The sequence below is a fragment of the Arvicanthis niloticus genome, chromosome 20 (assembly GCF_011762505.2).
Source record: "Arvicanthis niloticus isolate mArvNil1 chromosome 20, mArvNil1.pat.X, whole genome shotgun sequence".
In the NCBI taxonomy this organism is placed as follows: Eukaryota; Metazoa; Chordata; class Mammalia; order Rodentia; family Muridae; genus Arvicanthis; species Arvicanthis niloticus.
In genome coordinates, this window is record NC_047677.1 from 36,190,771 (window position 1) to 36,262,630 (window position 71,860).

At 44.3% G+C, this 71,860-nt stretch overlaps 1 protein-coding gene and 2 long non-coding RNA genes across 7 annotated transcripts in view; 2 read left to right on the forward strand and 1 right to left on the reverse strand.

The window, feature by feature from the left end:
- LOC143435284 (uncharacterized) overlaps positions 1-6,751 on the forward strand; it is a 7,301-nt gene extending 550 nt beyond the window's left edge. The window contains exons 2-4 of one of the 3 annotated variants that reach the window (XR_013105430.1): positions 112-177; positions 3,022-3,295; positions 5,484-6,751. This is a non-coding gene — a long non-coding RNA (uncharacterized LOC143435284). Of the gene's footprint in view, positions 1-111; positions 178-3,021 lie in introns of all 3 variants that reach the window. The other 2 variants (XR_013105429.1, XR_013105431.1) reach the window with 2 other exon arrangements.
- Positions 6,752-14,454: 7,703 nt separating this feature from the next.
- On the reverse strand, positions 14,455-46,278 carry Ube2d1 (ubiquitin conjugating enzyme E2 D1). Of its 3 annotated transcripts, none has more exons than XM_034524960.2 (7): positions 46,094-46,278; positions 22,799-22,862; positions 22,678-22,709; positions 20,147-20,224; positions 18,647-18,752; positions 16,066-16,159; positions 14,455-15,347 (listed from the first exon to the last, which is right to left on the reverse strand). In XM_034524960.2, exons 1-7 carry the CDS (start codon positions 46,115-46,117, stop codon positions 15,302-15,304), a joined length of 444 nt encoding a protein of 147 aa, XP_034380851.1. In that variant the 5' UTR covers positions 46,118-46,278; the 3' UTR covers positions 14,455-15,301. The 3 variants fall into 3 exon arrangements, with proteins under 3 accessions (XP_034380851.1, XP_076773241.1, XP_034380852.1); XM_076917126.1 differs by lacking the exon at positions 46,094-46,278 and adding an exon at positions 20,444-20,527; XM_034524961.2 differs by lacking the exon at positions 20,147-20,224 and having other exon boundaries at positions 46,094-46,255.
- Positions 46,279-46,328: 50 nt separating this feature from the next.
- On the forward strand, positions 46,329-51,751 carry LOC143435299 (uncharacterized). The gene is made up of 4 exons (XR_013105464.1): positions 46,329-46,450; positions 49,449-49,599; positions 50,048-50,188; positions 50,536-51,751. It is a non-coding gene; the product is annotated as an uncharacterized LOC143435299 (long non-coding RNA).
- Positions 51,752-71,860: the final 20,109 nt, after the last annotated feature.

The window sequence follows — 71,860 nt, forward strand, 5'->3', positions numbered from 1 at the left end:
AGGCAACAAAGCAAAAAAAAAAAAAAAAAAAAAAAAAAAAAAAAAAAAATTCTTATATTAATATCTGAGCAGGGAATGCCAGAGCCCTGAATACTGTTTCCCACTTTGCAGATCACGTGGATTTGATGAGTTTGACCAGTCACACCACTGAGATTGTGTGACAAGGACGGACTTGAGGTAATGTACAATTTGTGTCCTACAATTACTAGATTTTTGCTTTGTTTTCTTTATGCAATGGCATGGAAAATATTAGGAAGACTTAAAGATGTCCGAGAGCTTCAAGCTGTTAAATATGTTGCTTAAGGGCTGAGGATGTAGCTTAATTGGTCAGATGCTTGGGGGATGCACATAAAGCCCTTGGCTTAGATGCCCCCTCCCCTGCCCCCAGTGTCGCGTAAACCAGGCATAGTGTCTTAAATTCCAGAACTTGGGAAGTTGAGGTAGGAGGATCACAAGTTCAAGGTTATCCTTGCCTACAAAGTAAATTCCAGGTCAGTCGGGCTAGAGACCTTGTTTCCAAAGTACACTAAATTAATAAATAACATTTAAAATAACTATCTCATCCATCGGGCTAGGTGGTGGAGGCTTTTACCTCCAGCACTCTGGAGGGAAGAGACAGGTAGAGCTCTGTGAATTCGAGTTTCTGTCTATATACAAGTTCCAGGCGGGACAGAGTTAACATGATACAATCCTGCCTAACAACAACAGCCTCTTCTGATGCACACCTGTACCTTTTTTTTTTTCCTGAAAAGAAAGCAAAATCTTACTAGTGTAACACTGAGCTTGAGAGTCTACTTCCTTTCTGCAGTTTTGAAACATCATCTCCTTCACGCCCACTCCGCTAAACCCAGTTTAGCACCACTTCCGATTTCATTGTCTCTTGGGGGTAAAGGAGACTTCCTTTCAAACCTCCTGTCATAACAGCAACAAGCTGCTGTTTGGTTTGCCTGTGGAGTGTATCCAAACAGGTGTAAAAAACACATTTTCACATAAGTCTAGGTAGGCACTGAACAATTAAAAAATTATAGCGCCTTGCTAAAATGGAGGTCTGCATAGGACATAATTCCTCCTAATCTCATGTCTAGTGACTTCTAAAATAATTTGCCATTATAAGCCAAGTAGTGATCAAGTAGTGATATCCTTGCAGTGATTTTATTGTACATGCATTACTTATGTCTTTGAACAAAAAGATTTTTGGTTTGCATTTTCATCTACTTAAAAACAAACAAGCTTAGCACAGCCTTTCCCCAGATTCTTCCCTTGATGCCCATAATCCTGTCTGTCGTAGCCTCATGGTTTTTGTATTCTATGTAATCAAGATTTCTCATTTTAGCTCCATGTCCACAGACCCACTGAGTGCCACTGCCAAATGGTCCCGGTACTTTATACTGATCACAAACCTTTTGGAGTCATTGCCTTAGGACAACTCTATCATGATGTCTTACTGAAACCCAAATTTAAAAATTCTGGGAACAAAAGTAATGGTTTTTCCACTCCACTGACGTATCCCACTTCCCTCATCCAAGTCAATAACTTCTTGTATCACTTTAGAATCTCTCCATTGACACTCCACTCTCTGACCCACTGCTGAGGAGGGATGCTGCTGAGGAGAGCTGGATGCTGTTGAGGAGGGATGGATGCTGTTGAGGAGGGATGGATGCTGCTGAGGAGAGATGGATGCTGCTGAGGAGGGATGGATGCTGCTGAGGAGAGATGGATGCTGCTGAGGAGGGATGGATGGATGCTGAGGAGAGATGGATGCTGCTGAGGAGGGATGGATGGATGCTGCTGAGGAGAGATGGATGCTGCTGAGGAGAGATGGATGCTGTTGAAGAGGGATGGATGCTGCTGAGGAGAGATGGATACTGCTGAGGAGGGATGGATGCTATTGAGGAGGGATGGATGGATGCTGCTGAGGAGGAATGGATGCTGCTGCTGAGGAGAGATGGATGCTGCTGAGGAGAGATGGATACTGCTGAGGAGGAATGGATACTGCTGAGGAGGAATGGATGCTGCTGAGGAGAGATGGATGCTGCTGAGGAGGGATGGATGCTGCTGAGGAGAGATGGATGCTGCTGAGGAAAGATAGATGCTGTTGAGGAAAGATGGATGCTGCTGCTGAGGAAAGATGGATGCTGTTGAGGAGGGATGGATGCTGCTGAGGAGGGATGGATGCTGTTGAGGAGGGATGGATGCTGCTGAGGAGGGAGGGATGGATGCTGCTGAGGAGAGATGGATGCTGTTGAGGAGGGATGGATGCTGTTGAGGAGGGATGGATGCTGCTGAGGAGGGATGGATGCTGCTGAGGAGGGATGGATGCTGCTGAGGAGGGATGGATGCTGCTGAGGAGGGATGGATGCTGCTGAGGAGGATGGATCTACCTTCTAGTATACATCCTCATTGACTAGTTATAGCCATAAACATCCTGGAAAATCACTTCTCTCCAAAAGGGAAAAAATGTACTTGAAGTCAAGCAAAGGGTCGTCTTTGTAGAAATAACCCAGAGAGTGAGTCCATGAGGTGATGGAGATGGCTTAGTAAGCACCTGCCTCACAACCGTGAGGACCTGACTTTGGATCCCTAGCAACGCTAAGTGAAAAAGGCAGTCATGGCAATATGCTCAGATAATCCCACAGCTGGGGAGGTAGATGCAGAGATGCCTGTGGCTTGCAGGCCAACCAGTCCAGCCAAAGTAATGAGCTCCAAGCTCAGTGATGGGGGGGTGGAGGGGAGGAGGGAGGGAGGGATGGAAGGAAGGAGGGAGGGAGGGAGGGAGGGAGGGAGGGAGGGAGGGAGGGAGGGAGGGAGAGAGGCTCAAAAAATAAGGCAGACATTGAGGAAGACATCCAACATCATATGTGGCTCCATGCACACACACAGGCACACTTGCGCACACCCCCACATGATGTGGACATACTTCTAGACATGTGTGGGAGTGTGTCTCTAGTAAGGATTAACTGAGGCAGGGAGCCTTAGAGTGGGTGGCACCTTCCAACAAGTAGCCCAGACATCTTCCAACAGAGATCCCAGAGGGGGAAAAAAAAAGTGTTGCTGGCCTTCTTTCATTTCCTGAATGTGGACCATTGTGGCTGTTGCTGCCACCTTCTGACATCCTTCACTGACATCAGAACACAGCTTCTTGGCTTTCAGTGTGGGCTGGTGACTGACAGCTCTCCCGGAGTCAACCAGGCCTGCAGCGCCAGATTGGATCTGCTGAACATCCCAGCCTCGTGGACTGAGAAGCCACCGAAGGCTGTCACACAGAGAGTCATTGGTGAACTACTTATCCCTGTGGGTAAGCCACTTTAACCAATCCCCCTTTTGTAATATGTGTGAGTGTGGTAGATGGACAGACAAATGCGTGGACAGGTGGATGGGTGGATGGCCAGCTGATGATTTAGGTTGATGGAAGATGTGTCCAAAGTCTTTTTTTTTTTTTTTTTTTTTTTTGAGACAGGGTTTCTCTGTGTAGCCCTGGCCATCTTGTAACTTGCTCTGTAGAACAGGCTGGCCTCGAACTCAGAGATCCACCTGCCTCTGCCTCCCAAGTGCTGGGATCAAGGGTGTGTGCCACCACCCAGCATGTTCTAAGCCTTATAATGGGTGGACGACAGGAGTGTGCATTCTCCAAAACACACTGGATAGGAAACCTAAGATTAACAGAATCAGCTGTCTGTACACCATCCAAAAATAGAAATAGCACAAGTAACAGCCTTTTCTATCTTGAAGTCAATTGTCTGTGTCTGCAGGAGATAAAAGAAGCATAAAAGATGAGTACTTATGTAAAATTACAGGACCGGGATTCTCATTACAGGAAATTCCTGGATGCTGACTTAAAAATCGGGAGAAATCCATAATGGTTACATTGATGTAATAACTCTATTAATAAGCTAACAGAGCCTCTGTGTCTGTCTGCCCTTGTGTTCTGGCAAGTGCCTCATGAAAGCCAATGATGAGGGCTTATTGCTCATCCTGTGCCCAAGCACTTTATGTAACACACCACTAAAGGTCTCACGAAGTCTACAAGGTGCCGGGTTTGTTTTGGTTTTTCCTACTGTATTCAGAGAGCCATAAGCATACCTGCCAGGGCTGTCATTCATGTCAGCGTCTGTTAAACCAAAAGTACCAGCTCTGAAAGTATAGTTTGCTGCTGTTAATTTATATTATATGCAATGTATGAGTGATATAAGCAAATCCATGAGGTTGTAGGCTTCGTGTGTGTGTGTGTGTGTGTGTGTGTGTGTGTGTGTGTGTGTGTGTGCAGAGATGAGCGGTTGTCAGAACTTGGAGATCACCACTTTGGCTGGACTGACTGGCCAGCAAGCCCTGGGAATCCTCCTGTCTCCACCTCCTGAGCACTGGGATGATACAAGGCTGCTGGAGATCCAAACTCCGGTCCTCATGCTTGTGAGCCAACTTCACAGCACCACTGCTTCACTTCCGGTCCTTCTTTTGCATTTTCCAGAAAGACTCCGTCTGACTTCGAAGGCGTTTTTATCTAAGCTCTTAATTTTCATTATTTCCTTAATAAGGCTTGGCTTAAGAAAACAGAACACATTCATGGGTGTCCATACAATAAGAAAGAGTGCAGGCAGAAGTAACGTTATACCAACTGAGCAGGTTGTACTTTTGGATTTAAGAATAGGGGTGTGTGTGTGTGTGTATGTGTGTGTGTGTGTGTGTGTGTGTGCATGTGTGTATGTGGATGTATATATATGTGTGTACGTATGTATGTATATGTGTATATGTGTGTATGTATATGTATGTGTGTATATGCATGTGTGTATGTATATGTATGTATTGTGTATGTACATACGTATGTATGTATATATGTGTGTATGTACATATGTGTGTATGTATGTTTGTATATATGTATGTGTATGTATGTGTACGTATGTGTGTATATGTGTGTATGTACATATGTGTGTAATGATGTTTATATATATGTGTGTGTATGTGTGTATGTATGTCTGTATATATATGTATGTGTACATATGTGTATATATGTGTATATGTATGTTTGTATATATATGTGTGTATATATGTGTGTATGTATGTATGTGTGTGTATGTATATGTATGTGTGTATACATACACACACACACACACACACATATATATATATCAATAACTAATGAAAAATAGAGAGCAAGGAGGGGTATATGGGAGTTTGGAGGGAAGAAAAGAAGAGGAAAAAGAGGTAATTATAACCTCAAAAAGTAAAATAAATTTTAAAAATAAAAGTTCAGAATACTAAAAACTTGAGGTACTGGTGATTTTAAGTATTTATGGCAAGAGCAAATGGACAGTCTTGGTTTTTACTACATATATTAGTGAGGTTTTTTTTTTCTAAAATGCAATGTTAACATATTTTTTGTAATAATTAAAAACGCTCTCAGTTTCTAAGACAGGCTGGTCTATGTTGGACACTGCAGTGAGTTCTAAAAATACCAAGATGACTAAGGCCCAGCCCATCTGTTTCAGTTTGCCCGGGAGAGCAGGAGAGGGCTTCCGAAAGCAGGTGAGATCAGAACGACTGTTGTCAAGTGCAGAAAGCAAGCGTGGGGTGTTCCCTAGAAAAGGGAGAGCTGCAAGTCACACTGTGTGTGAGGGCATGGGGTGCCGCAGAGAACAGACAGACGCAAGAAGGACTGACTGACTAAAGATGCAACCACAGAAGGATCGGATGCAGTCAGCTTGGGAAAAACGGAGCATCATGCAGGAGGTCAGCAGAGATGGCGGAGCTATTTAAAGAAGCATTGTGTACCGACAACAGGACAACAGCTCTACTTTCCCCTCTCCATCTCTCACAATGCTCCTGTCAGAGGTTGCCCAAAACCCGGTTTCATTGCACCAGTCATTTGTGGCGCCCTCAGCTTGAAACACTGCAGTAGCATTTCCTAATAAGTAATTTCTGTGGGAAAGAGTACTACTTGTTTTCCAAACTGGTAGCTGTAATCCAAACAAGCTTCTGGATGAACTAGAGAGGCTTGGGTACCCTCTACGCCAGCAGGACCCAATCAAGGATTTTAAAACTGAACTAAGTTTGAAAACAAATTTTACATTAAAAAAACATCCAATACTGATATTTTTTAGATAACTGTTTTTCTGCCACTTAGGTCAAGTCAGCTCAGAATCCAAAGGCATATTCTTATACAAAAGGACCAGGTAACCAAATTTAAACGGAACAAAATATGCATAAGTGATGGAAAAGAGATTAAAATGCTGAGATGTTATTGGATTGGGGCTGGAGAGACAGCTCAGCATAAAAGTGCTTGCTGAGTTTCCGGAGTTCAGGTCCCGGCACCCATGTAGGGGTAGTTCACACTTTTATCTGTAACTCCAGCTCCAGGGGACCTGCATTTGCATAGACACACAGCCACGCATACACACGCAATTAAGGGACAAATAACCAATTTTTGGAAGAAAATAGTATTGCATTAGAGATTCCTTCTACCACCCAAAGCTCAGCTCCATCCAAGTTCTCAGTCACCATTACTACTGAAATTTATTGGGAGAGCGGATCATCAACCAGAGGCTTACAGAGAGCTCAGAGGGATGGTGAGATGGCGGAGTGGGTGGAGGGGCTTCACACATGGCAGAGGAGGGAACTGAGTTCCTCATGCTCCTCTGATCTGTATGCACATTGACATGGATGGACATGTGCACAAGCAAATAAATAAATGTTACTTTAAAGAGACAGACAAGGTCTTAACGTTCCTTCACAAACTGAGTGGCTATCCTGCCGATAGTGTTTTAATAAAATCAGATGCATTTCTACCAGCTGCCTCTTCTGTAAAATTCAGTTGAAGAACCAGAAAAGGAAGATGAAGGAGCAGTGCCGCTCAGCCATAGGTTACCTTGCCAAGTATGCAAGAGGGCCCTAGGCTCAACGCCCGGGGCTGGTCCTAAAAGTGTAACAGTGTAACAGTATAACAGGACTGTGACCTTACTGGAGATCAAATTTTCAAACATCATCAACTGGACTAGAATCTGAGCCCAGTCCAAACGGACGATCAGTAAACAGACACATAAAACACTCCCCAGGCCAAGTCTCTCTTAATCTGGGAAGGAAATCAATCTTCTAATTTTTTCCATTTGAGAAACAAAAACAAACAAACAAAATGAGCAAAGCAGAAATAGGGATAGGAGGATGGCGCCATACCAAAGCACTTGTCTACCGTATTGAAATTCTGTATTTTGGCAAAAGTAAATATAAATGCCAGGAGTGTGACTTAGTCGGTAGGATGCTTACCTGCATCCACAAAGCCATGAGTTCTACTGCACACAGCACATAAACCCATGATCCCGGTCCTTAGAAGGTAGGTAGAAGCAAGAGCATCCAAAGTTCAAGGCCATCCTTGAGCATGAATGAGCTCTCACGTTCTGTGTGCTCAAGTCACTTGAGGTCTTTGGGGGTTGATAAGCAGATGCTTAGGTCCCACCAAGTGGCAGGATTGGATTGCAACGAGGTCATGAAGCAAACCAGCTTACCCAAGCACGTGAGTGAGGCTGGTCTTCCAGGAACCACGGGCTGATGAGACAGTTGGGGATAGAGAGGAGGTGGTACCGCTTCCTGTAGGTGGCATTTACAAATACCTATAGGTTCATGTAACAGACTCTCAACTACCTGGAAGCATCATGACTTCAAATACGGAGACCCTAGCCCCCTAAGACTCTATTGGATTCATAGTATGAAGTCCACATCTAATTAATGAAAAAAAAAAAAAAAAACAAATGGGATAATGCTTTGTAATATTTTTTTGTTTTTTTTTATTTTATTTTTTGATAGACATTTTTTATTAGATATTTTATTTATACTTCAGATGCCATCCCCTTTCCCCATTTTCCCCCCCTTAGAAAACCCCTATCCCATGCCCCCTTTTCCTTTTTGCATTTATACATTTTTTTAAAATAATGTTAATCATAAGCATTATAAGTTTGGAATTGTTCAATCAGAGGTGTAACCCACTGACCAACCTAGATATAACAACTATCTTTGACTGGTGGAGATACATGAGTATCTGCCTCCCTGTCTCCCCCCCTCTTTCTCTCTTTCATCACCTAGCTTCTCCTCTCCTTCTTCTTCTCCTCTTCTTACTCCTTTTCTTCCTCTCAGTACTCCTCCTACCTTAGCTCCTCTTACACATCACCCTTCCTGTTAAAATTAAACTTTTCTCTCAAAATACAATTAGAGCATAATTATGCCAATTTGTATCAGTGAGGTACAAGATAGTCCTAATACCCTGTCCATCCTTTTGTTGACTAACCAGCACCTCTGTCATCTATCCTAACTGAAACATTTAGTTCTGAACCTGGCTTTAGGATGAATGTCAGCTGACGACCATCCACTCAAATCTTTTCTCTTACGGTAAATAGCTATAAGTTTTCAACCCCGTCAGAAATCCAGAATGACTGAGTTAACTATAATTGTGGGAAGCACAAAGCATAGCTTCTAAAACTTAGCCAATTTATAGAGACCTCTGAACACCTGAAAAGCCCCTATACTACTGAACGTTGGAGCATCAAATCTTCAGCCTTCTGGCCCAGAATCATCTGACAGACCTTGGTGATGCAGGATTATTAAGGACTGCTTACTCTGTCTAGGCAGATATAATCAGTCGACTATTCTGCATGTGTGTCCTTTTCTGGACAGTAATTTGTCTGTAGATGGAGAGAGGTAATTCTTGCCTAGTGGCTGTTACCACACAACTGGAGTAACTCCAAGGATGCTCAATTTCTTCTTAGAATCCACGACAGGAAGCTGTCAGGAGCAGACAGGTCTCTAATCAATATGAACATTAATATATAAATATTTGTAGCGTCAGTTCTATGGACTTCTGATGTTTTGAAAACCAACTATCCATGTAAGTTAACCTGGATTGTTGTCTGTTCACTCCTCTCAGCTATTTCTAAATAAAATATGGAAAACACCCTAACAATAAACTCAAAAATATGAATTTGCTATAGTCCCTTAACTCATAGGTTAACCGTCCCAAATCAGTTAAAAAAGTTAAAAAAGGGCTGGGCCTAGGCCTTGTATTCCTAAATGTGTTATACAGGCACAATGCCCATAAGAGTATCAATATTCATCTCATTTTTATATTAATAAGAAGCTCGTACCAATGAAAACCTTAAATTTGAGATCAAAGTAAATTTTGTACCATTTAAGAAATTATAACTTCATCTTGATAATAATTATACAGATTTCTACCAATAGGTTATGGCTATGCAATAAGTCCTAGCTAATCCCCCCTGTTCCAACAAAACCACTACTTGTCCCTAGAAAGACAGACCATTATTAACCACATTAGTCCCCAAGCTCAGGGAATAGGGGCGCTGACTCTTCTTTAACTTCTTCAAGCTGATTAAGGGTGTTGAGATTTTAGAAGAGAGGTGGGGGGAAGAGTAAGTTGATAAGCCTCTGATGCTGTGTCTTCACTGAATCCAGATGGAATTCCAGGACATCAGAGGTTTGGGCAGGTCTGATCAGTATGCTTGATGAGTAGGTACACCAAGGCTGTGTATTCTGCAATATACAATTCTCAGAACAAGTTTTAGTATCAAGAAAAAAAAAAATTTCCCACCCCCAGGGGGCTGACATTTTTTTTAAAGATGTTGGTTCTGAAGACTTTTTTTTTCTGCTTGTTAAAATTGGTTGTAGTATTTACGTTTCAGATTTTATCCCCTTAGCCTATTTCCTCCCACCACCCAGAAACCTATCCCATCCCCCTCCTCATGCTTCTATGAGGCAGTGACCGCACCTACCCCCCTCACTATCCCCTCCCCGCCCTCACATTCCCCCCCCCCACTGTGTGTTCATTCATTCATTTTTCATTCTTTTTTTTTTTTTTTTTTTATGGGACCAAGAAACTCCTCTCCCACCTATGTCCGACAAGGCCATCCTCCCCTACATATACCTCTGGAGTCTTGGGTCCCTCCCTATGTGTTCCCAGGCTGGTGGTTTAGACCCTGGGGGGCTCTGGTTGTTTGGTATTGTTGCTTTCCACCTGGGGTCAATAACCCTTTCTGCTCCTTCAGTCCTCTCACTAAGTTCTCCATTGGGAAACCCCTGATCATATCAGTGCTTAATTGTGAACATTGTCCTCTGAGTGTGTTAGTCTTTGGCTGACCTCTAAGGAGACAGCGATATCATGTTCCTCACATTATGCACTTCCAGCCATCCACAACAGTGTTTAGATTAGGTGGCTGTACATGGGGTGAATACCCAGGTGGAAAGGTCTCCTGATGGCCCCTCCTTCGGTTTCTGTTCCATGTTTTGTTTCCCTATTTGCTCCCTTGAGTATTTTTGTTTCTCATTCTAAGTAGAACTGAGGCATCCCCTCTTGGTCTTCCTTCTTCATGAGATTCATGTGGTCTGTGGGTTGAGTCTTCGCTAATCCAAGCTTTTGGGCTAACATCCGTGGAGATATGTTTGTGTAACTATCTTCTTTTGGGGTTTTTGGAAGATTACTTTCTTGCTTTTTCTAGGTTGTAGTTTCCCTCCTTGTGTTGGAGTTTTCCACCAATTATTCTTTGAAGTGCTGGATTTGTGTTGAGATACTGTGTAAATTTGGATTTGTCATGGAATATTTTGGTTTCTCCATCAATAATGATTGACAGTTTTGCTGGGTAGAGTAGTCTGGGCTGGCATCTGTGTTCTCTTAGGGTCTGTATGATATTGGTCCAGGATCTTCTGGCTTTTATGGTCTCTGGTGAGAAGTCTGGTGTAATTCTTATAGGTCTGCCTTTATATGTTACTTTGCCTTTTTCCCTTACTGCTTTTAGTATTTTTTCTTTGTTTTGTAATTTGATGTTTTGACTATTATATGAAGGGAAGTATTTCTTTTCTGGTCTAAACTATTTGGAGTTCTGTAAGCTTCTTGTATATTTATGGACATCTCTTTCTTTAGGTTAGGGAAGTTTTCCTCTATAATTTTGTTGAGGATATTTACTGGTCCTTTTAGTTGGGAGTCTTCCCCCTCATCTATACCTATTATCCTTAGGTTTGGCCTTCTCATTGTGTCTTGGATTTCTTGTATATTTTGGGTTAGTAGCTTTTTGTATTTTGCATTTTCTTTGACAGTTGTGTCAATGTTTTCCATGGTATCTTCTGCACATGAGATTCTCTCTTCCATCTCTTGTATTCTGTTGGTGATACTTGTGTCTATGACTCCTGATCTTTTTTTTAGGTTTTCTATCTCCAGGGTATTGTCCCTTTGTGATTTCTTTATTGTTTCTACTTCCATTTTTAGATCCTGCATGGTTCTGTTTAATTCCTTTTCCCGTTTGGTTGCATTTTCTTGCAATTCCTTAAGGGATTTTTGTGTTTCCTCTTTAAGGGTTTCTATCTGTCTACCAGTGCTCTCCTTAAGTTCTCTGAGAGTGTTATTTATGTCTTTCTTAAAGCCCTCTATCATCATCATGAGAAGTGATTTTAATTCTGATTCCTGCTTTTCTGGTGTGATGGGGTGTTCAGGGCTTGCTCTGATGGGGGAGCTGGGTTCTGATGATGCCATGTAACTTTGGTTTCTGTTGCTTACTGTTCTTGCTCTTGCCTTTTGCCATCTGGTTAATCTCTAGTGCTGCCTGTACTTGCTGTCTCTGACTGAAGCCTGTCTTTCTAGTTATCTAGCTTGTGTCTGATCTCCTAGGGGTCCAGATGTCTCTGTGATCTTTTCCAGCTGCACTGATTACAGTGGTACCTCTAGGATGCCTCAGGATATGGTGCCTCCAAGGTAGTAGTCCAGCTAGGTGTCTGCTGTTCTGGGTGCAGTGTCTCCTCTAGAATATCTCAGGATATGTTGTCTGAAGCTCTGAGTTCATTTGTTCCTCTGTGGCTCTGGATTGAGTGGACCTTCCAGTATGTCTCAGGTGGAATCTGGGGTCCACACAACAGCAGACCTGGCAGAGGTCTGATCCAGGCCTCAGATCTGAGAACTAGTTTCTAAGACACTGTCCAAGTTAGAGCGCTTGGGATCCCCGCTTCCTCTGGGTTCTTGGAGGTTGGGGACAGAGCTGCCACCCAAGATCTGCTCAGTGCTCTGGCCCAGACCAGAAGGAACCAGTGTTCCGGGCCGGGAGTGACTTCCTGGGTCCTTGTGGTTCCCAGTTACTCCCTGTTTAGGGCAGGCCCTGCTGTCTGCTTACCTAGGATACTGCCTGAGTTCTAGCGCCTGGGATCCCTGCTTCCTCTTGGTTCTTGGATGTTGGGGGCAGAGCTGCCACCCAAGATCTGCTCATTGCTCTGGCCCAGACCGGAAGGAACCAGTGTTCCGCTTTGTATTATTTTATATTTATTTATTTTGAGGGTTGAGGGAATCCAGAGGACAACTTGTGGGAGTTGGCTTTTTCTTTCTACCATGTGGGTTCCAGGGATGTAACTCAAGTCATCCGGCTTCCCGGTGAACATCTTTATTCACCAGGCTATCACTCTGACCCCTGGAAGAGCAGTTGTAAAATTTAACCCCTGTTCTGTGTTAGCATTAAGCAAGAATGACAGACCCATATGGTGAGCTAGTCTATGCTTCCCTGGAAAGTAAGGTTGTTTTAGTTAGTGCTCACCCCTGAGGAGTCTGGATGTAAGCAAAGACAAACAGGAGTTAAAGAAAGCTTCAAGCCTTAATAAGAAAAACCAGAGAAGGGCTGGGGAGACGCTCAGTGACTAAGATGCTGGCTGCTCTGGCAGAGGACTAGAGCCTAGGTCCCAGCACCCACACTGGGCAGCTCACAGCTATCTATAATTCTAGTTCCAGATCTGATGCCCTCTTCTGGCTTCCTTGGGCACCAGCATGTACATGTGTGCATGTGTGTACACACACACACACACACACACTTAAAAAAAAACACAAGGTAGGCTGGAGAGATGGCTCAGCGGTTAAAAGCACTGACTGCTCTTCCAGGGGCCCTGAGTTCAAATCCCAGCAACCACATGGTGGCTCACAGCCATCTGTGGTGGCATCTGATGCCCTCTTCTGGTCTGAGGACAGCTACAGGGTACTTACACATACATACATACATACATACATACATACATACATACATACATCTTTTTAAAAAAAAAAAAAAAGAAAAAACACAAGGACATTTCCAAAAATAAATACCATACAAATGAAAAATATTTTCTGGGGGGAATGGGATCTCTTACATTATAGCCCTGGTTGGTGTGGAATTTAGCAGGTACACTAGGTTGGGCTTGAACTCAAGATCCTCCTGTCTCTGCCTCCTGAATGCTGAGATTAAAGGTATGTGCCACCATACTCAGCTACTCAGCACAAAAGAGAATTTAAAATAAAGGAAAAAAAAATCTCTTCCTTTCAAAATACACTAAATACTACCTAAATATGAGAACACCCAACCTCAGGAAACATGTAGCTTACATTGAATGGCTACTATGTGTGTTTTGTTCATGAGATGGCGACTTCAAGACATTAATAAATATCTCTATTTCTCGAAGCCTGTGTTTCCTTACACATCTATTTCACAATTCATCTAATTATTCTACAATCATTCATGAAGATATGTTTCCTAAGAGGATAGCCTCTGATTAAGTAATAACAAATCTTGATAAAATAACAATGGAGTTAGGCCTTTTGCCACCAGGTAATCCCATCAGATTCTTTTTTTTTTTTTTTAAGATTTATTCATTTATTTTATGTATATGAGTACACCATAGCTGTCTTCAGACGCATCAGAAGAGGGCATCTGATCTCACTATAGAGGGTTGCGAGCTACCATGTGGTTGCTGGGAATTGAACTCAGGACCTCTGGAAGAGCAGTCGGTGCTCTTAACCGCTGAGCCATCTCCCCAGCCCCTGACAGATGCTTTTCAAATCGTGATGGCATTAAAATCCTATTTTAGAGATTATAGACTTTAAAACACAGCAATGTTGTAGCAGCCATACAGAGAGAGTCTGTCACAAGCCAACCTGGCAGTTCTACTGACCTATCAAGACTGTTCTTTAGGGTAGGGAATATAAGCCCATACTCCTTTCAGGGCATGTACACATAATATATCTTGGGTGTGCATAAACCTCAGCTTCTACATTCTCATCTACCATGAGGGACTGAAGTAAACCACCTCATTTTGTTCATAAAGTCTGATAAAGAGGGTGCTGATGTGCTGCAATCAAGTTTATATGAAAGGCAATTGGTGCTTAGGAAAAACACCAAGGTCGGCGGGGAGGTCGTCAGGGGTTCAAGGTGCTTGCTGCCAAGGCAGAACTGGCTGGTAGAAAGAGCCTACTGGCTCCTACAAGTTGTCCTCTGATCTTCACTGCCAAGTAAATAAGTGAAGACATTTCTTTTAAATGTGGATGAGAGAGAAAGAGAGAGACAGACAGACAGACAGACAGACCACATCTTCCAGATAGTTTTCATGCAAAGTTATATAGAGTTTTGATCCTTAAGACTAGATCAAGCAGTTGTGGTTTTTGCATTAAGTCGTCAAGACGAATAGTAGAAAAAGCATTTTTATTTATATGGAAAAGGCTACAGTCAGATCTGTAAAAGGTGTCAATATAATATTGCCTATACAGAAAAAAAAAAAGTCAAACGTGAAGAGTAACAACAACAAAAAAAGTCACACACCTTCCTACCTAGCAGTGCAATTAATTCACATTGCAATAAAGTTAAGTCAAGTACAATATAACCCAAACAAGTGTTTCTCCATTCTAATCAGTATACTGAGAAATACAGTGTGCAGATCAGTTCTGGTTTAAGAAATACGCATTCAACCCACAGAATATCCTAAGACAAGGGGGGAAGGGACAGTTAAATTCATCATCAGCTGTTGGGTGCTTCAATACTGTTCACAGGGTTGTGGGGGTGGGGGGGAGTCAGGAGTTGACATAGAATATATTTAGTCTATACAGTAAAAAAATACAAATTATAAAGTGAGCTAAAGAAGAATGAGATCTGAATTCAGATTTATAAAAGTGACATCTTGGACAGCACATACAGTGTTTCTGGTGTGAAAACGTCTTGTCTCAGAAAAAGAAAAGCGTCTGGTTGCTTCTCAGTCACGTCGCAGATCTTGCTGGAGATGCAGGGGGTCCAAGTGTCTCGGAAACCGAAATAAATGTCCTCGTCAAGGAGCACAGAATGCTAAAACGCTCTCAGCAGAGTTTCCAGGGTATTTTTGGAAGTTTGTTTTGTCTTGCTTCATAAACACACTTAAAATGAGTAAAAACCAAAGGGCTCGTGGAACAAAGGACACGGCAAACGGCGCCCGACTTACTGCTAACACTGGAAAAGACAGGGGATTTTACAGTACTCTGGCATAAGTCAAAGTGTTTGAAACTTTACATTGCATATTTCTGAGTCCATTCTCTTGCGTGCCTGTTGTATCTGTAAGTACATAAAAAGAGAGAGAGAGATAAAAAAAAAAAAAAAAAACACAGGCATTTAACCTGCAGAGGCCTCTGCCTGTTCAGAATTGTGTCTTCTGTCTCCTCATGGTGACCATCATGTATACACCTGTCATTTGGGTTGTGTGTGTGTGTGGGGGGGGGGCATGTAACACAAATGCATGCAAACATAAAAGCAAAAACAGATGACTTTTAAATTCCTAGATTTTTTGAGCAACCTATATAAAAATATATCTAAACTATTAAAAAAAAGACATTTTTTTTTTAAATACCTAACTTCAAATAGACTATAGAAGCCGACTTGGAGGGAGGGGCATCTCCAAGACTAAAGAGAACTCATGCACCAGGAGGATGCAGTGTCTTGAAGGTAAGGTCAGCATGGGTGGGCAGAGAAGTAACTTCCCTTTCGAGAAGATGGGAAAACAATGGCCAGTGGTTTCCAGTGATAAGTGCCTTCTGTGTTTAATTTAGCAGCTAGAAATGACAAGGTCACAGCACAGACATCAAACGTGTAGTATTAAACCTAAACACTAACCAAGAAAGTGATTTGGTTGGTTGTTTTTTTAAGACAGGGTTTAAAAAAAAAAAAGTCTACTGGGGGGAAAATACATAAAGTTAAATATACTTCAAATATCACACATGGGTGGCAAACGCTATTGAAATGCACACATAGGAAGTACACAGCCGTAAACACTTACTTTTCTTTGTCTGATTTATAGATCTGTGCAATATCTGGTACTAAGGGATCGTCTGGATTAGGGTCACAGAGCAGCGAGCATATCGACAGCAAGACTAGATGTGAGAGAGAACAATCCATTAGGCGATGCCATTGCTGCATTGTAAAACGCACACAGCTGAACATGACTGTACTGGGTGTGAAGAAAATGAACGAGGAGGGGAACACACGGAGGCGGGGAGTGTGGCTCAGTGACAGGTGACCTGATGAGCCCAAGGCCATAGGCAAAACAAAACACCAAAACAACAACAACAACAACAAAAAACAACTAAAACAAAAAATAAAACAAAACAACAACAACAAAATAATCCAGCACTGTAAAAACTAAAAAAAAACCCACCTGGGGGTTACATTTTATATTAACTTCAGTCCATAGGTAAATATCATTTTTAAAATTTATTTCCTTTTATTTTATGTGCATTGGTGTTTCACCTGCATGTCTGTCTGTCAGATCATTCCCTGAATGGTCCTATTCTGCATGGAATGCGTCTGAAGCTGTTTGCATCCTCAGAGGAAAGTTTCCCAGAAGCTAACAATACTCTTTTTTAAAATTCTTTTTTTAAAATTAATTTCAACAATTTAGTTTATGTATGTGAGTACACTGTCGCTGTCTTCAGACACACCAGAAGAGGGCATTGGATCCCATTACAGATGGTTGTGAGCCACCATGTGGTTGCTAGGAATTGAACTCAGGACCTCTGGAAGAGTAGTCAGTGCTCTTTACCGCTGAGCCATCTCTCCAGCTCCCTAATTATTTTGTATAGAAAGACACACACAGCATCAGCAAATAGGCATTGAGTGCCTGGCAGTCTATCATGTCTTTAAGTGATATGAGCCCCTTAAGGATGGAACTGTTTTGTGACACCATTTGAAAAAAATACTATAGCAATCTGAATAAGTACAGATAGAATCTTTCCTTTGTTCACTTTTAGGTGAGTTCATTGCTGAAAGATTTTTCTAAAAGGTTGCTTCACAACCATTTTAGGTCAGAAAAATGACCAGGTATAAAGTAATCTACCTGAAGGCTTCTCTCTGGCTTTACCGGAGACTTCAAACAGTTATGTCTGTGAACCTTGCTTCTGGTAAAAAAAAAAAAAAAAAAAAAAAAAAAAAAAAAAAATATCCCTTCTAAGAACAAGCTATAGGGCTGAGCTATAGCTCAGTTGATAGAGGGCTTGCTTAGATGCATAGGGTCCTGGGTTCCATCTCTAGCATCTAATACAACCAGGCACGGAGGCTCATGCCTGTAATCTCAGCACCCAGGAAGTAGAGACAGAGAATCAGGTGTCCCATGCCTCATGATATCTGCAAGGTAAAGCTACCTTGAATGTTATAAGAAATAGAAAACATGATGGCTACTTCAGGTAGATGTGTGTAAACTGAGCAGACCCTTCTAGCCGCCAGGCTCTCTATTAGGGGGAAAAGACTAAAAAAATTGCTGGCACAGTCTACGATATTGGCTGATGGAACAAACTGGTGTCTTAAGGATCCATGAATGCAGCTGACAATTCAACAAAGAACAAGGTGAGGCCACCTCTGAAGGACGAGCACCAGTGTGGGTCAGCACGGGTCAGGTGCTAATCATGGTGATGCTGACAGTTAGTTATTCAAGCTAGAGATACGATATGTGCTATTTGCACAGCACCACTTTGAAGTACAAAAGATACCTTTGCTTTTTAACTGCTTTTTTAAATTTTTTTATTTTTTATTTTTTTGTAGACAGGGTTTCTCTGTGTAGCCTTGGCTGTCCTAGAATTCACTCTGTAGCCCAGGCTATCCTTGAACTAACAGATCCACCTACCTCTGCCTCCCAAATGCTGGGATTTAAAGGCATGCACCACCCCCGACTGGCATAATGGTTTATCTTATCATCCAGTCCCAGAGTTGTACTTTTTTATTGCTAATAGACACTTTAATAAATGGGACAAGTCCCCAAATCTGTTTGCCACCTCCCCCCCCTTCACCCCTTGAGAGACAACCAAAAATCTTTTCACTGGTATTACTCTTTTATTTTTCTTGTAAAGACAGAAACGCAACTATCAACAGGCTTACTAGAAAAATTCCTAACTCTAACAATTTTTAAAGATTTGTTTTCCATTTTTAATTATGTGTAGGCCAGAAGTTTGGGTTTCCTGCAGCTAGTTACAGGTGGTTGTGAGCTACCCAGTGCCGGTGCTGGGAACACTAACACAAGTCTTTTGAAAGAGCAGTATGCGCCTGTAGTCACTGAGACTTCTCTCCATCCCCTACTTCCAGTATTTTAAATCTCTGGTTTCATTTAGATTTGCCCATCCATTCATTTCCCCACCTCCCTCCCTCTCCCTCCCCCCCCACTCCCCCCCCCCCCGCCGGAAGCCCAAAGTTTGCTGAAAGAATGACTGAAGAGTTACTAGAAAAAGCAGTCAAAACAAAACCCAAAAAAAGCACAGCAGGTTGAAGTGTTTGTTTGCTTGTCTGATTTTTGTTTGTTTCAACTCTAGTCCATGGACATTGCCCAATCCTCCCCGTGGCTAGTTTTTAAATCTGAGGAAAAAAAAAATTACCTTTCGATACAGTCAAAGCAGGCGACCACTGGGACCTCAGGATGTCAAGACAAATACTCCCGTTACTGTTTATATTTGGGTGGTAGATTTTTGTGGTGAAAGCAATCTAAAGATAAAACGGAACAAAAAGTGTGTTGATTGCCACAAACGGGAACGAACAGAACCGATCCTCAGCTTTGGAACCAGACGTGCAGCTCAGCCCTTGGGAATTTGAAGGAGACCAACTTAGTTTAATCTCCTTTTCTCCCCCAGCTGTCGGGAAGTATCGGGGGTGTGATGAGGAAGTCTGCAGTAGCCGGTTTTGACGGGCTGAGTGACACCTGGACCAATTAATTACTCTGGCTTTCGTCACACCTCAAAACATTCCTCTTAACCTGACTGTCAGTGAGGCTCAGAAGCCACCTGGATCTATAAACAGGACACAGAGTCTGTCAGGGCGGAAGTGGGATGCCCGAGCTTATCAACCTGTCCTTCGCGACCCACAGAGAAGCCGAGCCTAGACAAGAGCCGCTGTCGTGTGACGTCATCCGTATGTTTTTTTAAGCTGGGTATTTTTAAAGCACTATAGTTATTTCCCTGGCGGTATAGACGTTCCTTTCCCCTCCTTCCGCGCCTCCCTCGCTTGCCTCTTCTTTGGATGTTAAACCTCAGAGAGTGTCCCCATTGTGGTTTCCATTGTGAAGGGACATGATGGTACTCAATATACGTTCACTGAATAATTAGGTGTAGCGTGTAGCTATAAAAAATAATCCATGCTATGGTCAGCTAGGCACCGGCGCTGGCGCGAGAGGCTGGCCACAGAGGGCAGATGGCTTTGGAAGTGCAGAGCCGTTTGGTTTGGCAGCAGCTAACAGAGGGAACCAGGGCAGACCGCCGCTTGGGGCTCCCCATAGTCGGCCATAGCATGGATTGGGGTTTTTTGTCTGGGTTTTTTGGTTTGTTTTCTTTTTAATAACTACATGCTACACTTAAGAAAGCTGAGTCTGCTTTGGAAAGTGAACACTGTAGATGGAAAAGCCAGTTTTTTTGTTTTTGTTTTTGTTTTTTGTTTTTTTTTTTTACTGTAAAAACATTCTAAACAACTCCTATCTCGTAAAGAAGAAAAGACCAGGAGCCTAGCAGGCATAGGAAAATAGCTGACTAAGAAAGAATGCACTAGGGCTGGAGAGATGGCTCAGTGGTTAAGAGTACTGGCTACTTCCTCCAGAAGACCCAGGTTCAATTCCCTGCACCCACATGGCAGCTCACACCTGTGTGTAACTCCAGTTCCAGGGGATCTGACACCCTCACATAGACATACATGTAAGTAAAACACCAATGTACATAAACTAAATTAGAAAAGAAGAGGAGGCAGAAGAGGCGGAGGAGTACTTTAGACCTGGAGGTTGTACAAAGGGGCGTGCACTCGGTAACCTACCCATGGTCTGTGGTGTCACAAAACCACCTCTAGACAACAGTAAACATCCCTGCTATGGGGCAGGTGAGTCACAGGATAAATACCTTTGGTGGTTTAAAGGGATAGTCTGTCGGAAAGTGGACAGTGAGGAAGAAGACTCCACCTTGATAGGCGCTGTCGGGCTGAAATTACACGAGAGGGCGCATCAGAGTCTGGCCACCGCACATACGCAAACCCTCTGAACGGTTCCCCCGGGCGTTAACAGTGCAAAGGAGATGCAACTTCTTCACAGTTCCACCAGTATCAGCTTGTAAAAAAGAACCATGATCCTTGCACCATGAGTTGGAGGGATTTACATGGAGAGCAGGCTCCCCAGGTATGAAGTTACCCAAGGTGCCCACCGAATTTAAAGAGAAGCAGATGCGCATGCGCACAGCAGTGTGCTTGAACCAGCCAGATCACGGGTACCAGTGTCCACACGAGGCCTGCCGGGAGGAAGGAGGATTCTCTAGCTCAGTCGTCACTGTTTTTAGAAGGTTACAATTAATATTTACCCTTTTTATTTCCAAATATTAAGGTATAATAATGTCCACACAGGTACAGGAAAAGGAAAAAAGTTAGTAAGAGAATGTGGGAACCACTGTACAATTTACCTCAATATTTGTTTGCTGGTACTTTATATATTATAGAAGATGAAACTCTAAACCAAGCTGGATGAATTCAATATTCGTGATATGTTGAATTACGAATCAACTTTTGCAAGGCCTGGTCAGCTGCCTAATGGTGTGTGTGTGTATGTGTGTGTGTGTGTGTATGTGTGTGTATATGTGTATTTATGTGTGTGTCGTATGTACATGAAATATATACAAAAGAGAAAGATTAAGGGGGCAAAACAAAAATAGGAGCAAAATGTATAATCCCAAATTATATTTTTTTTAGAATTTACAAGTACATATATATACATATATTTTAGGTGGATGACTATGATATCTTCTTGCACACCAGAAGAGGGCATCCGATCCCATTATAGATGATTGTGAGCCTCCATGTGGTTGCAAGGAATTGAACTCAAGACCTCTGGAAGAGCAGCCAGTGAGTGCTCTTAGCCACCGAGCCATCTCTCCAACTCCCTCAGATTGTACTTTAATTCCTTCATATTTACTGGAATGTATCATGGGTGATAAAAACAGGTCTGTCATTCTCTCAGTCCTTAAAGTCCTGCATGAAGATTAGGGAGTTATTATTCTCACTACGTTGCTTAATTCTTGTTCATTAAATGTTTTTTTTTAAAAAAATGTAAAGAAATGACAAAGGCAAGCATGGTCTGCAGGGACAGTCGAGTGGCGTTACAGAAGATAGTGGAGAGAGTCTATGCTGCTGCAATAAGAGAGGCACACAAAACATCACAATTGCTTGCTACCCGTGATTCACCTGAGAAATTCCTCGGAGGCCACAGCTCTGATGGGGAGGCACATACTTGCATGATGGGGTTTTGAAGATTCATGCAGCCAATGAAAGCTGTTAGGTAACTATATTGTACTCTCCCCTCTTAACAGACTAATTTAGGAGAGATGGCTCAGGGGTTAAGAGCACTGACTGCTCTTCCAGAGGTCCTGAGTTCAATTCCCAGCAACCACATGGTGGCTCACAACCATCTATAAGGGGATCTGGCGCCCTCTTCAGGCCTGAGGATGTATATGTAGCAGAGCACTCATACATTAAATAAATTAAAATTTAAAAAAAAAACAAAAACAAAAACAAAAAACAAAAAACAAAAAACAAAAAACAAAAACAGACTAATTTAGTCATTTAAGATAATTCCTCGGGGGCTCTTCTTTGAAATTCAGCGTGGTTTTTTTTTTTTTTTTTTTTTTTTTTTTTTTTTTCAGTTTGGATTATAGGGCAAATGATTTAAAACTCCATGACTGAGTGCATAAAGCATCCCGGGGGAAGCATGGCTGGCCATTCAGGAAGGACAGTGCTAGCGTGTTCTCACTGAGCGCCTGTTCTTTCACTATTAGCATTTTGTTCACAGAAAGGAAAAGTCCCATTTCATTGTCATCGCTGCTTCGAGGGTGGGGAGAGAAATATAGATAACAAGGAGGGGCCAGTGACAAAACAGTCGTCTGCGGTTTAAGGCAAAGCAGCACACTCAAAAGGCGGCGGAGACCACCCCACAGCAGGACTCCTCCACTTCAAGAGACATGATGAGACCTACTGCAAACTGATGCTTGCCGGATGGAGCAGTTCCACTCCTGGGTCAGACTTATTTCCAACCTCTGAGAACTGTGGATGTGGTGAGGAAGACTCCACCTCCTTTAAAAACAACTGATGCTGTGTTAAGAACTAGTAAGGCCAACATACAGGCTGCTTGCACAGAGAGCATGACCTTGCCATGTAACGAGGAGGTATTAGCACAGGTAAACAAGCACTGTGACCCAGTAAGTCTTTGCCAGCCATGCTTTAGAAAATCACTGCAAACCCTCAATCATGTTTTGCTTCCTGGGTGATTCAGAGGACGAGAATGTTCATCCTGAGTCATGAAACATCTCCTCACAGGTCAAAAGGCAAGAGTACAGAACAGCCATGGGGGGGGGGGGGAGGGGGTCAATCCATATGGAGGAGTTGTACTTACGGGCCCCATGATGGTTGCTTGCCAGTGGAACACTGAAACACAGAGGGACAGAGGAGTCACTTACAGTTGCCCAAAGCCATCCTTTCAGTGGTAGCAAAACCTATCAGTAGAGTAAACTTACAGTCATCTCCCACAGGTCCCGCTGAGCAGTGAGCAGGTGGATCACGCTGTAAATCACTTAATTCCTGAAGGAAAGCAGAAATACTTGCAGTTAATCCTTCCCTTTCCAGGGAAACGGGCACTAAGAACCCAGGCAGACAGACTAGCAACTTCTATTTAAGTCATTTTAGGTTGACTCTATTCACCATGGACTCTGCCCTTTATGGGTAGACAAATGAGGTTATATTAAATTCTTTTATGAGAGAGCCCCAGCCTCTGAAAGGATAAAGCAGAATAAAAGTATTTTCCTTTACTATTCCTACTATGTTCTTATGCAAGATCATATGTGTCTTTGCTATGCAGATGATACCAAAAAGTAGGTCCCCGCTGGCACAGTAACTCATGCATGAACTACCCAGGTTTTGCTTCCAGCCCCAAACAACCAAGGTCCGTCTTCCAGGAAGTTACAGTCCAATGAGGGGAAGTGAGGGCTTGGGAACATGAATACTTAAGGAATGACTTGAAGGAGCCAAGGATCTGTGCAAAGAGAGGAGGTGGGTTGAGAGGGAGAGATGGCTCAGTCCACAAAGTGCTTGCTGTCCAACTAGAAGGACCTGAGTTCAATACCCAGCACCCATGTAGAAATTTGCATGCAGTGTTGCAAGCCTGCAATCCCAATCACAGCTCTGGTAAGAGAGAGAGAGAGAGAGAGAGAGAGAGAGAGAGAGAGAGAGAGAGAGAGAGAGAGAGAGACTGAGACTGGAGGATCCTTGGGATTTGCTGGCTAGCCAGCCTGGCTGAACTGGTAAGTTCCAGATTCAGTGAAAGACCCTTAGAAACGCACTGGACACCCATCAACATCTGGCCTCCAAATGCCCACACACTCGCGTGTATTGGAACTTGCAAGCACATGCGTACATACACAACATATCAACATAGAGTAGGAAAGCGGTCAGGCCATGATCTGAATCCTACAGTATTGATTCATGGCTCCTTCTCTAGCCTCAAGGCATTGAAGGAAAGGCCAATGGCTCACGCCTCTTTCAGGTTGTCTAGCCCTGTCCCAGAAATCCCAAATATAAGTGGCTCCATAGCTCTGGAGGAAGTCACTTAACCATCCTAGCCTTGGCTGGAAAAGAACTGATCTTTCCTAAATAAGAAAGATATGAGTTCAACACTAAGTACCGCACACTGGAGAGGAGTCTCAGGAGCTGAGAGCACGCTATTCTTGCAAAAGACCTGAGTTCACATACCAGCCCTCACACAACCGTTCACAAATACCTGCTAACTGGAGCTCCAGGGACTGCCCTCTTCTGGACTCCACAGGCGGTCACATTCATGTGTGCAGGCACACACACACACACACACACACACACACACACACACACACACACGTAATTAAAGAGGAATCTTAACAAGCAAAACAGTATCAAAGACCATATGTGGCTAGGGATGTAGCTCAGGGGGCAGAGTATTTGCCTAGCATCTGAAAGCCCCGTGCTCCACCCTTACCACCATATGAAGAAAAGATTATACCTGAAGAACCTGGTTTAGTTTGGAAGGACAAAAGTCATCTATTCCCAATGAAGGCGGTGCAGCTGAGCCATAGGGGATGAACAGAAATTATCACTGAGAGAGAAGGGTGAGAGATAAGCCTCGGAAGGGAGGTTGAAGCCAGACAGGAAGCAGAACACACACCCCACAGAGCACAGAGTGTTATACACAGAGTGCAGTGAAGTTGGGTGGGTAGGACAAGGGAAGGATCTGGTCAGAGTTTGAGGATGGAGAAGAATCTCACAAAAACATACTGTATGAGACTCTCAAAGAACAAAAAGAAGCGTCGCTCCAATTTAAAGGGCCTGGCAAAGTCAAGCATGAGCCAGAAGGATGGCTAGTTACCATCAGCAAGACAAGTAGGGGTGTAAACTTGGAGTGGTGGGGTTCTAAGACACGTGGTGCTGACCCAGGACATTCCAGAGACTTCCCTACCCCAGGAGCTATAAGAATAAAGTAAGGTCACCAAACACAATCTGTAACAATGGTGTTGAGGCAGCTGAGGGGTCTTTGATCTCTGTCATCCTCAGAGATAGGTGTCAGTACATCCAACCTGATATGCAAATCCCGGGCAGCCCGATTTCTCACTTCCTAGTTTTACAGATGTGCAAAGATTCATTTACTGAGGTAGGGACACCAGAAGACAACCTGGTGAGGACAATGGCCACATTATATCTAATCCCTATGAAGGCAACAACACGTCTGTGGAAAGACATGCAAACAAACTGCAGGTTTCATCAATTCCATAATGCCCCCAACATGCCCCTAAGTGTGGACCATCCGTCTTTGGGCACCCAATAATCAAAGAAAGAAGATGCTGGTTAACGTTAAGACACTACCAACCATGTGTCTAGACTTCAGGAATACTAAAACCAGAAAGATGGCAGCTTGGAGCTCCGGTGAAAACAGTCCTGCTCACATCAATTCGGTGTTCCAATAAAGGCTAGGATGTGACCTGAGGCATGGCTGGGAGCCCGGTGAAATGCCCAGGGTCTTCCTTGTCCCTTCAGTGCTATTTTCATTTTGTTCCTTTTCCCCCAATATAAACAAGATTGAACCAACTCAGCTCCTGTGTTGCTCCACGTACCGTTAATTAACGAGAGATATGAGTCTTCCAAGATCCCCCTATGTCTAAAAGCAAGGCTTTGACATTTAAGCCACCCCTCACCTGGTGACCATGGGGAATAACTTTTGCTTTCCAGGTTTCAATTTTCTTTTGTACAGTGTGCCATTACTATTTCATCTACGGTTTCCATGACAACCGCAGAACAGGATACAGGTCCAGTGTGCAGCAGGGTCTCCCAGCCCACGGCAGCCATCACAATAAATGTTGAGACAAGAAGGAAGCAGTTCTTGCCAGTTCTCTTGGAGCAGGAGACAAGGGTTTCAACCCTCGTATGAAAAAGTGGGAAAGGATCTTTTCTAATTTGGGATTTGGGAAACGCTTCTAAAACTACTTGTGACGTCTTCTAAACATTAAGATATCCAAATCTCTTTCTCTCTTTTTTTTTTAAGACAGAGTATCAGTATGTAACCCTGCCTAGCCTGGAACTCATTATGTAGTCCAGACTGGCTTTGAACTCACAGAGATCAGTCAACACGCCTACCTCTAAACATTAATGTAAACAGTACTTGCTTGCACTCATTTTAACTGGCCAATCAGAAAAATACAGTCTCCACCTGTGGCTTAAAAACTATTAATGATCTGTATATGCACATTTGCATCATGATAATGTGCCAAGAATAAATCAGGTACAGACGAAAATGCACACTAATTACTTGTGTTTATTAACAAGCCAAGCCAAAACCACATGGCAGCTGCAATAGCTTTGAACCATGTTCAAACCTCAAATGTCAAGCTGTTCTTCAAATCTCTTTAAAGTATTACATTTACAAGAAATGTCTTATTCTCGTTATTTTTTTTTAAAGATTCATTTTATGTATGTGAGTACACTGTCGCTGTCTTCAGACACACCAGAAGAGCGCATCCGATCCCCCATTACAGATGGTTGTGAGCCACCATGTGGTTGCTGGGAATTGAACTCAGGACCTCTGGAAGAGCAGCCAGTGCTCTTAACCACTGAGCCATCTCACCAGCCCTCGTTATTTATTTTTTAAGGTCCTGATTCCACTTCCTGTCTGGAAGAGGGAGGGTGATGGATGAGAGCATAAACCAACAAACTCTGCAAAGTAAACGCTGCAAGGCCTGGGTTCGTAAGGTATCTGCAGAAAGCTCACCCACGGCATGGGAGAATGAGATGGAGCATCAGACAGCCTGAAACATGCCCTGCTAGGCTGTCAGGGAAAATGCAACCGCAGCCGCGACGTACAATTCAGGCAGAATGAACAACAGGCAACAAGGGTGTGAGACACACGTTCCTCCCTCACCTGCAAAAATACAGATCGTAAGTCCAAAAAAGAGGGCGACGAGGTGTCTTGGGAAATTCTGAGATGACCTCATGAGGCGAAAATATTACGTTGTGAATATGCAGTCTATAAAAACTGCATCCAAGCACAGCAGTGCCCACATTGGTCCGGAAGTCAGCTCGGAAGTCAATGTGGTTTTAGGGGACACACAGCATCAGGGGTCGCTCAGAGATATGCTCTTCCAAACTCCCTTACAATCTACGAGGTACTTTCTTTGCAGAAACTGATATCCTACATCCCCACACATCTATTTCTATCATATATTCTTCATAGCATATATTTGATGGTTAATAATAATTCAGTGAGATAACTCCAGTTTAATCACCTAAATGACTCAGCTACTTAATCGCTGTAAAGAGACACTTAACATGCATCCGAAGCTTCCATTATAATAATTCAAGCATCTTGCCTTAGCCTCCTTTCCTTTACGCAGCTCTCGTAAACGCAGCAACCATACGCCTGCGTCGTATTTGTGTACTGACGGTGGATTTTTCACCTAAACTTTTCATCAGAGAACTATATCAAACTCATTTCACTTGTATTTACCAACTGGGACACCGCTTTACATTAAAAATGAAAGTAAAATAACCAACTTCTATCCATACAGGAAGATGTCTTACACGTATTTGTTTCTTATTAATCTCCTTGAGTAAGTAGCCTGCAGTGCTAGTCACTGAGTGGTCAGTGTTGACTTTATTGTAGCATTCGGATGTATTTGGTATTTTTACTTTCATAACTAGTTTAGTAGGTCAGTGGGAAAATACCTAAATTGGACATACAAACTTTACTTCTGCTCTAAAAGGAATCATCGTCGCAGATACCCTAAGAGTGTGGTGGGAAAATGTATGTTTAGAGTGTTACAAAATACAAAGTAACTCAGTGACAGTAACAAGATGGCCAGCAAGATGGCTCAGAAAGGGAAGGCCCTTGAATTGAAGCCAAGCCTGTGTCAGAAAGAGAGAACTGATTCATACAAGCTGTCCTCTGACCTCCACTCCTATCACACACAGAATAATGATACGGAGTTAAATAAACTTTAAAACAACAATGATAACACGCTAGGGGCAAGCTGTCTCTCCACCTGTTCTAATCTTCCATTCTCTAAGAGTTGACACTGAATTACACAATCCACTCAAGAGCACAGGGTCCTCACGTGAGCTGACAGCACTGTAAATTCTACCTTGGCTCTCAGACAGGCCCACAGATAATCTGTGGTGACGGATGGAGTGCTGGGGGTTTAAGCAGACCTCTTCTTAGCCGTGGTCAGCCAAAAGAGCTCCGAGTACTGGAGACCAATCTTTTTACAACTCATGATGGCATCTACACGTGTGCATGAAAGCAAAGCAGTGTCTTGTGAGGACAACAAAACACGCAATGGGTGGAACGGCCGCCAGACCATGACCTGAACCAAACCATTGTCAACAGATGAGAATACTCCCATTCACAGCTCAACTGCGCCGTGAGCATGAGGCTCGGCATGGGAGGGGTCGATGTTGAAAGACAACTTTGGGGAGGACAATTTGGTAATGATTATGACAGTGGAAAATGCATTTGGTCCTCCGCCCAGTAACTTACCTCATAGAAATCACACCGTGTACACACACACACACACACACACAGAGGATATTTGGCACAACATCTTGCCTAAGTACAAAATACTGACAGCAATCATTGGTCGACCAATAAGGGGATGGCTTACAACCCACACACAGTGAAATCTTGGCCGCCATAGGAAAGAACAACACAGATCCCACAAGCTGAGGGTGCTGAGCAAAGCAAAGGTTACACAGCATTCAAGGAGAGTACACGATATACTGCAGTCTCTGCTATTACAATATTTACTACAGTCTCTGCTATCACAGCTTTCAGATTTATACACTGCGCGCACACACATACAGCAAGTGATTGAAACCACACACATGGAACTCTGAACACCGCATATCCTTAGAGTATTCTGCTACACTTCTACTGTGCCTTCCTGTTTGAGACAGGGTGTCACTACATGGCCCACGCTGGCCTGGAACTCATATAGCCCCAGTGGGCCATGAACTTAAATCCTCCTGCCTCAGCCGGCTTCTTGTACAATTTAAAATAGATGGAATAGAACTGCTTCTCTTTTTCTTTCTCCTTTTTTTTTTTAATCTATACGATGGTTTGTATATGCTTGGCCCAGAGAATAGCACTATTAAGACCTGTTGGAGTAGGTGTGTCACTGTGGGTGTGGCTTAAGACCCTCACCCTAGCTGCCTGGAAGTGAGTATTCTGCTAGCAGCCTTCAGATGAAGATGTAGAACTCTCAGCTCCTCCTGCACCATGCCTGCCTGGATGCTGCCATGCTCCCACCTTGATGATAATGGACTGAACCTCTGAACCTGTAAGCCAGCCCCAATTAAATGTTGTCCTTATAAGAGTTGCCTTGGTCATGGTGTCTGTTCACAGCAGTAAAACCCTAACTAAGATACTCTATATATTACAAGCATTTTCTCTTTTTATTAACATCTTCTGATATGACCAGGAAAAACTGAATGACTGTCATGGACTGTAGGGTAGATACGCAAAAGACTGGGCAAGCAAATCCAGTGTGAGATCTCAGACAGCTGAATTCTAGAACAAGGAATGGGCCAAGTGGGAAAGCCAAGGAGGCTGAGTGTCCTTCCTAAGCTATGTTCCTCATGAAAGTAACTGCACTATGGTTCACATAAGCTGCGGGCATCAGGGGAAGAATTCGTATCACCTGCTTATATTGTGTGGAAATCTTTCCGGGCTATTAAAATTATTTCACATTAACTAATGGGTGTTGTGGGTGTTGAACCTAGGTCTTGTGTAACCTGGGCAACCACTGAGCTAAACCCTCAAAGGCCATTATTTTTAAAGGTTTAGTGTGTGTGTGTGTGTGTGTGTGTGTGTGTGTGTGTGTGTGTGTGTGTGTCTGCTGTCTCTGTGTGTGTCTGTATAGGGGGACATGGGCCCATGAATGCAGATCCACAGAAGCCAGCAGGAGATCCTCTGGAAACAGAATCACAGAACGTTATAAGCGGTCATGTGTGTGCTAGAAACCAAGCCTGGGTCTTCTGCACCAGCAGCAAGTCCTCTTAACTGCTAAGCGTCTCCGCAGCTTCCAAGACCCTTTTTAGAAGTAAAAGCTTTGGACTCAAATCTGCTGACCTTTGTGAGTAGCTGTGAAGCCCTAAGAAAGTAATATCCCGCTGAGTCCCAATTGTCCAGCCTGCAAAATGGAGACATCCCTGGTGACCTTGAATTCTACTGAGTTCAAGAGAAGCACACTGCTTAGTGTTGGGCACCTGTAATAGATTCTTAATAAAGCTGATTGCCGCTCCCTTCTCTCCTTTCTTAGAATGTCTTTTGCTTTTTATCTTCACTTATATTTCAAGAGAGGGTCTCACTAGGTAAACAGATTGGCCTCAAATTCGCCACTCCCCTGCCTCCACCTTCACAGCGCTGGGATTACAAGTGTATGCCCCTTGTCCAGTTTGGAGTGTTGGAATGTTTTTATTTTCATTTTGAAACCAAGGCCTTCACCCCTTCTTGTCCTGTATCCCTCTACAACACCTGGCAGGGTGCTACCCACCCAGCCACATAGATGTTTTAAAGTATTATCCGAGTCACGTTTCCATCAAATTTCAGGAAAAAAATGGAGGATGAATAGATTTGGCAAACAAATAAAGGCCTCTCACCCCCCTGACAGGTACGTGGGTTGCTTGAAGTAAAAAGTGTAGCAGTTACTTGAGAACCGTATAGGCCCCCTTACCTTCGAGTGTCCTTTGTCATAATGCGTCACTAAATATCATGGCATCTGAAAATGAATGCCAAGAGGCTATCAACCAAGGAGATCTTATCTGGCAAAGACTTCCAGTACACGGTATGTAAGATGCATACTAGAGATGTCTCCAAGCTCAGAGAGAACAGCCATTAGAATGTTCTCGGCTTTTTATTTCTAGTTTAGAAAACCTGGAGACCCTATTCCCTCCTGTCTATTTGAAATGCGGCTGACCTACTTTGAAGCCATTGCTTCAGGTAGCTCTTCCCAGTGGAGTAGTGTTAAGCTAACCTCATCTCTAAGTAGATGGGACCCTGACCTCTGGTACCGCTCGGGGTCAGCAGTGACCAGGACTGTGGTCTGTGGTGTGGATGGAGATCTTGCAAGAATGTATTCCCTGCCCGGTTTCACCAACTGGGCTAATTATAAAAGTTCAAAGGGTCTTGCCACACACACTCTGCCCTAACGTGCACAATTCAGATTTTGTCATTTTTGTTTCACAGTCTGTCTTAAAGACCAAATGGTGGTCAGCTCCTCTCAGGTCACCAGGGAGATATGATTGATGGTCATTCTCTGAGGCACAGGGTTCAAAGAGCATTTCTGAATTTGTAGGGAAAAAAAAAAGGTGTCTTCACAAGGTTTGGTCTAGAAGGACAGGGAGGAGGCCCTGAATTTATAGACGTGTGAACAGCCAAGTCACCCAGGAAACCTTCTGAAGAGCCAAACTAGTCTCAGGGTGACCTTAGGGGTGTGATCGTCAAAGTTCAGGGCTTCTTTCTGGGACAGGAAAGGGGCTTACTATGGAATTCGGTAGGATGCCTTAATTTATGCAAAGTGCCTTTATATCCAATGCTAACACTGAGAGGCCACTGGGAAGGCAGAGCCTCATAAAGTGCTGTTCACCCAGCACTCACATCACAGCTGGGCACAGCAGGACCCACTTGAAATTCCAGTGCTGGAAAGGCGGAGGCAAAGGACCCACGGGGCTCACTGGCCAGACAGCCTAGCTGAATCAGCAGACTACAGATTCAGTGAGTCTCCCCCAAAAAGGGAGTGCACCTGCATGGTGGTGAGTGCTTTTAATCTCAACACGGGGGGGGGGGGGGGGGTACAGAGGCAGGTGGATCTCTGTGAGTTTGAGATGGCCAACACTATGAGTTCTAGGCCAGCCAAGCACTACAATGGGTATCAAAGACCCATATCAAAAAGAAAAAGAGAGAAAGGGAGAGGGAGAAGGAAAGGGAGGGGGAGGGGGGAAGGAAAGGGGGAGGGGGAGAGGGGAGAGAGAGGGAGGGGAAGGGAGAGGGGGAGGGGGAGGGGAGGAGGAGGGAGAGGGGGAGAGGGGGAGAGGGGGAGAGGGGGAGAATAGACAGACAGACAGAAAGACAGACAGACAAAGTAGAGACTGGGTAGTCAACCTGTGACCTTCATGTCTGCACACCTGCATACAAGCACACACATGCACACACACACACACACACAAACGGGCCCAGGTTCACCAAGGATATGCTAATTAGAATCAAATGCTACTCCAGCAAACTCACTGGAATGGCTAAGAAGACAAAGACAAAAGCATCCATGTTGGGAAATGTGAAGCATTCAGGATCCTCAGTCTACACGCACAGAAAACCGGTAAGAAGCAATTATCTGAGCCCACATATAGTCAGTGTACCAGAAAGCGGTCTTACTCTCGAATACACACCCGACACACCTAAGTTCATCTTAGGGACCTCATTGGCAAGAGCCCCAATCCAAGGACAGCCTGAATGTCCACCAAGAGCAGCAGAGCTTGCTGTGTCTTGAGGCAGCGTCAGCATCGAGCCTTGAGTTCCATGAAACAGTTCAGATAAAGGTCTTAAATGGTATGCAGGAGACACCAGACAAAAGGGGATGAGGCAAAGGTTTCCCTTTAAGGGCAGTTCAAAAACATCAGCTTACCTGACAGCAGATAGAGTCAGGGAGAGATGCCTCTGGGACTAGTGTGATCGACTTCCTGAGTGTTAGGTTCACAACTGTCTTCGTTTTGTAAAAAATCCTTCACCGTTCTGTATGCTGGGCCCATGTGTTTTGCAGTTCACCATTAGTTTACACTGGTACTTTAAAAATTATTTTTAATGGTGTGGGGGGGGAGGGGAGGTGCGGTTTCCAGGTGATTATGAGACCTGGGACCCCAACTTGGATCCTCTGTAAGAACAGCAAGTTCTCTTAAACAACTCTATCATCTCTGCAGCTCAACACTGTAACTTTTCAAATGAGGCTTTCCTTAACGAAGAGCATGCTATTAAAAACAAGAATGCCGCCGGGTGGTGGTGGCGCATGCCTTTAATCCCAGCACTTGGGAGGCAGAGGCAGGTGGATTTCTGAGTTTGAGGCCAGCCTGGTCTACAGAGTGAGTTCCAGGACAGCCAGGGCTACACAGAGAAACCCTGTCTCAAAGAAAACAAAACAAAACAAAACAAAACAAAACAAGGATGCCTGGAGTTCACACCATGCCGTTAAATAACAACATCAGTTACACATCGAGGCGAGCTCGCTGGGTGAAAATGCTCAGCTCAGCTTCATTCCAGAACCCCACAAGTGGAATGGACTGTTGATGAGACAGGTTTCCTCGCAAGAGAGGCTAACCCTCTATATCTGAATAGAGATCAAGCAATGAATAAATACCATCCACACGGATGAAAACACTCCCGAGAGGAAAGGGGTCTCTGCCAAAGAAGCAATTTCCTATGTTCACGTGACAGACGTGCAGTAGGGGGTATCTAAGTTTCAGAGGGCAAGCTATTAATAGGTTACAGGCCAATGTCCTTATAGCTTGACAAGAACAACAACAACAAACAAACCGAAACAGAAAAACCCCAACCAACCAACCAACCAACCAAACAACAACAACAAAACAAACAAACAAACAAAAAAACCAAAAAAACCCAAAAAACCTTGCAAGGGTGAAAAAAAAAATGTGTACTTAAGGGATTTCTAGAACCTTCTGCCACTAAGCATTTCTATTCCAGTGCAGACTTCTATAATCAGCAAGATACAAAGAGAAGCATTGGGAGGCCTCGCCTGAATTTAAATGGGCACAGATGGCATGTTTATAACACACCCCCACAATATGCTAAGTGTCCGCCACAAAACCAACCAGGACACAGCCCCTGCCTCTAGGGACTTAACGTCTAAAAGTAGACCAGGCTCGCCTAATTCAAAGAAAGCAAACAAATACAGGGAAGGAAAGCTGGAATTGAAGAGGAGGAGCCTGTGTGTGTCCATCTCCTGGCTCCAATAGCAGCATCAGCAGAGGGGAAGGGCAAGCCAGCCTTATTTATTCTAAGGTTTAATATGACGCTGTACAGTAAATATATTGTGCAGAACTGGTGCTGAGCACACTGAGAAGCGCTGTGTGGTTGTCTAGCTGTAACAGGCAGAATGTCTGAACCTGCCTATGACAATATACACGGTGAAGGCTGCATCCAGCTGGTGGCACATGGCTACGCACAGGGACTGATTTATAGCCTCAAATTTAAACCATCCAGGGCCAAGCACAGGAAAGCAGTATCATTTCAAAACCCCTGGCTTCACCAGCAATTAATTAATAGGATAAAATGCTTCTACCTCAAAACCCCAAATAAGCCAAGGACCCTTACTGGACTGGCTCTCCCTGCCCCCTAATTTGGTGTTGCCTCTAAAGGGACATATGAGCTACATTTGGTTTGTCTGTAAGTAAACATTTTATGGGCTTACAGACCACGAGCATAAGCTTACCTGGCAGACTAGAGCTCTTTCAACAGAGAGACGTCAGTCCAAAGTGTCTCCTTGACACAAGTCCTCTCTATACATTTGAGTGAAAGGACATCTTGATTTTATCCCACATGGTTTCTCCCAAGAAAGATTTCAAAATGCTGACATTCAATTAGTTACGTTATAGGAGCCAAGCTCACTTCAGCAAACTGGTTCTGGCTGCTTCTCACATCAGGGGTGTCTGTGACTGTAGGCGTAAAGTATGTTTGGATTTACAGGTCCACCCGGAAGCCACAGGTTAACCTCTTCAGGTCATTTGCCTAGTTTTTAAGTTTTTATTACCCATTAGTGTGTGTGTGTCTATGTGTGTGATGTAGGCACATGTGTGAGCATCATACTGTTGCGTACACAATGATGTAAGAGGCCAACTCGTGGGAGCTGCTCTCTTCTTCCGCGTGTGCACATTTACGCGTGTGCCGTCTGTGCATGCATGAACATACGCATGAGTCTACCATTATGCACACGTGGGCGTAAGAGACCAACTCTTGGGGCTGATTCTCTTCCTCACCAAGGCAAGTCTGTACTGTTGTTTCTGCTTATACCAGGTTGGCAGACCTGGGAACCTGTAGGTGATTCTGCCGACTCTCCAATCTTGCCATGGGAATGCTAGGAGTCCAGATGTGTGCTACCTACCACATCTGGCTTTTCTCCATCGATCAAACCCAGGTCATCAGACTTGTACAGCAAGTGCTTTATCCATTAAGGTATCTCAGAGGCCCTGCTTGGTGTGTGTGTGTGTGTGTGCGCGCGCGCGCACGCACATGTTTTAAGCAGTATCTCTCGAAGACCTAGAACCTGCAAAGTAGTTTAGGCAAGCTAGCCAGTGAGCCCAGTGAATCCGCCTGTCTCCCCAGCACTGGATTACATGGATTCTTATACAGACACTCTGGTTCTCACTCTTATGGATCACAGGCACTTGTCCCACTAAGTCATTGCTGCAGCGCAAGGCAGCTTTCCAAAGAGATAATACAGATAAAACCCACAGGGGCAGGAGGCGAGTAAAAAGCAATGACCTAGGTGCTTTTGTCCCATTGGTATGCATCAGGACCAGAGTCCAATTCAGAATAAAATTTGGAGGGAAGCAAAGGAAGTATTTTCTACCCAACGTGTCATCTCAGAATCTACTTTCTAGACTTCCTAGTAGCCACAGTGGTTTCGTTCCCCAATTGTTATTTTGTGTCTAATTCCAAATAGCCCCTATTTTATTTTTTCACTGAGTGTGTGTGTATGTCTGTGCGTGTGCATATTCATGTGTATGAGTGCAGGCGTCTGTATACCATGGAGGGCACGTGCAGGTCAGAGCACAACCTCATGCTGGTCCTCACCTGCCACCTTGTTTGAAACAGGGTCTCTGTGTACACCAGGCTAGCTGACTTGCAAGCTTCCAGGGGTTCTCCTGCCTCCACCTCGGCATAGGAGTGCTAGGATTATAAGATTTCACACGCATGCTACCATACCTGGTTTTATGTGGCTTTCATGAATTCGAACTCAGGGGTTCACACATCTGGGTGTCAAATGCTATACCCACTGACCCATCTCCCAGCCTTATAGCATCCTTTGAAACAGAAGGCCCTCAGTTAGTTCCATATACACATACAATTGCATATATAGTTCCAGTCAAGGAATTACATCAAATATACTTTAGATAAATTCCAACTATGTAAAATAGACTTTAGACAAATCCGAGCTATATGTTAATCTGCTTTGGGAAATTTTGAAGATAAAATGCATTGATGCATGCCAGTGACCTAAACTCTAGCTTTGGTCATCTGACTCCTTTTCTTCCTGACCACCCCAGGGTCCCAAATCCCCTCACTAATAAGTACACCAAAGTGTTCTGATTCTCCCTGGTCCTTATCCCTCCCCAGAGGGTTCTAGAAGGCAACTGGATGCAAGCCAGTGGAGCCCACAGGGTAAAGGTGTCTGTTGTAGCCAGAACAGAGACCTATCAGGATAAGGAGTCCGAATGATCTCACTAAAGCATCCATGTGCACACTGGATGGCAGAGGGAGGAGCCTGAAGAGAGCCAAAGCCACACAATCTTGACGACTTAATTTAAAGGGCCAAGCAAGGGGAAGGGATGGTTGGGTCAGAGCATCTCCAGAGAGCCCTTCAGTGTTCTCACCGTCTCACGTCCAGGGCCCCCTGCTACGGAGCCAGTTGAAAACACTTGAATGTGAATAGCTTTTTGGGTTTTTCTACCTAACACACTCCCAACGCCAACACATCCACAGGACACCAATCGTGTCGGGCCTTTGCAATAGTTTCCGTCCATTGTAAAGTAAGGTTTACAGATGGCACGGTGGCATACACCGCTGGTAGTTCTCAGAACTCGGAATGCCGGTGGTTTGAAGCTGGCCTGAGCTATACAGTAACTACACAGCTAGGCCCTGTCTTAAGAAAGAGAGAGAGAGAGAGAGAGAGAGAGAGAGAGAGAGAGAGAGAGACCAACAGAAAGAAAGACAAACGTCTTTGCCCTACTCAAGATAACTTTCAATTTTCCAAAATACTATCTTGCCTGTACTGTATTGTTCAACATGGTTTCCTGTGAGGAATTTTCTTAATCACCTCCCCTCTCTACTTAACACATTCATATTCATATTCTCTCTCTCTCTCTCTCTCTCTCTCTCTCTCTCTGTCTCTCTCTTCCCATTAATTTTACCAACCTCACCTTTTATCTTTAGGTCTTACCTTTATACACACACATACATATAATTTTTATTTATATTATGTATGAGTACAATTATAGCTGTTTTCAGTTCAGACACACCAGAAGAGGGCGTCAGATCCCATTACAGATGGTTGTGAGTCACCATGTGGTTTCTGGGAATTGAACTCAGAACCTCTAGAAGAACAGTCAGTGCTCTTAACCACTAAGCCATCTCTCTAGCCCATGTCTTACCTTAAACATCATTTAATTAGCAGTTTTCTCTCACCCTCAATGGGTCCCCTACTCTATTCCCAGAATCCTTTGCTTGCCCTTGTCCAGGACATTCATCAGAATAATACTGCACAAAGAGAATGACATTGCATCCTGCCAAGCCAGCCCCAGATTAGATGTTTCATGGCTTCATCAGGCAGGCTCTGCGTTGAGTAGGCAATTTTCAGCATGGTCCATCCAGGTCCTCCATTCACCAAGGTCCCAAGCCCCTTCCCCCCACCCCCAGCCCCCATCATTGATGCTTTCCAAAGGCGTAGTTATCTGCTTCAAATTAGTCAAGCTAGTGTCTTGAGTTCTATAGCTTAATGTCCAAATAGGGAGTCCCTATGTCTTTCACCCTTCTTCAAATCTACATTCATCTTTTCCACTGAAGAGCTCCTGATTTCCTCCAAATGAACTTGCCCTCCCTGTCTGTTACCTCCTCCCAGCATAGATAGATACATTGTTTGTTTCCTTGTGGATTCCCTACAGCTATCCATTTATAGCTACAGTTTTCATCTTGTCCTTCCTACTAGTTATACCTACTTTCCCATGAATCTCTTCGCTCATCTAGTATATCTTGTATCAGAAGGTATTCTATAAATGTATCACTCAGGATCCTTTCATCTATGGATGAAGCAGCTATATAAGGAAGCTGGGGGAAAAGAAAAAAAAAAAAAAAAAACGCATAAAGGACCAAGACATCTGTCAAAGAGATAGAAGCTAAACAGAATTAGAAAAGCGTATTACAGTACCAGCCCACCATAGAAACATGTATTTGCATCGCAAATAATTAGAGAATCAGAGGACCAACTAACAGTCTATTACACATTATAGATGCCAACTGGTAGAGTCCTTTGCATAGCATGTAGGTTCAATCCCCCCACCATAGTGGGGAAGAGAATTAGAGGTTGCAATCATGCATACACACGCACAAGCACACATATGTATAATAGACACAGTGCACATATGCACAGAAGGGACCACTGAGATGCTTGAATTCACTCATCATGTTTCTAGATGGGGCTTTCCTGGCCAACGTCGAGTGGTAAATCTAGGACTAAGGTTCAGACTATTTGACCTCCAGTCCAGCCCTCTTCTTACCCCAATCCACTCACCCCAGGATCATGACAATTGGTGTGCTCTGTTCTCCATGACACCTGTGTGCTGAAGGAGGCTATATGCTCAAAAGAAACAACACACAAGAGTAAGCGAGTGAATCTCTCTCTCTCTCTCTCTCTCTCTCTCTCTCTCTCTCTCTCTCTCTCTCGGGCTTTGGAGCCCACAAAAGGTTTGAAATGACATTACTTTGTACACTTTGAGAAGTATTTGTGTTCAAAGACACTCTCAGAACCAAGAAGAACATGACAGGACATGACCTCACACTTCACAAAACACATGGCAGACTCTAGACGTAAATATATGCTACATAACCCCTCTCCCCACTTAATCTTATTTGCTTGTTTTAAATGGTTGATTTTTTAAAATAATTTTTATTTTATTATTTTGTATGCATGGGTGTTTTGCTTGATTGAATGGCAACATGTCCAGAGCCTGTGGAAGCGAGAAGAAACGGTGTTAGGCTCCCTTGGAACTGAAGTCATAGACAGTTGTGAGGCATTGTGTGGGTACGGAAATCAAACCAGCAGTGTCTTCGGGAAGAGCATCCAGTGCCTTAACCACTGGGCCATCTCTCCAGCCCCTATGCTGCCTTTTGATTGCTACATTATCAAAGCTTACCATTTAGTTCATTTCAACCATGAGAGATGATGATTCAGGGAAGAAAAGAAAATCGAAAAAGAGAGAAAGCCTATTTTTAAATATGCATAAAACACGAACTTGCTATTAAATATTACTTTTCATAGCTCTATTCTTTTTTTTAAAAAAATCTTAATTTTATTTTTATCTCTCTGTGTACATGCACATGTGTGTAGCTTCCTGCAGAAACCAGAAGAGGGCATGAGATCTCTAAGGCTGGAGTTGCAGGCAATTGTAAACCTTCAGACAGTGTGCGGACGCTAAGAACCAAACTTCATCCTCTGGAATGACAGCAAACACCCTTTGAGCCATCTCTTTCTCCAGCCCCCGGAGTTCCCTCCCCCTCCTCCTTCTCCCTCCCTCTCTCCCTCCCTCCTCCTCCTTCTTTTAAGGATTATTTTTTAGGATTATGAGTACACTGTAGCTTTCTTCAGACACACTAGAAGAAGGCATCGGATTACAGATGGTTGTGAGCCACCATGTGGTTGCTGGAAATTGAACTCAGGGCCTCCGGAAGAGCAGTCAATGCTCTTAACCATGGAGCCATCTCTCCAGGCCCAGAGTTCCCTCCTTAATAACTGGCAAAGAGTAGGTCCTTAATAATTGTTTATGTTTGGGAAAATCCATCTTAAACTGGGCACCGCACTGCATACCAACGGATCCCAACACTCAGGAGGCTAAGGCAGAAAGAACATGGGTTTGAGGCTGGCTCTACAGAATCTGTCTTGAAGTAAGAATAACTGAAATAATCAAGGTGCTACTCTTGAACACTAAGGCAGGACATCACTGACTGTATACCTTGTTGCTACTTGAGGCAGAAAACAATGAGCAAAGTGTCAACACTTTGTATCAACTAGAAATGTGTCTAAGCCCAGAACATTTTATCTTATGTGTGGGTGACAGGCCGGCCCTGGTTTATGAAGTAAAAGTTGGAATTTAAGTAAAGATTTTAACAGGGATTCCAGCTCGGGTGGTAAGGGAGAGATAGTATGTATACCCAAGGGCAGGGCTTCCTGGGAGAGTTGCCTCGTTTGGTCACATTAGTTAGTGATTTTTCAAAATGTTCAGCTGGAAACGTTAAGAAACAGGCTTTACATCATGATTTGATACTCACATATACATAGCTCTCTACAGTACCATTCAGCTATATATTCCCAAACTCTATGACACCAGTGGAAAGTAGCCAACCTAAGAACTCACACGCACAAACACAAACACACACACAGAGCGGGGAGGTATCTGAACAAATTTAAAGTGGAAGAATGGATGTGAATGTGGCCCAGTCCACTCCTTTGAAAAGGATCCTTTAAACCTGAGAGCCGGCAGGGCGGTGGTGGCGCACGCCTTTAATCCCAGCACTTGGGAGGCAGAGGCAGGCGGATTTCTGAGTTCGAGGCCAGCCTGGTCTACAGAGTGAGTTCCAGGACAGCCCGGGCTACACAGAGAAACCCTGTCTCGAAAAACAAAAAACAAAAAACAAAAAACAAACAAACAAACAAACAAACAAAAAAAAAAAAACCTGAGAGCCTTCTCATTAAGCAATATGATATCCCTTAAGATAAGCAACATACACAGATCAGAAAGAGTGATTGACAAAAATACCCAGGAAGAGGCAAGACAGCGGGATCCTGGGATCCTGTGCTTCTTGACCAATCCTGTGCTTCTAGACGGTACACTGCTTCCTCTCTACCCCAAGGAGAACTACATGTGGAAGGCCCTTGTGCGATCTGTGTGAAGCTGAACCAGAAGCAAAATAAATGCTCATGATCTCAGCTTCTTGGGGGGTGGAGGGGGGTGTCACATAGACCAAGAGAGTCTGCATTCCCCCACATATGTTCTCTGGTGAGTGGTCCCCAAATTACAAATCCAGGCCTATTGTGCAGCCCCATGCCACTCCAGGACTTTAACGGGCAAGAGAAGGGTCAAGCTACTTAATACCCGTTTTTAATAAAATATTTCTTCCGATATTTAAAAGGGGAGTGGGGGCAGGGACCAACATATTGCTACGCAACTGTTAGCTTCCCTGTATCACTTTTGATTAGCGACACTGAATAAAACTACAGGCCCCCAATGCTTTTTGTGTATTTCCGGGAGCTGAAGGGGCAGGGATGTTCCTGGCTTCCTGGAGGCAATCTATATCCATCCTTTGGTTTTTATGTGTCTGGCTCCCGTGAACAGACGTCACCAGTCTCATCAAATTTTATGCTATTTAGCTCCTCAGAGAAGGAGTCTCAGAACATTTAAGCTACCTTTGTTATTGTAAAGAGGAAAAAAAAAATAAAGTACAGACAGGGACAAAAGACTGAGTTTAATTACAGGGGTTTAAGGACAGGAAAAATTCGCATCACAGATTCTTCCTCCAGAAAGAATACTGCTTCCGCTCCTCTTGAGGCAAACTGGTCATCTACAAATAATAAAAATACTGGACTCCGTGTGTTTTCTTTTGGGCTGTCTCCCTCTTTCTGTAATCTTGCATTTGATCTTCTAATGTGCATTACTACTCAAAGCCACGGCAGGCAGTCAAACGATCAGACCAGTTCACAATTACAGCAAATGAAAATTCCACAATAAAGTGATGCTATCAGACTATCTAAAGAACGCCATGCAGTTGTTTTTCTAAATCCCTCTGGAGGAGTCAACGTTTCCAGGGGCATAGAGAGATGAATGAAGCCGTTATTCTCCAGCGTTGAGTGACGAGGGTCATCTCTGAGGAGCAGGGTGACTGAGGATCAGTCAGAGCTGAGCTGTGTTGGCAATTAAACATGTAGAATCCTAATTACAGGGTTGAACACCATCTCGCTGAGCACTCGTCTCCACAAATACATCTGACTTAAATCTTCCGTATGCGTTTGCCTTTGAGATAGGGTCTCTTATAGTCCAGGCTGGCCTCCAGCTCAGTAAAAAAAACTGAGAATGACCTTGAACCGATCCTTCCCAACTCTGTCTCCTGAGCGCTGGGATAACGGGATTGAGCCACCATGCCAGGGATGTGTGTATGCCGGGTGAGCACTTTACCAACTGAGCTAAACCCCTAGCCCCTTGACTCCCTGTCTTTCGGTTAAAAACAAAAGCAAACAAACACCCAACAACATAAAGGTCCAATGACAGAGGAAGAAGGCCATGCTTACACCATCTCTGGGCAGACTTGGAATCCTAACCATTTTCATATGCCAGATATGTGATCCTGTGAACCCTAGTTAACATCTCTGTGCCTTTGTTTTGCCATCTGCAGAATGGGAGGTAGATTGTTTCTAGCTCTCTGGGCTCATGAAGGCTCAAACAACTCATGAAGGGTAAGCTTTTGATGTGGGGTTAGGCAGGGTGACCTCCGCACATGGCAGTGGCTGTCATCCTTTTGGGACATGCATGGGTAAGAAAACAGAAGTCAGTCACAGAGCCAGGAACAAAAGCTGGATCCTCTCTTGCCCTCGATGGTGATGACACAGGCACATAGGATCTGGCTGCTCAAGGTACGGCATTTCCGAGACCGGCACGGACACTGTGATTCAGAATCATACGAGTCAAAAGCAGAGCGGCTCAAAACCACATTTTAATTTACGTTCGTGCACACAGTTTAGCATCAAAAAGCCAAATGTTCGATTTTTGGAACCAAAGGCAACTTATTTATTTTTGTGGCGCTGGCAGTTGACCCCAGAGCCTTGAAAACAGTAGGTGTGTCTTTTAGCACTGAGCCACACTCCCAGCCCCCAAATGTTTCATTTTGGGACAGAACACTATACAGAGAAAGATAATTATCTGTGTCACGATATTTGTGGAAGAAAAAGCCTTTTGTTTCACTCTTCAGAAGACAGACCAAAAAAAGGGGGGGCCTGAGGTCTAGCACGTAGCACGTAGCACGTAGCATGATTATTACCTAAAATTCCTTCTGAAAAGTAAACACAAAGGGAGAGAGACCACGATGTTGAAGACAGCTGCATTAGGGTTCTTTCTCCCTTAGGTCTCAAAGTGTTCAGTATTGTATTGTAACATTTATCGTAAAAAAAAAAAAAAAAAAAAAAAAAAAAAAAAAAAAAAAAAAAACACGGTTTTTTTTTCTTTTTTTTTCCAAAGCAAAATGTACTGAGGACTGAAAAACAGTGTTCACCGAAGAAACACCTAGAAAACAGCTAACAATAGACACCCAACTGAAAGCTGCTCTCTTTTGTCAAATCCGCCGCAGGCTTCTTCCCTCAGATTTTGCTCAAACTTTATCCCTTCAGTGATTTAGGCGGCTGTAATAACATCTTTCTCTAGGTCTAAAAATAGGCCACGGGTGTGTAAATTTATGAGCTGAAATGCAGAACTGGCACAGGGTGTCTAAATTAGAGCATTAAACCCTTTAGTCTACTCCAGCACGGGGATCTATTTGAAGCGCCTTATGTCCACATGCTTTGTAGAAAGACACAGCTTTAATCCAACGATCATCTTTGTTCTTTTCATAGGTGGAGAAACGGGAAGCTGTGAACATTATTGTCAAACGTGCTAAATCATTTCTCAAGAGATTAAGCCTGGGCAAACCTCGTCTCAACTCTAGCCTCAGGTTCCCTCTTTGGATAAAGAGAATGGAGGAGAACATCAGGGCTGCTGACCTTTTCAGTGTTAACCCCACCTCAACCTCAAGATTCAGCATCTTTCCACCTGGCAGCCCTGGGTTCTGCAGTGACTCTGCTCCCTGCCCTAGGGACTGTCTCTCTGCCTGAACTCTCAGCCACACCACTGCAAACCTGGGGTTCTATGGGTTTCGAGGCCTGCTTGATACTTTAGGTAAAGAAATAGCACTGTCCAATGGCCTGAAGTTATCTGCTTGCTTTAAAAGATAATCAAAAAAGAAAGGCTAGGAGCTTGAGAGATGGCTCAGGAGTGAAGACCACTTACTACTCCTCCAGAGGACCCAAGTTCAATTCCTAGCACCCACATTAGACAGCTCACATCACAACCACCTATGGCTCTGGCATCAGGAGACCCCCTCTTCTCTCTTCTAGCCTCTGTGGCCACCCCACACATGTGGCATGTACTCACAGACCCACACACACACACAAAATATTTTTTTAAAGGCCAAAGGTTAACATTGAACTTCATTTGTTGGACTGAACACGAGTCAAATGAGAATTGGAACACAGGGTGTCAGAGGACACTGTAGCAGCTCATGGGGCAGCTCGTTCAACCTGGACTTGCTTCTAAGCAAGATGACAGGTGAGAAAGGAAGAAGACGGTAGAATCAGTTGGGGGTGAGGGGCTGGCATGTATGTCTGATGTGATTTGTGGCAGTCAATGACAGGAAGATAAAAATCATGTGACCTCCAATGTCTTTTCCAAAATACCAGTTTGTCACAGATTTGCCATCAGTTGTATTTAAGGTTATCTTCATACTAGACAACTCTAACACACAGTATCTACTAAAAAGGAAAAAAAAAAAAAAGGAGGAAGGAAGGCAGGAGGGAAGGGAGGAAGGAAAGAAGAGAAAGAAAGATGTGGACATTTGCCACACTAAATACATGAGCTTAGCATAAGCAACAAGATGCATCAAGCCTACACGTACAGTAATGTCTTATTTCTCTGAATGGATATATACTATAGATAATTCCTATGGTATCTGAGAGAGAGAGAGAGAGAGAGAGAGAGAGAGAGAGAGAGAGAGAGAGAGAGAGAACGCAAAGCCATATGGAAATGCCTCACCATCACGAAAGCAAGCAAAGTTTGAAAACTTGCAAATAGGAACCAACAGTACATCGGCGTTCAGAAGTCAGCACGGTAACGACGACGACTGCGGCTTCAAATGTAGCCTTGTTTAATATGGTTGAAAATAAAGTGCAACCATGTTATCTTCCAACGAGAAAACGTCATTACTTAATAACGCCGATCTTACATTTTATACTGAGTTGACCTCCATCGGCACAAAGAACAGCGACGAACTACACGGCTAATGTTTGTACCCAAAAAAAAAAAAAAAAAAAAAAGAACCCCAAATTCGGCTGCGTGTAAAAGTTGCTGTCCTCTGTACCGAAAGATGCCTGTTTAACTACCACTCTTCGCTCAAAACATTTGCAGTCAAGTGGAGCTGGAAAGGTTGACAAAACGTTTTGGGGAGCCATCCATTTCTTGTGAAATCAATTACCAAACACATTATCCACTGTTGGCGCATTTGCTTCAAAGCCCTTCCAAACACCACGTTCCCAGCAGCAAGGACTACCACCGCTGTAAAAATGTTAAAAGACACTTGAGTCAGGGGACAGCCCCAGGAAGAGAAATGGGTGCGGTAAAGAATACAAAGAGAGGGTTGGGTTAGATCCTCTGTGTTGACTGACTGACCCTTCGGATTGTCTTCCTTATTCTCTACTCACGCCATCAAAGCATCCAAACCATTTAATTTGTGTCGTGTCTTCAACTCTACATCTAAGTTTATCGTGAGGGCGTTTAAAAAAAAATACAAAACAAAACCAACAACCTGCTTGGCTTGCCTCGCCATGAATCATGGCCAAGAGGTCATCTTGCTGTGTATCAGCAACTATGTTCTCAGTACAGCTATGTGACCTGAAGTGGCAGCTGCGTGCAGAACCACCAAAATAGCAGGGGCAAGAGCTTTCTGCTGGCTCCTCGGGCCCCAATCCCCGCTGTCCCAAGCCTTTCCTCCCACTGAGCACCAGCCGACTGCAGAGCCCAGAAAGACCCAGCCCCACGTTCTGAGAATAAAGGCCGTAGGCCCACCACACCTTCCCTGTCCTCCCGGGGAGCCCGGGGTGCGAACACAAGAAGGAAGGCTCCGGGGACACTGTGAGGACGCGTGATAGGGGACGCAGGCCGCCCGTTGCAGAGCAAGCCCCGGCCCAGCGGGGATGCATTCACCCCGGGACAATCTGGCCACCCCACGGGCACACTGCACCCGGGATTCTAAGCTCAGCCTGGAAAGGGCACGACCGGATCGGGTCGCCCCGGGTTCCAAGCACCCGGACCCTGCGAATGCACGCCTCACCTGTGCGGGGCTGATCCGCACCCCGGCCTCCCCAGTGCCCGCGCCCCTCCCACGCCGTGCGCCCGGGGTTCCTGGGGACCTCTCGGGGACACCCAGGCCGATCCTGGCTGCCACTCACTTTCTGGATCCGCTTCAGCGCCATGGGGCAGGCGGCGGGGGCTGCGGCGGGTCCGCGTGTCCCGGGCTGCCGCCTCGCGGGGCTGCTCCGTGTGCGCCCGGGCGCGGTGCGCGAGTGTGCGGGCGGCGGCGCCGGGCTCTTTTGTTTCCGCCTTCGCTTGCTGGGAAGGAGCCTGCGCCCTCCCCGCCGCGCCCCGCCCGCCTGGCACACTGGGAAGTGTAGTCCCAGGCTCGGCCTCTGCCGCCCGCGCGGATGTCGTCCGGTCACCCGTGGGTGACAGCTGCGACCAGGCTACTGCTGCTCCCTGCAGCCGCTCTGCAGAGGAAGGTCCCGAATCTGCAAAAGGCGGGACAGCAGGTGAGCCGTCGGCTCTTAGGAGCTGCTGCGAACCACGGATCGCTCCTCCTCGCACAGACCCTGCAACGGATCTTAACTTCCTTTGCAGATATTTCTGTCTCTTTTCCGCTCGCCCCTGGGGGCGTGAGGAGTCTTCCTCAATTGCACTCCACCTTATTTTTTTTTTTAAGACAGGGTTTCCCTTTACATCTTTTTGTCTCCACCTCCCAGAAATGGGATTGAAGACAGCTTCCCACACACCCAGTCCTTACGTGGTGTCCGGTATCCGAACTCAGATCGTCAGGCTTTGCAGCAAGCGGTTTACCCACTGAGGTGTCCTCCAGTCCCTTCTCAATTCTTGTGATCTCAGATCTTGCTTGTCCTTTCAACCACGACTTCTTGGCTTGGCACCTGCAGGATGAGTTCTCGCTTTGGTCAGTCTCGGATTTCTGACAGCTTTAGTCAGTCTTAGGTTTCTGATGACTAAATCATGTCCTTATCTGAAATGGTTTTGAATCCCATTCTGCTTCTCAAAACACTCACTGCCCCGCCCACCCCCTCCAGGCTTCCACAGTGTCGCTGCAGCTGGATCAGCCACATCTGGGAAGTTCTCTTCTCCAGCTTTGCAGTGGTCCACAAAAAACCAACCCCACGCCTTCTGCACACACTAGGCATGGGTTGCAGCCCAGAAAGGGTCTAGAGGACTGTGCTTTGCAGAGGTCTTCTCAAGCAGTCCTGCGCTGTCTGTACATTGGTCCACTTTTCTGTTCCCAGGCCCCCATCATCTTCTCTTTCTCGTAGCCGTGTTCTCTTTCCCTTTGTAGCCGTGTCTCTACTTGGCAGTGTTCTTCCAGGCTCTGTTTGCCTTCCTCAGAACCAAACCACCACCACTACCCCCTGCGCGCATGTGGTGTGTGTGTGTGTGTGTGTGTGTGTGTGTGTGTGTGTGTGTGTACACGCGCGCGCTTGTGAAATTATTTTCCAGGAGCTATACACCTTGTTTTTTTGAGACAGGGTCGCTCACAGGAATCTGGGGCTCACCTATTGGGCCAGCCTGGCCAGGTATCTGCTGTCTTTACCTCCTCAGCACTGACCTTACACACAAGCCTAACCATGCCTACATTGGTACGTGGGCACTGGGGATGGAACTAGAATTCTCATGCTTGCTGCTCAGCCCTTTGTAGGCTGTGTCTCCCCACCCATTATTATTGTTCTTGTTATTCTTCTTATTAGTCTTGTTTTACCCCCCGCCCCCAAAGAAGAAAGGCATTAAAGCAGTTCATCCTCTTAGCTAGGGATCAAACCATAGATTGATCCTTCTTGTGTCCGATCATGGAACTCAGGGTCTCATGCACACTAGAATAAGTACACAGTGAACCATTTTTTCATTGAGCATACCCCCTCCCCCCCCCCCAGAACCCAGCTCAGGAGTGTTAGGAAATGCTCCTGATCAAAGAGACTTCTGGAATATACGAGCTAAGTCCTGCCTTCTACAAAGAGTTGTACCTTTGTACAACTAGCTGGATGCCTGGGCAGCTTCCTGTGCTCTGGACCTGGAACGCTACCTTTATGTTCTTCCAGATAGTGTTCTTGTGAGTGGAGTCAGAGATATACAGTCTGATCTGGGGCTCCGGTTGCTTTTGGTGCTGTGTTCCCACGCTGATGGCTCTTGGATGTCACTACCACCATGGGAAAGTATCACTTCCCAGTAACCGGTTGCCAGACAACTCAGACAATTCTCCTTCCTGCAAGACGACTCAATGGTTGGTGCTAACCCAACCCAAAAGCACACCCTCCAGTATCCCTGTGGGTAGGACCCTTTCATTTCAAAGTCACTGAGGGTTCAAGACATGGACATCAAGTTTTCTCTCTTCCAGGAGGTCCTACAGGCGGTTCAGAGTTACTGATTGAATCATATTCTTCCCCAAAGAGGTAGACACCCACAAACCTCAGCACTGTGCAAAAAATGCCCATCACAGTTCATCACGGACTCCAGTGCACCTGCTGTCATTGACAAATGCTTTGCTTTTGTGCATCATTCGTGGCATAAAAGGACTTCTTACCATTTACCCGACAGACTCTTACATATATCTTTCTAGACATAACAAAGCATGCCCCAGGAGAGTTTCCTCTATCTATCTATCTATTCACCAAGGTGGGGAGAAGGAAAGTAAAGAAGAGGAGAAGAAAGAGGAAAAAAAGGAGAGGGAAGGGATCTAAGAGAGTAAATGTGGTAGAGTGGATATACGTTAAAAGGGGATGCTTTGAGCAGTGGTGGCGCACGCCTTTAATCCCAGCACTTGGGAGGCAGAGGCAGGCAGATTTCTGAGTTCAAGGCCAGCCTGGTCCACAGAGTGAGTTTTAGAACAGTCAGGGTTGCACAGAGAAACCCTGTCTTGAAAAAAAAAGTGTGTGTGTGTGTGTGTGTGTGTGTGTGTGTGTGTGTGTGTGTGTAGAGGTGCGAATTTGTTAGATTAGTATATAGGATATGGTCCATGAAGTCCGATGATACCTGTCCCATCTGGGAGAGTTCAAGAATCTGCTAGTTGCTCAGTCCATGAGGCTGGATGTCTCTGCAGTACCAATCTGGTGCTGGAGACCTGAAGGATTCCTGGAGAGCTGCTAATCTTCGGTGTGTCTTGGAAACCCAAAAGAAATTGGTTCTAATCTTGGTGAAGGAACGGGACCAGAGTGGTTGCCATCAAGAATGAGGGGAAACAGGGAAAAACCATCATCCTTTCATCGTCTTTTATCTGGGCTTCCACCAGGAGGTGGAACCTGCATGTAGGGTGGGCCTTCCTGTTTCAAGTAATCTGGCTAAGAAAATTGTTCACTTGAGTGCCCAGCAGCTTGTATTCAACTGATTGTCCAGTCAAGTTGATAGCCAAGATTAACCAGCACAGAAGGAAAGGGAGGGGAGGGAAGGGGAGGGGAGGGAAGAAGGGGAGGGAAGAGGAGAGCTGAACTCACAGGGAGATGATTCACACCCAACACACCTTCTGTCCCTCTGTGGATACAGGGACAAGACGTGTGGCATCCTTCCACAAAAATCAGGACAGGTCATACGCCGAGAAGCCAATGCTTAATAACCCAGGAGTGGGTGAATAGAAGACACATCACCATGCTTGGTTCCAGGTCCCGCTGAGAATACTCAGTGTCACCTTAAGCTGGTAAGTTATAAAACCACAGTGTGCAGATCTGAATGCATAATAGAATAATCAAAGAACCCTCAGAAAGGGGTCAACATCCAGGCCTCCCTGAAGCACAAGCCAGGCTGTTTTTAATCAGAAGTTTCCTCAAACCAGTGACCCTTGAGTTTTAGCATGTTTGGTAGTGTGGATCACAGTTTCTTATATCCTTGCTCTGGGATGGGATCCAAAAAAGTGGTGTTGCTAAGGAACTCCCTGAGATGCTGCTGCTGGGTCTGGACCACATGCTGACACTCACTGCTCTAAACTCCTCAGCAGATGAGCTTGCATTTCACTACCACCCCAATGTTGTGGATTCTCGAGTGAAAGACACACACACACACACACACACACACACAGAGAGAGAGAGAGAGAGAGAGAGAGAGAGAGAGAGAGAGATGCTAATTTAATGAACTATCTTTTTTTGAAGGTATTGAGTATTGGCAAGGTAGAAGAAACTATCTTCCTCCCTCATCGATAATGGAACTTTGAAATGGTGGAATTCCTCTAAACGCTAAACATGGAGTTACCAAAGGGTAGTGAAGATAGCCAACCACACAAAAACTCACCGGTGAGTATTCAGTCTGACATTTTTCATAATGAAAATGTATAAACAACAACAACAAAAAATCCATTCACTGTCTAAAAACAAGCCATGTGGCCTGCCATAGTGGTGAATCTTTATTCTGCAATAATATGGAATACATGTCCCACTGTGCCAGCGGGGAGTCCAGCCTCGGAAAAATTACACGCTGTGTGATCCTGTTTATGTGAAGTGTCCAAATGGGTTGCAAAGTAGATTAGAGGTTGTCAAGGTTCTGCCAGGGGAGGGCTGGACACGCTTAGAAGGGATTGGGTATGGGACTTGTCTGGATATAATGAAATCATTCTAAAATTAGATTATGGCTATTGTTACAGGACTCTAAATGTGCTTAAAATCACGGAACCGCATGCGTGAGCTTCGGGATGCACAATTCTATCCCAACAGAACTGATACAAGGAAGGATGCTCGAGGCACCATGCTTAGACTTGAATCTTTATACGTCATTACAGTCATTCCGTTTTCTAGATTCTTCCCAGGGCCAGACCTACCTTAAAGAATCTGGTTTTGTATTTTCATCTAAGCAAGAAAAGAACTAAGAACCCAGGGGCTGAAGAGATGGCTCAGCGGTTAAGAGCATTGACTGCTCTTCCAGAGGTCCTGAGTTCAATTCCCAGCAACCACATGGCAGCTCACAACCATCTGTAATGGGATCCGATGCCCTCTTCTGGTATGTCTGAAGATAGCTACAGTGGACTCATTACATAAAATAAATAAATCTTTAAAAAGAAAAAGAAAAGAACTAAGAACTCACAATCCCCAATCCCCTAGCTCAACCAGCATCGGTAAAGCAAGAAGATCCCAGACTGGGAACTCTGTGGTCATATTTGAGAAACCCCAGTTGATACTGAGAGTCTGAGGGATGAAGCACCTGCACTTGCAGGACTGGAGGCCAGTCCAGGTCTTTATGTGTGTACGTGTGTGTGTGTGTGTGTGTGTGTGTGTGTGTGTGTGTGTGTGTGTGTTTGGGTGTCCTCTCCAGTCCAGACTTCTGTTTGTAACTTACTGTTTGAAACAGGGTTTCCCTCTTTTGACTGGAACTGGTCCATTTGGCTAGGCAAGACAGCCAATGCGCTAGTCCAAGGAACAGCCTGTCTTTGCCCTGCTAATGCTGGGGTCCCCAGCTCACACTCAGGTTCTAGTGCTTGCTAGATTGAACCATCGCCCCATCCCTGGATGAGGGATCTTGATGAAGAAATGTCATGGTTCAGAAATTGGGTGGAGGAGGCTGGAACATGTAGAGAAACCTCTGAAGAGGATTGTTGACCATGGGGAAGAGACCAAAGAGGACCCTGAAACCAGGCAGGGGGTGCCCACCACGATACATCTGCTTGATGGAGACAGTGGCATGTGGGCAATTTTCAAGGACATTGGAGGAAATGGTGTAGCGACAGAGTCAGATATCCAAGACACTTACAGTGAGGAGGAAGATGTCAGCCTGAAACCGAGGCTGTACAGTCAGGGTTAGGGGAAGCCAACAGAGGGAGACGAGCTGTCAGGACTGCCACCAGCTCCGCCCTCTGTGAAACAGAAGTCACCTGCTTTCTGATTGTAGATTTTGCATCTCCTCCATCTGGTCTCTATGGAGAAATGTCTCTTTCTTTGCAAATACCTGAACCAGTTGGTGTGTCCTCTCAGAGGCTGTGCTACCCTGCAGTTGTCCTTCCCTGGAGCAGGCTACCCAAAAGTTGTCTTTCCATTCCCCCTTGCCCCCATCACCAGTCCCCGCCCCGCTCCTCGATCCCTGCAACCTTCCCCCCCCCCCCCCCCATGGGCTATCTGTCGGGAGCTCTTAATTGCCCTGAGACAACTCTTAGCTTCTAGGCCACCCAGGCCTTCATACACAACAGAACCTTTTCCTGCTTGTGGTTTAGAGCAGTAAAACCAGAATCCCCAGGAGGCGGGGCTTTAGCGGGAGCGCAGGGAATGGCTGGCAACAGGTGTTTGGCTCACACACATTACAAGCATCACTCATCATCGTTCATACGCTCCCAACAGCTGTCTTGGGGTGTTGGCTCTTGAATCCCACACTGTCAGTTGCAGGCCAGAAGACTTTGGGGTTACATCCTTGGGTAGGGGCCCTCTGCTGTCTTTATAGGTCCAGTGTTGTCTGAGGCCCTGTTTGAAATTGGTACAAAACAGCAGAAAGCGGCAACGGAGGCGGAACGAACTGGAACCTTCCGGAACCTTCTCAGGAGCACATGAGCTTCTCCCTGGCTTGCTTCTGCTGTGCGTTCCTTACAGTCTCCCAAGGCTGCTCCAGTTTGTGGCCACTTCTTTCCTTTCTAATGTTAGAAGCAACAGCAACAAAAACAAACACTCCAAGTAAACAGTATAGAGCGCTGAATAGCCAGCAAACGCATGCTTAAATATCTTTTGTTGTCTTTTGTTTCCCTGTGTGTATGTATGTATGTATGTGTGTGTGTATATATGTATATATGTATATATGTATATATGTATATATGTATACATGTATACATATATATACATACATATATGTATATATATTTATATAATATATAATATAAAATATTATATATATATAATTGGCGAAGTCTGAAAAGGAACAATCTATCTGTGGCCTTAACTGTAATTCATTATAAGAAAGTTGTCATGAGCCAGGTGTGGTGGTACACGCCTGTGAGCCAAACACAACAGAGGCAAAGGCAAGCAAACCAGGAGCTCACGGCCACCCTCCACTGCATATTGAGGGCAGCCTCAGCTACATGAGTCCCTGTCTCAGAAATGAACAAGGAGAGGAAAGAAGAGGGAGGAGAAGGGAGAGGGGAAAGGGGAGCCATTCTAAGTAGCCCTTCTCAAACAGGGCCAGGGTATCACCCATTTTACACACAGTGTTGAGTGGACAGGCTCCTGACAGTCCACTCTGAAGCAGAAAGTACTCTCAGACAGAGCCAGGGCGTGAAGACCTGGACTGCAGACTGGGTGAGCAGGGTGGTAAAGCTTGAGGTCTAGCTCTCTGGCTCTCTCTCTCTCTACTGCCATCAGAAAGGTTGGAGGCCCTGGGTGATGGTATTCCCCTTGTCTGATATAGTGAGGGGTGGTAACTTAGTTTACTCAGCCATGTGGCGTGTGTGACACTTTTTTCCAAAGACATTGTTACAAAGCTTGGATTCATAGGGGAGCTGGTTAGAGAGGATGGCTTCTGGGCTCTGCTAGTAATGTCTTGCCTCACGAGCATGAGGCCCTGAGTTTAACCCACAAAAGCCACACAAAAAGCTTGGGTGTGGTGGGTGATGTATGCTTGTAATCTCAGCACCTGGGAGCAGATCCCTGGGGCTTGCTGGCCAGTTAGCCTAACCTACTTAAGAGTTCTAGGCCAGCAAGAGACCCTGTCAAGAAATAAGGTGTCTGGTGAGTGTAGAAGGAGACATGAGGTTTGTCTTTTGGCTTCTACACACATGTAAACCCACACATACAAATACACATAGACAGACAGACAGACAGACAGACAGACGGACAGAGCAGGGGTGGGAGGCACTTCTAATACTTAAGCAAATTTGGAAACCGCTGACTTGACCCACAACCCTTGTCAAAAAGAATCTTATTTTTTTTTTTCCAACTCTACTAATTATTTCTTCAGTACCTAAGAAGTCTTGTGACTGTCACAGGAACTTTCAGAACTGTGTTCTCTTTCTTCTTTGGTGTGGATCTTTGTGTTGGGTTATGGTGTAAATCCTCCCATCACAGACTTTCCACATGATCCTGACACTGGTTCACTCTGAGACCATTTTCTCTGGAGAATCACTGCACACAGCTGCCCAATAAGTAGTCTTCTGTTGCTATCGGTGATTTATTCGCTCTAATCGCCCAGTGGCAGCAGCGCAAGTTCCTTGCTACCTGCCCCATATTCTTAGTTCCCAAATGAAACACGAGCACGTGTGCACGTGTATGTGCACAAACACACACACACACGCATGCACGCACTCACGCATGCACACACATGCACGAGCACACACACACAAAGTCTTATATTTAATATGTCTTAAACAGTTCAATGGCTGGGCACTTCCAAACCTCCACATGGCCAACACACTCTCCCCTCTGATATTCCTGAATTATTACTTACTAAAACCTATATTCCATCCTGGCTGCCCCTAACCCAAGCCTGAAGCCCTCCTGGGCCACGATCCTCGACTCTTACATGCTGGCTGTCTCTCTGTCCTGTACTTCTCAGGCCTGTTATCTCTGCTTTCCCAACATGGCGGTTCTAAATCCTCCTCCTTCTCCCAGTGAATCCTAAAGTCCCACCTCTGTTTCCCTGCCCAGCCACTGGCAACCTTATTTATCAATCAGAACCAACTGGGGATAGGGACCCTTAGTGTCTTACAAGGGAGATTCTTGTGCAATTTTGGGAACCCAATTAACTTATTACAAGCGTTAACCCAAATCCACAACATCCTTGGTGCCATAAATTGTTTCACGGCGTTGCTCATTCTTAGAGTCATACGGGATACCATATTGCAGTTTACAGAGAGAGGGGCATTAGCAATCTCAACCCCCACTATAAGCTGTAATAAATGTGTTGTTTTTGTGAGAGTTGTCGAATAAGTCTACACCACACAACCCATTAACAAACAAACTCACTTTCAAGAGCCCTGAGACATAGCTGGCTGTGTTTGCTGCAAAGCTGAGCAGGACCTAATTATAGGCGATAGATACAGAACTGACGTTGTCACCAATTAAGAGAGAGGAAGGCTCTAGGAAGCACCTGCCTACCAGGACCTTCACAAAAAGGCAGGGTGAGTGTGTGTTTCTCTGTGCCAAAAGGACACAGGAGGTTAGACTTAGCCAGGGAAAAATATACTCCAAAATATATACCCCGGTGTCATCCTTTAAAGTATTTATTTGTTTGTTTTGTGAGCACGTGTGTGTGTGCATTTGTGAGCACATGACAGGGTTCTATGATGCATAGATCTCCAAGGACCAGTTTTGGGAGTGGGTTCCCTCACTCCATCATGTGGCTTTTGGGGACTGAATTCAGGGTTTCAGGCATGGCCGGAGACACTTTTTTTTTTTTTTAAAGATTTATCTTATTATAAATAATAAGAGAGAGAGAGAGAAAGAAAGAGAGAGGGTGCATGGAGGCAGATGTTCACATGCCTCCACCAGTCAAAGGTAGTTTTTATATCTAGGTTGGGTATTGGGTTACGCTTCTGATTGAGCATTACCAAACTTATAAAGCCTTTGATTAACATTAAAAAAATGTATAAAAGCGAAAAGGAAAAGGGGGCATGGGACAGGGGTTTTCTAGGGAGGGGAAATGGGGAAAGGGGATGGCATCTTAAATGTAAATAAAATATAAAATAAAATTTAAAAAAAAGATTTATCTTATTATTTTGTTTTAGTCACTGTCTTCAGACATACCAGAAGAGAACATCAGATCCTATTACAGATCGTCGTGAGCCTCCATGTGGTTTCTGGGAATTGAACTCAGGACCTAGGGAAGAGCCGTCACTGCCATCTTTCCAGCTCCAGGAGATTCTTTTACTTGCTGTGCTTCCCTGCTGTCTGGATCTTTACTCCCTGAAACCCTTGTTCTTCCCTTCTCCCTTTCTCTCTCCCTGACCATCCTTTATAACCAGGCTCGCAGTCAACCTCCCTCAACCCTCAGGACACCAGATGTATCATCTTTCAGCAGCTCCCTGAGCCCCTGGGTTTGTATCTGGGTGGCTGTAACACGGGGGGGGGGGGGGGGGGGGGGGACAGGAGTCTAGATTCCTGGGTTTAGAGCCTTAAGTATTAGAACTCAGCTGCAACCATGATCAAGCGCCCTGACTGCTTTTCCAGAGGTCCTGAGTTCAGTTCCCAGCAACCACATGGTGGCTCACAACCATCTGTAATGGGATTCAATGCCCTCTTCTGGTGTGTATGAAGACAGTGACGATGTATTCATATACATTCATTAAATAAATAAATAAATAAATAAATCTTTAAAAAAAATATGGCAGACACCCAAATCTTTCAAAATATCAGAAATTAAAAAAAAAAAAAAACAAACAAACAAAAAAACAGTCCACAGTGTTTCACGCCTTTATTTGAATGCAATTCCTCAACATAAAATCCATCCAAAAGTAAGAGAGATATGTATGTTTATATCTGGTGATGTTTTTTTTTTTTAAACCTTCCAAGTTTTATTTTAAAAACACATTCACTGTTTTTTATTCGTTTGAGGGTTGGTGGTGGGGTTTTTTGTTTGTTTGTTTGTTTGTTTGTTTCTCTAGCATTTATGTTTATAGAGGTGTAAACCTGGGTTGCTTTCACCGACTGAATCTTAGTAATACATGTAAGAAGCTTCTTTTTTTTTTTTTAACTTAAAAAATGTATTAGAAGAACCTAAGGGAACTGTATTAAGAAACTGAGGCAATTGGTTTTTAACCCTTAACAAAGCTTGCTAGATGTTTTCCATTTACAACTTTTTTATTTCCTTTGAGTCATTATTAAAATCGTGTCCTGATAAGACATAAAAAGCATAAAATTGCATAGAGAAATTGTGTCTGTTATAATAGAGTAGAAATCTAAAAAGAAATCATTCTCAGAATTTTCATTTTAAACGTTTTTCTTTGTTTTTTGTTTGTTTGTTTGTTTGTTTTTAGGTTTAGAAATGTTTAAAATTGCTGGGCAGTGATGGCGTACGCCTTTAATCCCAGCACTTGGGAGGCAGAGGCAGGCGGATTTCTGAGTTCGAGGCCAGCCTGGTCTACATAGTGAGTTCTAGGACAGCCAGGGCTACACAGAGAAACCTTATCTCAAGAAAAAAAAAAAAAAAAACAAAAAAAAAAAAAAAAAAAAAAAAAAACAAAAACAAAAAAAATGTTTAAAGTCTTGGGAATAATCAGTTTACATGAAGTTTTTTGTGCTTTATTAAGAATAGAGTTCTTTTGAATAGAGTTCTATGGTTATGGTAGAAAATGGAACATTATATTAATATGAAAAGTAAGAGAGCTATGTATGTTTATACTTAGTGATTATTTATTCATTTATTTATTTTGGTTTTTCGAGACAAGGTTTCTCTGTGTAGCCCTGGCTGTCCTGGAACTCACTCTGTAGATCAGGCTGGCCTCGAACTCAGAAATCTGCCTGCCTCTGCCTCCCAAGTGCTGGGATTAAAGGCGTGCGCCACCACTGCCCGGCCAGTAAGTGATTTTTAACCTTCCAAGCTTTCATCAACTTATAGTTCATGTTTCTGACAGTGGGTGGGAGCCCAGTTAGGTTAAGAACACACATTTTACCAATTCTGGTGACATACACTTGAGTCTGAAACTCAGGATGCTTGGGCGGGAGAGTCAAAACCTCAAGTATAGCCTGGGTTACATTAAGACCTAGTCTGAAAAAAATGAAAATTAAAAAAAAAAAAAAATGAAAAACAAAGGAAGGAAAGCCAGAGAGTAGGAAGCTTCTCGTTAGCACATTTCCCTGCTAATCTTCGAGCAGCTTTGTGCTGGATCTTTCCAGGGAGGCTTTCCAGTTGTGTGGATGACAAGACACAATGGTTTTGACGGTTGACATCAGGATGCCGTGACCTGAGTCTCCAGGCAGGCTTTGCCTCTACCTCCTGCCATGTGTTAATAATGTCTTTAAGAACAGATCCAAACTTAACAGGAAAAGATGTGCGATTGATCTATCTATCTATCTATCTATCTATCTATCTATCTATCTATTATTTATGTATCTATCATTTATTATTTATCTATCATCTATCTATTTATCATCTATCTATCATCTGTCTATCTATCATCCATCTACCAATCTATCTATCTACCTACCTATCTATCTCTCCCTCTCCCTCAGTGCTGGGATCCAACTCCAGCCTCATCTAGCCTAAGCAAGCACTCTCATCAGTAAGTCACGACTCGGCTCTCCTTTGAGTCTTGCCCTATCTAGTTAATCGGCTCTTAACTCCTGCTCTGAATTCTCAATGAAAGACACACACACACACACACACACACACACACACACACACACCACAGCCTTATTTTTAATATGCCCTAATCAGCTCAACAGCTGCGCCACTCCCAAGCTTCCCCTCCGATACTCCTGAGTTCTTACTAAAACCTATATTTCATCTTTGCTACCTTAGTCCCGATCAGGGGAGGGACCCCTGGGGCTGCTCTTCCCGGGCTCTTGGGCTCTTACATGGCTGTACGCTCTCATTTCTCCAGCTCTCAAGCCTGATCTTTCTACTTCCCAGGCATGGAGATTCTAAAATGTTCTCCCTCCCGTGGTTCCCTTGCCAAGAAAATCTAAAGTCCTGTCTCTGTCTCCCTGTCCACCCATTGGCCACAACAACTTTTATTCGCCAATCAAAGCCAACTGGGAGGATCCGTAGCATCTTACATGCAGACAGGTGTTTGGGTTCCTGTGTAGTTTTGGGAGCCAAATGAATATAAACAGCATTAGAACCAATCCACGACAATTGAGATATCCAAAATCTTCTATGATTGATTCGAAACAGAAATCTTTGCAAGTTAGGTGAATCCCACTTTTCTTGTACTTACCGGTCATTTTCATGACAACTTGCTAATGGAGAGCCGGTCATTCCCGGGAGAGCCCAGGTTTAGGGTTGGCTTTGCGGGACAACACACTTGCAGTCAAAGCAACAGATATTTACAGGATGGAGCCTGAGAATAAAACTGGGCACTGACTTTTCCTGAAACCGTATGACATTTACATTATTGTACGTATGCATCTATGCACAGGTATGTCCCTCCTAGGGCTGAGGACCATGGACAGAGTGAATGCATTATTTCTGCATCTTACTTTGTCCAAGTGTGGTGAGTTTGCTATCAGTGTAAATGGAGCTCTCTCCCTTCTTTGAGTGGCTGCTTCTTGCATATCTCTCTGGGCTGTGACTGGTTTTATCTGGCTTCCATTCTATTACTTTTAGGCCATGTCTTTTTAGTTGCAATTATTACAAATATGCCATACAATAATTTTAAGCTTACATCCCTTACACACAAGAGAATAATTCTTTTTTGTTTGCTTGCTTTTGTTTCTTTGTTTTGAGACAATATCTTCATGTAGCCCTGGCTTTCTTAGAACTTGCTCTGTAGACCAGGCTGGCCTTAAACTCACAAAGATCTGTCCGCCTTTGTCTCCAGAGAGCTGGAAGAAAAGGCGTTGAGTCACCATGGTCCAGAATGATAAATTCTTGAGATGAATTCTCATATGTGAAATTTCTAGGCCAAATGGTATACAAATTCTAGATTTTTAGAGGTGGTATCATGAAATTCTTCATAAAGATTGATGCATTTCCCTTTTGAAATCTCACCTGAAATGTCATTATTTTCTTGTAAAAAACGAGAGGCAGATCTGTTAGTGCTTCAAACTGCCCCCTGCAGGCTCACCTAAGACAGCCTTCCATGAAGGCACATGGCTCTCAGTTCCCTTCAGCTCAAGTTCTTAGAGCCTGCACTCCTGCACTATATACAAAGGAAGCTAATGGTACTACAAGCAATGGGTGAGGGTGGGGGGGGGAGTAGGAGTGGGGGTAAGGGGGTGGGTGTCCCTTTTGACACAGAACCATGGGCAGGGATGAGAGCCCAACGCAGAGACATCTCAGAGAAAGATGGTTTCTCTCCTTCCTTTGGTTCCTCTGAAAGCCTTGAGAAGCGGGAGTGGGGTATTGTCTATTGTTTTCTTAAGCTGGGATGGAGCCGGAGGGATGGCTGGGAAGCTTCTGCTCATTCATCTCCAGGTGGCACAGGCCAAGGCGTCTGGGTTCTCGTCAGTCCTCTTCATACCCACTCCTTTCACTGCAGTGAATTTCCTAGTGCCAACTCAGACCCAGGTTATCTCATTCATGAGCTAGCATCCTAGTCCTTTACCCATTTTCCATCAGGAGAAGACACAGAGGGTGCGTCGCCCCTTGGATGCAGGAGAAGATTTGCTTTGCTGAAATGAAGCGCCCACATCTTTCTATTTCATCATGTCTTCGGAGCTTAAAAGAAAAAAATCTCCTAAAACAGCCAGGAGAGATGCCCAACAGAGGCAGAAGCCTGGAAGCTTCCTGAAGCCATAGATCAAAAGTAGGAATGTATGTCACAGATCACATGGTCTCAGACTGTAACTGACATGAGACTCCCCAGATGACAGAAGGATGGGTTAGCACAGGGAAGACCATCTGTAGGAAGGGGAGCAAGATTCTTATCCTCCTCCTCAGAATGAGCCTGTTTCCCTTGTAACATCTGCCCTCAAGTCTGGGATTATCAAGGGTTGTATAAGATAAATATAACTTTCCCCTTATTTACAGTCTTTTTTAAAAAAAGAATTATTTACTTATTTTATACATATCTACACTGTCTCTGTCTTCAGACACACCAGAAGAGGGCGTCAGATCCCATTACATATGGTTGTGAGTCACCATATAGGTGCTGGGTATTGAACTCAGGACCTCTGGAAGAGTAACTAGTGCTCTTAACCACTAAGCCATCTCTCCAGCCTTATTTACATTTTTGAAAGGTCTTGTTGGCGAGGTCCGTGTTGTAAGTAGCCAAGGGAGACCTAGAGCTACAAAACCATCCAGGAAGTGAGAACAACAACAAGCCACAGGCCCCGGGGAGTGAAATGGATCCTCCCACGAACAGTCTTGATGGGAAACCACAGTCTGACCACCATCTCGATTCCAGAGAGATCCTGGAATGATGCCATGCTGGATTCTTGGCTGATGAAACTTATGAGCTAATGATTAAGGATATTTGAAGCTGCTCTGTTTTGGGCAATATCGATTTACAACAATAAATAAGTAGCTGGGGTGGTGGCCCAAGCCTGTCACTCCAGCGTCACGGGGTGAAAACAAAAGGGTGCCGTAGACTACTCAGTGAGTTCAAGGGCATCCTGGAACCTGTGTCAGAAAACCAAATGCTTGGTTGCGGTGCTGCTCACGGGCAGGATGTTTTCCCAGCATGCTCGGGGTCTGGATTCAACTCCCCGCCACCAAACAAGGTTAAAGGAACTCCTTCGTTGGCAGAGTGGCTGCAGTATGAACAAGAGAACCTGAGCTCAGATCACTGAACCGCATATAAGAATCTGGGTGCGGTAGTGGGTGGCCGAGCCCCTTAGCACCGAGGAGGCAGAAACTGGAGTATCCATGGAGCTTGTTGGCCAGTCGGACTAGACAGCTGGGGAGCTCTCGGTTCGCTGCCTGTAAACAACCAAACAGAATAAAGGTAGGTGGACTGGTGTGGGAGGGATGGCTCAATGGTTAAGACCTGGCTCTTCCAGAGAACCCAGATACAACTCCCTGCACCTACATGGTAGCTTACAACTACCTGTAATTCCAGTTAGCCCCAGGGGATTGGACACCCTACCCTGGCCTCCTCAGATACCAGGCACAGACATGGTTCACAGACTAACATGCAGGCAAACACCCACACACATATAAATAACACTAACAAAAAAAACAACAACCAAAAAAACCAACCAACCAAAACAAACAACAAAAAGTAGGAAGCAATAAAGGAAGACACCTGGTGTCTAACTTTCAATTTCACAGGAATACTTGTGCACCTGCACACACACGTGTACCTTTATATATGCACAAGAACTTTAAAAAACCTAAACAAACCTAACCTAAACCAAACCTAAAACGAAGTCCCCTCCCAACTCTCCTTTTCCATCCCTCTCGCCGCCATCTTCCTTCCTTCGCTGTGTTTGCTCTTAGCTCTCTTCACCAGCTCGCCTCATCCGAAGATGCTTTCTTTCCTCCCGCATTTGTCTTTGTCTAGCACTGAGTGAGAAAGGAAACGCTAAGAAGTTCAATTTTGGGAGTCAGGGAGAATTGAGTTTGACTCCCGATCGGTCTCCGAAGTCTCCGAAGCGGCTGGGTAAAACTGGGCGCGTTACTTAAGCGTCTCCGAAGGTCACTTGTTCGGTGGGTATAGAACCAGCAACGGCAAACTCCTGCTGGGAGTACCTCAAATTTCACTGTGAAATTTAGCTTCCAGCCTCCACAGCTCCATCTACTGGAAGGTGCCTGCCTGTCTTCTTGCTCAACGCTCCTTCGATTTCCACAGCCTTGGCGATAAAGGAAAAGGCACAAAGAAAGTCTTGCGCGTGCCTTGCACGGCTCTGCCTTCAAGAACTCAAAGAGACTTTAGCTTCAGTTCACAGTTGCAGGATTTCCTTCTCTTTGCCGTCAGATCTCCACAGCGAACTTTGGGCATTCGCTCGTGGTGAGGGTGGAGGTTTGGCTCAGTGAAAATCTCATGTGTCATAATCTTATAAATAGAAACGCCAAAGATGTCATTTAAAAACCATTAGAACTGACAAATGAGTATACAAAGTAGCCTGGAATGAAATCAAACCCCACCACAGCAGTGGTTTTGCCGGTATCCCTGTGCAATAGTGAATTATCTGAAATAAGAGTCAGGAATGCAAGCTGCTTACGGCAGGCACAAGGAAAGCAAGTGCCTAGGAATATATTTAACCAAAGAGGCGAGAGATTTCACGCATTCATACACAGATGCACACACCTACAGACATTCACACGTACAGACACATATACATAAACACAGAGACACACATATACACACATACATGCATATACATACACACATATATGCAAATTTATATACATACACATACATGCACATATACATACACGCATACACATAGAAACATACACACACACACACATCTATACCCATACACACAAGTTGGAAGACATCTGTTGATAGAATAGAGGCATCGATGATATTAAAACGTTCAGGGAGCTGCAGATTTGGTGAGACAAATTTTCCACAGAACTAGAAATGACAGTTGTAATTTTTGTGAGGATAAGAGATAGTCGTATGGCTCACAACATAACGGATGGTGTTAGAATCCCCTGTCTTGAGAACATGTTACCAAGTCATAGCAATCACAACAGAGTAGTAAGTACCACAATAAAAAAGGCACAGACTAGTGGGACAAACAGAAGAGGATACAAGGACATGCTCTCCTCTGTACTCAACTGAGGACTTTTCTTTCTTTTTTTTTTTCTTTTTTGAGACAGGCTTTCACGGGGCTCAGGATGGTCTTGAACTCACCCTGTAGCTGAGGCTAGCCTTAAACACCTGATCCTCCTGCCTCCACCTCTCAAGGGTTCTGTGTGTCACCGTACCCGAGTGTCAACTGATTTTTACCAAAGGTGCTAGGGGACACATGCTGGAGGAAGGACAACTTTCTTCATTTAGACTTATGAATATTCACTATGTTCTCTGGGTTTATAATTCAGTTCCCTTACTGTGATGCATAAATGGTTCTGTCTGACTTCTGTTTTCCTTTGATGAAGGACAGTTCGCATCACTTCTTCCTGCTTTTAAACTATTTATTTTACAATGACTTTATTGCATAAGTATGTTTGGTTAACATCTAATAATTATTCGCAATAACGAGTTTCATTATGGTGATACACGTACACAAATGTAATGTATTTTGATCATTGTCATCCATTACTGACACTGGTCTCCTTCTCCCTCCTGCCAACCTTCTTCCTGTCCCTAACTAGTCTCCCCTCTACTCTCATGGCCTCTTTCTTCCCCCTTTTATGAGTCAGTGAGTTTCATTGTTTCCAGGATATGGGTCAGGACCATCTCCCTCTCCCAGGTTACTAACTGCCTCCAGAGCCTCCAGGAGGATGGGCCTTGGAAATCTCTCCCCAGTAATAGGTTTTACTATAGTATCACTCTTGCTGGTTAGCCACACTGTCTTCCTCTGTACCCCTACTCCGCTGGCTGGACCCTTTCCTCCACACAAATAGCCCCCTCCTCTGTCTCCTCATATAGGTATGTAGAGGTAAACCTAGATTCCGCATACAAATTGCTGGATTTTCTCTTTTTATACTCCATTGCCCTCTCTAACACCCGTACCCTTTCCTCTTAGACTTCTTCCCCCCCCCCATTAGAAGCCCCTCTACTTGCACAGTGTATGTGCGCTTAAATCTAGATTCTGCATATGAGAGAAAATACTCTACTGTATTTAACACGATGCTGTCCAGTCCCATCACTTTCTTGCAACTGTCAGGATTTCATTTTTCTTTACTTCCTTGGTACGTGGGTGTCACATTTTCTTCCACTCACCCGGTGGAGCTCTACTCTAGCATGTGTGGGCCTCTAGGTTCAATAACTAGTAACACACACACACAGACACACAGAAACACACACATATACACACACACAGACACACACACGGACATACACACACATACGGACACATCCATACACATAGAAAGGAGGAGGAGGCCGGGCGGTGGTGGTGCACGCCTTTAATTCCAGCACTTGGGAGGCAGAGGCAGGCGGATTTCTGAGTTCGAGGCCAGCCTGGTCTACAGAGTGAGTTCCAGGACAGCCAGGGCTACACAGAGAAACCCTGTCTCGAAAAACCAAAAAAACCCAAAACAAAACAAAGAAAGGAGGAGGAGAAGGAGGAGGAAGAGGAGGAGGAGGAAGAGGAAGAAGAAGAAGGAGGGGGAGGGGAGGGGGAGGGGGAGGGGGAGGGGGAGGGGAGGGGGAGGGGGAGGGAGAGGAAGAGGAGAAGGAGAAGGAGAAGGAAGGAGGAGGAGGAGAAGGAGAAGGAGGAGGAGAAAGGAGGAGGAGGAGGAGGAGGAGGAGGAGGAGGAGGAGGAGGAGGAAAAGGAGGAGAAGGAAGGAGGAGGAGGAGGAGAAAATGGATTCTTGATCATCATTGGTGAAAATGTAAATTAGTACAGACATTATGCATAACAGAAATATGTTCCTCAAAAGATTAAAAACAAAAATATTGCACGGACCAGCAATCCCTTCAGCACATCCAAGCACAGAAAGACATTCGGATGTGGCGTCATAAACAGTTCTCATAGAAACTGGAAGTGGAAGGTGAGCTAAGCAGAAGGGCAGGTCAGCTGATTCCGCTTTATAACGATGCATTCCCATAACTCAACACTAGAGGGCAGGACAATCCTGAGTCCAGAGCCAGTCTGAGCCACTTTGGGAGCCTTTTTGTTTCTTTCTTTCTTTCTCTGTCTGTTTGTCTATCTGCCTGCCTATCTACTTATTTACTTATTCACTTTACATCCCGACAGCAGCCCCCCACCCCACTCCCTCCTCTCCTCTCAGTCCCACCCTCAGATCCCTCTTCCCATGACCCTCCCCTGCTTGGAGAAGGGGAAGCCCCCTCCCCCCTTGAGTACCATCCTGCCCTGGGACAGCAAGTCACAGCAGGACTAAACGCATCCCCGGAAACCCTATCTTAATAAAAAACAAAAGCAACACACAAAATCCCAGGTTAAGACCGGAGGGAAATGTCCTGGTGTGCTGCTGTCTGAGGTAAGGTGACTACTAATGGAAGCTATATGCTGAGTACCTCAAAAAGCCAGAACAAAGAAGTATGAATGGTGTTTTGTTTTGTTTTACCATGAAAAATAACTGTTGGAGAGGATGTTTAACTCGAGTAAAATTTTCATAAAATCACGAGATATACACATGTACGCAAGCAGCACTTGTTGCACTGTTAATGTGTACTTTATTTCGTATTTTGTTACAGTTCATTTAAAAAAGGAAACACTGGTGAGGGGGAGGAGATGCAAAAATAAAATTAAATTAAAAAAAATTTTAAAAAGGAAACAGCATGTGTTACTTAAAATTCCTTCAGTGATACGTAAGGAAGGCCTGGGCATGAGATTAAGGTTACCTACTTTTCTCCCTCTCTCTCCTTAAATTGTAACATATTTAGACATTTGGAAAAATGTAGAAATTATATGCCCCAATTGTATGCACACCACCTAGAGTTAATGTGTGTGTGTGTGTATGTGTGTGTTAGAATATATATTATATATAATGTATTTTATATGTGATGTGGCTTAATACACAGATAAAGCTATGTTCATTATACTTTTTTCTAAAGAGATTGTTCCTATGCCACAGTGTTGTATTAATTATGAATGCTATTCAAATTACCCCCCACCCTGCCTGTGGCAGCATGCATTCCTCACCACCCGTCTAAATGTTCTGGATTCTCAAAGCAGCAGCAGTGGCTAGGTCACTCCCAAATTTCCACGTTGCTAACGCCTCCCCTCCGATACTCCTGAACTATTACTTACTAAAGTCTATATTGCATCTTTGTTACCCCAGACCCAGTCAGGGGAGGGGCCCTTGGGATCGCTCTTCCCAGACTCTTACATGGCTGTACACTCAGACCTGATCTTTCTGCTTCCCAGGCATCGTGATTCTCAATCTTTCTTCCTCCCTGGGTTCCCTTGCCGGGGAAATCTAAAGTCCTGCCTCAGTCTCCATGAGGAGCCACTGGCTGCCGGCAACTTTTATTCAGCAATCAAAGCCACCTGGAGGCAGGGACCCTCAGCATCTAACAGGCAGATGTGCGGGTTCTGTGTAATTTGGGAATTAATTAATATAAGCAATAAATTAGAACCACAACACTACAATTTGTGTGACTCCTTTTAAATAAGATTCATTAGTTAGAATTTATTATTTAGTCCTGCTGCGACTTGATGTCCCAGGAGGGGATGGTACCCAGGGGGGGGGGGGGTCTTCCCCTTCTCCAAGGGTAAAGAGAAGTGGGATTTGTGAGGGTGGGACTGGGAGGAGAGGAGAGTGGGGGCGCTGCGATCGAGATGTAAAGTGAATAAATAAATAAAATTTATTATTTATTTATTATAAGTTTATACATTTATTTATTATGTGTATGTATCACACACATACACGTAAATGTGCTCGGGTAATGTGTAAATACAGGTGCTCTTGGAGGGCAGAAGAGGATGTCGGACACTCTGGAACTGGAGTTATAGGGAGTTGTGTGTCATGGGGAAGGGGTTCTGAGAACTGAACGCTGGTCCTCTGTAAGAGCCTCAAGCGCTCTTAACTATCTGTGGTGGTTTGAATGAAAATGGCCCCCACAGGCTCACAGTGACACTTGTAGGACTAGGTGTGGCCTTGATGGAGTGGGTGTGGCCTTGATGCAGGAAGTTTATCACTGGGGATGGGATCTGACGCTCCCTTCTGGTGTGTCTGAAGACTGACAGTGTATTCACATACATAAAATAAATTAAAAAAAAAAAAAAAAGAGTTGCCATGGTCATTCCCAGCAATATAACCCCAACTAAGACACTATCTTTCCAGTCTTGTGTTTATGCGTTTTGTTTGTTTATTTATTTAAATACTTAATTTTACTATGTAGCCCAGGCTACTCCTAAAGTTGCAACCCTCCTGCCTCAACCTTCACAGTGCGGGAATTACAGGCTTACACCACCAGCTCAGGCTCTCAGTATGTTTTTTATAATTTTGTAGCACATCCATGAACATGTAGCTGTGTAGCTAGTATCACTAGTTATAATATTACGGAGCCTTAATTAGTTCTTTAAAATACCACATTTACCAACTTACCAGTTGCTTCCCTTGCAGGACAAGTGTTTGGGGAACTTATCTGATGCACTCGAGCCCATTTAACAATTTAAAATGCCTGACGGTTTTTATGCAAACACCACACAATTTATCCCCTAGCTCCGTGGTTTTCAATCTTCCTGATGCTGTGACCCTTTCATACAGTGTTGTGATGACCGGCAACCACAAAATTGTTTCGTTGCTACTTCATAATTGTAATTTTGCTACTGTTATGAATCGTGATGTAAATATCTGATATGCAGGAGATCTGGTAGGGGTCCCCCCCCAAAGGGGTTGTGACCCACAGGTTGAGAACTGCTGAAGTACCTCACGTCAGCGGGGATTTTGATTGTCCGGGCTTTTGCTACAAAGTAGCATTAATGACTTTTGCTTTCTGGATCTTACCACCACTTCTCCCGAAGGACAACCTTGTGAAGTCGGTTTTCTCGTCTTCTTCTATGTGGGTTTTGGAGATCAATCAGGTCATCAGGCTTTTGCAGAGAGTACATTTACCCTCTGAGCCATTTTGCTGCCCCGAGCGAAGGCATTTCGAGATGAAACTCTAGACATAAAAGTTTCTGTATTTTACAGTCCATGCATCTTCAGCTTCTTCGGATGCTGCTAAATTGCTCAAGCTGGGGCTCCAATTTACGGCTGCTCCCGTCTTGTTCAAAATTTAGAATGATTGTCTCACGCTACTTTGTTTGGGAACTTTTCACCTCACCTGTTTTCTGATTGTAAGTTATAGTTTCCAGTTTCGTGCGTTCATGGTTTGTGTGTGGGTGTGTGAATTCTTCATGCGTTTTCTTTGGGTTTTGTTGTTCTTGTTGTTTGCTTGCTTTGTTTTATTCTGGTTTATATGGTTTTTTTTTTTAATGTGTCTATTTTCTGAAGAGAGAGAAAATGAAGTCATGGAGTCTGATGGGAGGAGAAATGGGAGGGTCTGGGAGAGGAAATCGTGATCAGAATATACTGTATAAAATTTTATTTAAAAAAACACAAAACAATAATTTTGTTTTTGACTTTTGAGAGACAGGGTTTCTCTGTGCATCCCTGGCTAACCTGGAATAAGACCGGGCTGGCCTCAAACTCACAGGAATCCACCTGCCTCTGCTGGGATTAAAGGTGTGCCACATTCCCTCCTGGCTACAAAACAATAATTTAAGAAGACAAAATCCAGTGTGATTAGATTGTTCTGAGAATCAGATACACACTCACTGGCATCTTATTGTTATTTTTAATTCAGCGATTTCCTGATCGCTCAGGAAGTGAGGCATCTTCTACCTGCTCAGGTGTTCCTACATGCTCAATGCCTTGCACATCTTTTGTTGTTTAAAATTCCATGTCTGTGGGGTTCTGAGGAGGAGTTTTTCTCCTTCCACCCTGTGGATCTGGGGGATTAAACTCAGGTTGTCAGGCTTGGCAGCAAGCCCCTTCACCCGCTGAGCCATCTTGCTGGCTCTTCTTTTCTTCTTCTTCTTCTTCTTCTTCTTCTTCTTCTTCTTCTTCTTCTTCTTCTTCTTCTTCTTCTTCTTCTTCTTCTAATAGTATTCTTCTTTATACATGTATTAGATGCAAGTTTTGAATATGTATGTAATCAGATCCCCAAAGGATCTATGCAATCAGCTCTCTCTCTTTTTAGTTTATGTTTTTTTCGGAGTCTTTTTTAAAGAATTTTTTCCTCAAGGTTTTATCTCAAGGTCATTAAGGTATTCTGGGGTTTTTTGTTTGGTTGTGTTTTTGTTTTGTTTGCTTATTTTGTTTTTTATTTATTTTTTCCTTTAAAACCTTGTCTTTGGTTGAGCCCCAGGTTGGCCTAGAAATCTGGCTATCTCTGTCTTCAACTCTGGAACGCTGGGGTACAGTGTAGGTATAGGTCTATGTCAGGAAACCTAGCTTTTCTAAACACGTTAGGGTTTGCATTTTATTCTTGAATTTTAACTGGGAATGTATGTGGAATGTTCCATGAAGCTAGTCTGTCATATTCCCTGTGGGACAGTGTGTCTTGTCACTGTTTAAGCTCTGTAAATCTTTGTAGTGCCTCTGGTGTTATTATACCACATTGAATCATGCTATTTCTTTTTTCTTTTCTTTTTTGTTGTTGTTGTTGTGGTTGTTGTTGTTGTTCGAGACAGGGTTTCTCTGTGTAGCCCTGGCTGTCCTGGAACTCTGTAGACCAGGCTGGCCTCGAACTTAGAAATCCGCCTGTCTCTGCCTCCCAAGTGCTGGGATTAAAGGCGTGCGCTGCCACTGCCCTGTAGAATCCCGGGCTTTTAAAGAACACTCCTGTAAAGAAAAAGTGTCATTCGCAGGGAGGCAGAAGAACCACATCCCCCTCTGAGAGCGTGTATACACACACACATACACACACACACACACACACACACACACAGAGAGAGAGAGAGAGAGAGAGAGAGAGAGAGAGAGAGAGAGAGAGAGAGAGAGAGAGAAGCTAGAACCTCCAAGATATGTCTGTGCTGTTTTAATTGTCAGGTAATACTACATGTTTGCAAGCACAAAACAGGGCCATCCTTTCCCAGCAGTTTAATAATTTTATTTATATATTTTATGTATGTGAGTACAGATGGTTGTGAGCCACCATGTGGTTGCTGGGAATTGAACTCAGGACCTCTGGAAGAGCAGCCAGTGCTCTTAACCTCGGAACCATCTCACCCTATGATGAGTTAAATGATTTCACCACAGAAGGCTACTCTTTGCTTGTTTGCCCAGTGCTGGGGAATCCAATTCAGGGCTCTAGCAAGAAGTCATGGTCTCCCACTGGAACTACAATCCCCGGGCTCCCTGTCATAATGCTCAGACTGAAGCTAAAATCTTCAAATTGCTTCTCTCTGTTGTTTGTTTGCTTCTCATTTCCGTATTAGATGTTTACCTCAGAAGTCTGTCGTCTTTGGCTCTTTGGTTTCAGTTCAAAGTGATGGGTGGGAATACTTTAGGAGTCTCTGTGTATGCTAACATTTTCTTTCATTTTATGTTGGGATGGGATGAGGAGGGGATTGGTAAGGGAAGAAAACAGAGGGAAGAGCGTGGGTCTCCTTGTTTAACATGCAGAATTGCATCCAGCCCTGCTAGAGGTGTTTTGGTCTAGCCTGTTGCCTTATGAACTCTGGGTCTGAGTCCTTTTCCATAGCAACATCTGCTCACAGTGAACCCTCGCTGGTACTTCTGAGAGTAGGGAAGGGGACAGTCACCTCACAATGAGCCTGATGGGAGATTTGTGGAGAGGAGTCCACAGGGATCTAGGCAGAGATTCAACTCTCCTGTTTCCGCTGATCTGCCTCACGCCACCATGTATATGTGGCCCCCTTTGGACATCTACAATCCTGACACTCTGGAGGCTGAGACAAGAAAGAAATAGAATTATACCTAATTCTTGAATTTCTACAGAGCTCTATTTGTCTAAATGTTATGAGGTTTTTTTTTTTAAGGTTTATTTATTTATATGAGTACACTGTAGCTGTCTTCAGACACACCAGAAGAAGGCATCAGACCCCATTACAGATGGATGTGAGCCACCATGTGTTCAATTGCTGGGAATTGAACTCAGGACCTCTGGAAGAGCGGTCAGTGCTCTTAACTGCTGACCCATCTCTCCAGCCGGAGTTTTTTTTTTTTTTTTTTTTTTTTTTATTAAATAAAAACTTTTCATCAATATAAAGTACTGAAAAGGAATATTTGTATGTCTGTAATTTTTCTGCAGACTTCTATTTTTCTAAGAAGTATAGTATTTTAAAATAAAAATGCTGGCCTGGAGGTAGTGGTGCACACCTTTAATCCCAGCACTTGGGATGCAGAAGAAAATGGATTTCTGAATTTGAAGCCAGTCTGGTCTAGAGAGTGAATTCCAGGACAGCCAGGGCTACACAGAGAAACTCTGTCTCAAAAAATGAATGGATGAAAGAATAAATAAAATAAAAATGTTATACATAGGGCCAGCCAGATGTTCTTGGTCTGTGGACTATGATGGTGTTTATGGCCCATGTCCGTGGTCTGTACCGGCACTGGAGACCACACTGAGGTCTGTGGCATGTGCTGGAGACCATGTGGAAGCCCATGATCATGCTCCCACTGACCTAAAGGACAAGGAAGCTATCTCGCAGTGGTTCAGACGGCTGTAGACTTGGTTAAGAAAGGGGGACATAGAAACTTTTGTGACAACCCCTACTCCTTCTTTAGAAAAGTAACAGTCTAGACAGAAAACCATCAAAGAGAAGTTATAGAAATCGTGATCAGGATGCTGAAGTGTAGTCTC

Coding starts and splice junctions, on each gene's coding strand:
- Ube2d1 (XM_034524960.2), bottom strand. CDS start 46,117: ATGGCGCTGAAGCGGATCCAGAAA. Junction 22,710..22,798: donor GGGACCTGTGGGAGATGACT/GTAAGTTTACTC, acceptor TCTGTGTTTCAG/TGTTCCACTGGCAAGCAACC. Junction 16,160..18,646: donor TGCTTTGACTGTATCGAAAG/GTAATTTTTTTT, acceptor TCTCACATCTAG/TCTTGCTGTCGATATGCTCG.